Genomic DNA, 71,494 nt, shown 5'->3' with positions numbered 1-71,494 from the left:
TTTGTTTACCTTATCTCTCAATTCTAGATTGAATGAAAATGAAGTGTTATTTTCAAGTTTACATCCACTTAAGAATGAAGATCCACCAATAACACAATGCAATTATGTTTCCACTGATTTTCATATTGATTTAAGCGTTGCCATTTTGCCAGTGTCTACGAAAGAGACTTGAATTTCAATAATGGTCACACTTTTTCCACAATCATTCAATTTGAGATTATGATAATTTTATAACACTACCTCCTTCATTTTGGCGAAATTAAACTATTTTTTTTCATTTAAATAACTATAAATTCATTAATTCAACGCTGCATATTTTCCAGTTTCGAGAATTTCAATTTTGAGCCACCTCTAGATCTGATCTAATTCCATATTGTTGACTAAGTGGGAAAATGCAACAGATTATTCGTCGCTTATTGTTTAAATAAGCAAAAAGTTTATGGCAATGTATGTTTGAGACGACAAGATCATTAATTTGAAAGATTAAATAATTGATTTTATCCGAACACATAACCCTAGACTAATAGTGGAAATTAGTTTAAAATTAATTGGCATTACATTAAGAAACTAAGATACGAGTAAATCCAACCAAATGTATGTGTTAGTGTTTGTTGATATCGAATAAGCCACAACATAAAACAGGTCGAATTCAACTTGTAACCTTCAATTCACATTATAATGTTTTATTATAAGTTACACCAATAAGGGATCATTTTTTAGTTTTGAGAAATACAAAATGACAAAAAATAAAAATAAAAAATTGGAGAATTTAAGTTGGTTGCATTGCTAATTGCTTTTTCTGTTTTACTTTATTTTTTTAAATTTCAACCTTGAGTACTTTAATTAACATACAGTAATTCTTAATTAGATTTTCACCTCCCTTTAATATATAATCTCAATTAATAATTTATTATGATGATAAAATATTTCATATTTTAGCTAGTACTAAGGTATAGAAAGGATGTGGGAGTTTTGTAGTTATGATTTTGATTTAAATTTTATTAGCATGAGTAAGCGTGGCAGTTTGTGGAAAACTTCTATTTCAAGTATTTAATAATAACAAATAAAAAGAGGGGACAGATGCTTGGATTGCATCAGTTGACAAACGAGAAACAAGTTAAAAACAAATCGTGAGTGAAAGGGCACATTAAAATTTTTGTCTCGACCAGGGCTTTTACCGTAATTTCATCTCTGAAATCGAACTAAAAGTCTGAATTTGGTGTATATCCAATGGATTGTCCTACTATAGCAGTTGAGTTGGTTTACTGTCCAAATTCATCAAAAACCTATTAGATTATATTAAATATAAATGGAGAGGTACGGTCTTATATATATATATGCCTATCATGTTTTTGTTTTTTATGAAAAATTATACTGAAAAAAATATATGAAAAGCTATTTTTATATCATTTTCTATTTAAAAAAGGTATCTTTGCCTCCGCATCGCTAAGTTGAGCTTCTATAAAATTCATCAAAAACCTTTTAGAGCATCTAAAAGATAAATGAAGATTTCTTATAACTATCATATTTAACTTTTTTTCATGAAAACTATAAAGGTATATTAGAAGGTAGGGGAGTGATCAATTGCTAACTCATCATTTAATTGCTAACTACAACTAATTTAAAGGCTATAGGATTTTAGAAAATGTGTGGTCCACAATTTGCCACGTGTAATTTTCGTTTTTATTAATAAAATAAAAAAAGATAAAAAAAAACTCCAAATTAGGGATTTTGATGAAAATGTCAATATAGTGTTTCGAAAATATCAACACAATGCTTTGAGAATGTCAACACAATGCTTTAAGAATGTTAATCCATTGCTTATATTGACATATTTTATATAGGAGAAATGTTATGCTAGGCGACTAATTTGAGCGCTAGATAAGCGTCATTCCACGTCATACAACTGTTTACTTCTTTTGCGTTTATTATCAATATTAAATTATCTCATCTCTCTCCTTCGTCAACATCGCTCCACTTCCTTCTATTTTTTCCAATTGAGAAAAAAATTCATCAAATAATCTCTCTCCACCATTCTTTTATAAAATTGAACTCTGCGTAATTTTATCCTTCCATTGTTTTGACTACATAGGTGTCTAACAAAGCTCACCAATTTAGGAGAAATTCAGGCTACTATTTCAATTGAAATTTTATCTCAAAAGGTGAAAAAATGGCAAATAGACAAAGTTTCGTTAAATTTAACTTCCCTTAAATGAGCTGCAAAAATTGCTCTTCATTCTTGCGGAATTCCAACCTTTCTTATCAATTCTTAAACCACAATGCATCATTTTTCTAAAAGGACAACGATGTTTCCTCCACAATTCCAACTCTCCCAAATTTGGAATTCTACCGCCGACCACTAGACTTATCCCCAAATATCTGAATCTTCAAATTTTGAATCTATGAACATAGAAACTATGATGTTAACGGTTTTTTTAAGAGAAAAGAAAGAGGTAGAAGTCTATCATCAAAACAAAAAAGGATTAGAATGTGGGGGAGATGGAAGAAGGGTACTAAAGGATTAAAGTAGAAAACCATAAAATTTGCAGAGCATCCACAATGATGAAGAAAACTAAAACATTATTGGAGAGTGAAAAACGGGTGGTCGAATAACTGCGATCTAAAATAAAGTTATATTGAAATTAGTTGAGATGATTAAAATTTTCAATGAAATTATTAAATTGGGGTAGCAAATATCAAGAAGCTGGGGAAAGAATAGATACATTATTGAAGGAAAGGAATACAGGTGCTAGGAATTCATAAATCACAGTGAAAAAAACGATGTTGCAATTGCCAAGTTATATATGTGAAAATAATGGAGAGAAAATGAAGAAAAGAACGAGATCAGGAGCTTTTGTAAAAAAGAAGTGATGGTGAGCGGTGTTCATGAAGGGAGAGAGGTTGATGAGAGAGAAATTCATAGATAAAAAAGAAATCTTCAGACGTGGAATGGAAGCGCTCACCTGTCACTCAAATTCAATCGCCCAGCATAACATTTATCTTTTATATAGTATGTTGACATATCTGTTGTACGAAAAAATAAAAAAAATTCAATTTTTTTTTTCAAATTTTGACGTCGGAACATATGCATGTAGGATATCGTTGGAATCCTTATGAAATTATCTTTAATTTGATATATGTTATATGAACTTAAAGTTTTAGGATTTCTTTTAAAAATTAGTTATAACTAAACATGTAGTTAATTGACATTAATACCCCTATTGATATTTTTTGGAATTAATCCTATGGTCATATTGACGTTTTTCGTTGATCGTATTGACATTTAAGATTGATGATCTAAGCCCTTAATTTGAATATCTAATGACTATTATTTAGTTGTAGTTAGCAATTAAGTTATGAGTTAGCAATATAACACTCCCCTGAGAAGGTATTACTATATCTTTTTCTATTTTAAAGAGGTATATTGATTCACTTGGATTTTACATGGTTTTAGAGGGTAGTTTTACTTGGTTTTGATCATATATTGTGAACTTGAGACATGGTTATAGCTACTTCTCTATTATGTTGGTATTTTGTCCATTTTGTAAAGAATGTGTAGAAAAATGTACAAAATATGTGGATGTGCAGCTGCTCAATGTTCGAGACAGCTTTTCTGGAGATTTTGAAGTCCGATTTGCATGTAATGCATACCATTCTCTTCGTCTTCGAAAAACCTTCGCGTGGATATCTTAAACGTCTCAATCGGAGTTCGATAGAAGAAGTTATGGCCGTTTTATCAAAACTGCGCAGAGCAGTGACATAGCTGGCAACCCGCCAGGTTCGCATGCAAACGAACCTGGCGACCCGCCAGCAAAACACGGAAAAAACGCCGTAAGCAGCTGGCGACCCGCCAGCTTCGACGCACACCCAACCTGGCGACCCGCCAGCTTCGTCGGACAGCTTATTTCGGGCCCAAAGTCAACCCTAGGTATATATATGCCTAGGAAACGCCTCCAAACACAACTTACTCGTCTCCTACCCCAAAAATACCACTTTTTCACGTAGGAAGAAGAGAAGAACGAGCAGAGGATGAGTATTCATCGCAAGATTGAAGACGAGACCTCCAATCCGCTCAATCCAATTCTAGGAGTTTCTACTTTTAGTTTTATTCTTGTTTAAACAATGTTTTTGAATATTTCTTTGAATATTTCTTTGACTTTTGTGTTGAACATGAGTAGCTAAATCCTTCGTAGAGTTCTACGGGGGAGATACAATGATTCTTATGTTTAATTGGTTTCCTTTTTCTATGCCTTGGCTCATGTGGTTATTTTGATTTCTTCTGTGCTTATACATTTATTTGACTGATCACCTTATAAATGCATGTGGATTTTACTACAAGAACTGAGAAGTGAGTAGTTTAATTTGAAAGAGAAGAAATTGACGTCTTTGCCAATATAATCGAGAGATTTGAGCCTTTGAATGAAGCTAAGTATCTTAGGAGCTATTAGGAGTTGTTGCCTTAGTTCTAGGAAGGACACTTCGGTTCTAGGTAGCAATCTACAAATTATACGCTTTGAGAAAAGATATAGTTTTACCTTAGTGATACCTTAATAATCCTTGAGACCCTTTGTTGGCATAGTTTGGAAATTAGTTGAGCATAGGATAGTTGTTATCGATCCCGTAGGATTCTACCCTTTTCATCTTTGATCTACATCCGTTTTCTTATTTGCTTTTAGTTCTCTAGTTGTTTTTAATTGTTTTTATCTTGCTTTTAAGTAGATTTAGAAAACTCAAACTTTCTGATTCATCTAGATAGTAGTTGAGGTTGGTTCGTGGTAATTAGGTTGACACTGATTGTCTCTGTGGATACGATATTCTTTGCTTACTATTTGCTACATTAGCCCCGTACACTTGCGGGTATACTTGTGTTAATAATAAGTTGAGTCATATATTTACCTCTCCATTGCCAAATTAAGCTTCTATAAATTCATCAAAAACCTATTAGGGCATCTGAAAGATAAATAAAGAGGTCAAGTCTTATAGCTTCCATATTTATTTAGTTTTTTTATGAAAAATTATATTCCCTCCGTTCCATGTTACTTGAGTCACTTCTTTTTCGCACTCGTTTTGTAAAAATAATAATAAATAGTTAAAGTGGAGATAAAGTAAAGTAAGAAAGAGAATAATATAGTTAAGAGTCAACTATATTATTCTCTTTCTTACTTTACTTTATCTCCACTTTAACTATTTATTATTATTTTTACAAAACGAGTGCGTAAAAGAAGTGACTCAAGTAACGTGGGACGGAGGGAGTATTGAAAAAGATATACTATGAAATATTATATCTTTTTTTATTTAAAAGAGGTATATTTACCTCCCCCCTAAACCATTTACTAGTACTTGTTATAGGAGCATCTCTAAGGAGGGAAGGTATATAGAAAAAGTATATCATATACCTCTCTAAAAAGTACTCCATCCGTCTCATAACAGATGTCATATTTTTCTTTTTGGTTTATCCCACAAAAGATGTCACATTTCCTTTTTTGGAGAAAACTCTCTCTCATAAATATATTATTTTCTCTCTCCACCTAACACACAAAACAACATCTCCTAAATCTCGTGTCATTCTCCAACTATGCCATCTATTATAGAATGGAGGGAGTAACATATTCCAAAGGAAAAAGGTATACATAGAAAGGTAAATTAATTCTTTTAAATAAAATAATCATACAAAATGCATTAGAAAACATAAAGTGTAATATCTTCTCAAATACCTATTCTTGTAAAATGATTTTTTCATGAAAAGAAATTAAATACGGTAGTTATAAGATTTTACCTCTCCATTGATGGGGAGGTAAAGATACCTCTTCAAAATGAGACGAAGAATAATTTTTTAATAAAATAAATAAATATAATAATTATATTAGTTTACCTCTTCATCTATCTCTTTCCACTTTCCATGATGATGCTTTAATGTTGAAGGATAATTTAGTCCAAAGAAAATTGATAATAATGTAAATCAGCAACAAATGTAAATGTTGAAGGGTAATATATTCCAAGAAAATTGATACTAATGTAACCAACGAATGTAAAAGTTTTTATTAATATTTTATGTTTGCAGTTATCCACATTTTGATTATTTAGCATTACTCTATAATATAATCACCCACCACAGTATCAAACGTGTATAACAAATTTTGCTACCTAATATTGCTAGGAAGAGAGTACTACAATGTTGAAAACTTGAAATAGAAAATTATAGGGTCAACATACATATGGAATCGCAGTAATGACAATGTGAAGATGAAATTATACAACTTCATATTTCAGATTTATATGTTGTTTGTCCAAGATTCGTGATTAGCCCATCGAATTAAATGTAGTTACAACAATGAAACCTAATACGGCAGTACATAGGTATGAAAAAGGTATTAAAACGTTGTGGGCTTTGAGTTCAAGAGGATATCAATTTATTGGGGGTTTTGCAACTCTACAAATCGGCCCATTTTAATTATGCTGCCCACATTCCTTTCTTTACAGCAATACATTTTTAGGGAGGTTGTGCATTTATGCTTCCCTTGTCTAGTCTCTTCATTTTTAGGGAAGTTGTGCAAATGAGATAAATTAACATGAATGATACATATGGATATTTTAGGTACTCCACCAGTCCCATAAAGATATGCATATTTAAGACAGCACAGATTTTAATGCACAATTGATAAAATAAGAAAGAAAGATAAAAAGAGATACTAATTATAATTGTTAACGGAGAACAAGGCTCATCTTATTAGAGAGAAAAAAAGTTACAAAAAATAGAATGAACTATTTTTATGGGGCGGTGCAAAATAAAAAAAAGTCCATATTTTTATGGACGGGTGGAGTATTTTATTTACAATAAATTTATGATAATTAATTAATTTATCTATTACATATTTACCCTTTTATAATTATTTAGGAAACACTATGTTTTTAAATTAAATAATTGCAGATTTAGGAAAAGATAACTCCTTCCATCATAAAGCTACATAATTATTGCTAAACCAAAACTAAAAGAGATGAATTATGGGTAGTAGATGGAGGCATTTTAGAACTATGGACTAGATTAAGGCTGTGGAGCAGCTAGTTCCCTTTTAATGATGAATGTTGAGGGGTATTAATAGACTTGGAGGCTCCTTCTCTAATTAGGTAACAATTTCGGCCTCAAAAGTAAGTTCTAGCTCGAACTAGGGCAGATTGGGCGTTGCACCAATCTTAGCAGCCTAAGTTGAAGTTAGTGGGCCGTTGGGCGTTGTCTAGAATCTCAGTGCTAATCTTGGTTATCGTTGGGTGTTAGTCGGCGGACCGTTGGGCGAGAGTCCCCATCCATGTGATTCCCGAAGCGGGCAGCGGAGACGTCGATGGTCGACCGCTAACCTGGTCAGTGACACTACCTGACATTGAGTCAGCAGACTGTTGGCTAGCTCTAGTGGGTTTGAACCCAAATCCGAGCTTTTTGTATCTTTTTCTAGATATTTTTTTCTATCATTTTTAAACAAACACGTTAAAATATCAAAATGTATAGGATAAACAATTTAACAACATAATTTTTATGTACCACACTCAAAACGAGCCAATTCTAGGCCTTTAACATATGCAAATTCCGTGTTTATCACAACTCCAAAAGCAAATGGAAGAAATAAAGCATCTGCACTATCAAGTTGTCGAGAAAGATGCACACATAGAAGCAAACCCTTTCGTAAGAAATTTAAATACCCATGGTAATATGATAGTTGTGTCTACAGGTCTGAAAGTAGATGCCAATAATTTCGACTTAAGTATGCCACTGATCAATCGAGTAGAGCAAATTGCCTTTATGGGAATAGACACTGAGGATGCTAATCGCTAGTTGACCCAATTCATGAAAATCGTGAGCACGGTCAAGCTAAATGAGGTGGATGATAAAGTCATGAGAATTAGACTCTTTCCATTCTCCTTATTGATTATGTTAAAGAGCGGTATGAAAGTTTACATGTGGATACCGTGACCCTCATGGGATGGCATAGTCAACATGTTTTTCGAAAGTGCCTCAACCATGGTTTTGAAATAGAGCATCAAATAGGAATCCTTTAGAATGGTTATAATGAAAAAATTGCTAGTCTTTTGGATTCAGGGGCGAACGATTCATTTTCGAAAGGATAAGAAAAATTAGCCATGGAAGTGATAGAGTTGCTTAACAATAGTAGAAGTTGGTCAAAGGAAAGACATAACTCGAGGAGAATAGCTTCAGCCGACACTATCGCCATAGATACTTTGGCAAAGGAACTGTGGCAATTTGTTCCAAAATTGACAACATGCGGCCACAAAGAGAAGAATGAGTACCACACACCGAGATGGAGTACATGAACTATGTCCAAAACGGATGCCAGCGTCAAAAATTTAATAATGACACTTATCGCCCTAAATCATAAAACTCTAATATTGTCGCATGATAATTATTCATGAATATAATATAAGATGCAATAATATTCGAATAAGGAAATCAACTCTAATATATTTTACATTAAAAGTGACATGCTTTCATTTTTGGGTTGTCTTACTAAAAGTGCTACATTTCATAAAATAGAAACCATATCAATTCTACTTCATTCTCTATCTAATTAACTAACAAAACAACACTATATAAAATCTTGTATCGAAAACTAAATACTCTAGTGGGACAGATGGAGTATATATTATCATTTCCAAATATTTGAATTACCAAATGATCCCTATGTTATTATAATCAAGGAGGTGTATGCTTGCTTTCTTTAATATGTGGCAAGTGACAAAGAAATCCACTAACACTTAAGTGGAAATCCTACTCCCAAATCCAACTAAAATCCAATACAAAAATGGGACAAGTCCATGAGAAAGAAGCTAGGTAGATGAAGATGGGAAGCAAAAGCAATAGCAACAACAACAACGTGGTGTATGTAGAGAGCATAGTAGTCCCAATGAGCCTCTTCCTCACAATAGGCTACCATGCCTATCTATGGCAAAAGCTCAAAACCAAACCCTCCCAAACCACAATCGGCATGAACATGCTCAAGCGCCGCTCATGGCTGCGGCAGCTCAACCAAGGCGACGACAAGAAGGGCATGCTCGCCGTCCAAAGCCTCCGAAACAGCCTGATGTTCGCCATCCTCACCGCCACGGTGACCGTGATCATCACGCTCTGCCTCGCCGCCCTCACCAACAACGCCTTCAACGCTGCGGACATCCTGGCGGCGTCCGACCTTTTCGGGTCGCAGTCGCCGAGGATCATGGTGCTCAAGTACGCGTCGTCGTCCATATTCCTGCTGGCGAGCTTCCTCTGCAGCTCGCTGGCGGTCGGGTTCTTGGTGGACGCCAACTTCCTGATCAATGCGATCGGGGAGTTTGCTCCCGGGGGAGGAGGATACACGGAGGCGGTGGTGGAGAGGGGGTTTGCGATGGCGGTGGTCGGGAATAGGGTGTTTTGTATGGCGCTGCCGCTTATGTTGTGGTTGTTCGGGCCGCTGCCGGTGGCGATCTCCTCCGCCGCGCTTGTGTGGGGGCTCTATGAGCTTGATTTTGTTGCTTCTCTCTCCACAATTGTTGTTTGATTGACTTGGTACTAGTTTTAATAAATATAGTGAAAAGTGGATGAAAAAAATTAGTGAAATGTGTAGTCTATTAGCAAAAGTAGTAAAAAATAAGAGTGTTAATTAATTGGAGTGAAAGAAAAAGAAAATTGATGTCGATTAATGGGGACGAAGGGAGTAATATAGCTATCTTTCGGTTTTTAATAAAAGTGCTCTTTGTTAAATTTGAATGACTATAAATGTAGGAATAAAAAATGAATGCTATATGCTACGAATTGAATATATCATCTCGATGATCTGATAAAATTTATCCATAACAATAATATGAGACATATAAGACTGGTTTCTACTAGTAATATATTCTCCACTATGGAGTACTATTATGTAGTGTTAGTTGGGTAGTTGTTTCCTTCAATTTATGTATGCGAAATTTTTGAATTAGTGTTGAATGTATATATCTGAACTCTTTACTTCAATCGTTAACATAAAAAAATTAATTCACCTATTTGGCTATTTTAATACGCCTTCAGTCGCGTCATATGATTGATTTCTTTGGGAGTATAAGCCAATGTTATTTATCGAGGGAAGTGAAAAGAATAAAATATAAGATATAAATAAAAAGTTTAAGTAAAAGAAAAAATAAAATAAAAAAGAGCTAAGTGTTATTTTTTTTAGAATGATGGAAATCAATTGTTTGCAATGGGATTGCAATCACTTGTGATGGAACAACTATAATAGGAAAATCAATCATTGATGGAGAGAGGCACTAACTTTGTTCATTACTAAATCTCTTAGTATATTTTTTTTAGACACTCATCGATTATCAAATATCTCATTTTATTTTTAATAATTCAGTATATAAACTCTTCACTTCATAAATGTTTCACTTGTGTTTTATTATAAATCTTTTATCCATCCGATTAGTACCAAGTTGTATTTTTATTGGGTTATCCTATTATTTAAGTCATTTTTTGACAATATCCAACAAACTAAATTTCTCTTACTTTGTATCTTACTTTCTTTCTCATGTTTTTCTTTTTATTTTATTCTCTCAATACTTACGTATTTTATTCTCACTTCATTGTATGCACCAAATATTTTTCCTCAATTTTCATGTCCAAATAATATTCACATTACCCTGAATTCTTTTTCTCATTTTCATTTATAAAACTCTTGTTGGTTCAAAGTGGGACATTTAATATCGAACGAATGGAATAGAATACTATTTCACTCCGTGACTTAAGTACTCTCTCCTTCTCGTGAAAAGAGTCAACAATGACTTGACATGTATTTTAAAAAATTAAAAGTAAGTAGGTTGAAAAAATTAGTGGAATATTAATTTTATTTTTAAATCTATTGGTTTACAATGAAATGTAAGTGGCAGTTAGTGAAATGTGCTGCCTACATTACATTTATAATAAAAGTGAAAAATGAACTTTTATGTGGAACGGATCGAATCGGAAAAAGTGGACTCTTATAATGAGATGGAAGAAATAGTATTTTTTTTAACTATGAAAATTACTAGACTGCGCATTTTATAGTGATATGCATTATTAGCCTGAAAACATATCGATAAATAGATTGTAAAGTGATCATTTGCACCAAACTCAAACCCATTTTTCAATATACGTCACATCAAAAAATAATTTTACCCCAATCATCTACACCAAAATTATAATTGTCACCATTTTTTAGTATATATCTCACCAATATTTTTGCAATAGACTCATAATTAGTGTTGTTTAGTAAAAAATATAAAAAACATGGGTTTAAGTTTATAATATGAAGAAGTTTTCTACACCAAAAATAAAATTTGATATATATTTAAAAATGACCTTACATCAATCTTGACCAATATAAATGTGTTAGCATAAAAGATAATCATGCTTTTTCGATTTTGATAAAAAGGGATTAGCATAGCGTTGTCAAAAGACGTAAACAAAGTCGAATAGAATAGCACTAGAATAAAGCTATGACCCATCAATCATGTGCTTAATATAATGCATAAGTAACATGTCACGACAATCAACCACAATTTTCCGATACAATCCCACTTCTTTCATTAACATTAAATAAAATCATCACTTTGTGTTCATAAACATATTTTATATGTGTTGATTTAAATGGAAAAGGTGCATACAAAAATCGTTAATAATTTGTTTCATTTAGATGGAATTAGGGGCTTCGCCACTCATTTACCGTGCCTCCTCTTTTAATTTGTCTAGAAAAAAATGCGGGAAGATATGTGTGGTACTTTCGCATTTACGAAGAAGTCATAAATAAATGTGATTGCATTATTATGTTCTTTATAATTTACTCTCTTACAAATGCGTCTCATTTTTGCTGCCGAAGCAATTCGATTTGGCGTTATTAATTAATATGGAGTATAAGTTAATTATAATGACTTACTTCCGGGATATCAATTAAAATGACATCATAGTATAGAAAACAAACCGATAATCGTTCTGCTTAGTGCCTATGATACATATCAGTGGCGGATCTAATGTATAACAAGGGGGTACAATTGTACCTTCATATTTTTTGTGTTTTACTATATATTGAGCCAAATAACCTAAAGCTTTGTTGGTGGAGTGGTACAGTGTAACCATTGTTAATTCGGAGACCTAGGTTCGAACTCAGTGGCAGCAGATTTGTGTTTGAACTTTTTTACTTTCTACATGCACTTTTACGTTTTTCTTTTACTTTCAGTTTTTTTTTCTCTCTTTTTCTGCTACTCTATTTTATTTTATTTTTGTTAATTATATGAAAATTGTATAACAAAATATTTTCCAAAAATGAATCAAACCTTTCAAAACTAATTTATGTAAAATACGTATTATATATTTATTTATCGCATCCCCAAATAAAAATTTCTGGATCCGTCACTGCTTTCTACATGCATTTTTACATTTTTCTTTTACTTTTCATTTTTTTTTTCTCCTTTTCTGCTACTCTATTTTATTGTTTTTTTGTTAATTATATGAAAATTGTATAACAAAATATTTTTCAAAAATGAATCAAACCTTTCACAACTAATTTATGTAAAATACGTATTATATATTTATTTATCGCACCCCCAAATGAAAATTTCTGGATCCGCCACTAATACACATTATACACATCCACACATTATACCACATTCAATTAGTGTTGAGTAATATTTCTTTTTGGATCTATCTTATTATTTGGGTTATTTTCATATTCAACATTATCCAATGAACTTAATCTCTTTTATTTGTTTCTTTACTTTATAGTTTATTCTCTTCTTTATTAGTATATTTTCTCATTAATTATGTATTTTATTCTCACTTTATTTAATTTACTAAATATTTATTCTTAATATTCATACCCAAAATAAGATTTACACTGTTACACTAACAATTTTCACTCATCCTCCTTTATAACTTAAAAGTTAAAACTTGTGTTGACTCGAAGTGGAACATTTAATCCCGGACTGCGGGGGTAGCAATATCATCTGAGACTTAATAGTTGTAGTATTTTTTAACGATGAAAATTATGGGCGTCGTATTTTATAGTGATATGCAATAGCCCGAAAACATATATAAAAATATGTTGTAATATATAAGTCAGTCTTGTCACAATGCTCTCTCTGTCTCACAAGAATATGCACTCTTTTCCTTTTAGTCCGTCCAACTAAAATATGCACTATCTAAATTTGGAAACTCTTTTCTATCTATTGAGATGTGACCTATTTTCCACTAATAATACTTTAATAATTATTTTTTCTTTTTACTTAACTTTTACTTTATGAATTGTGTATTAAAATTCGTGTCTAATTAAAAGTGCATATTTTTATAAGACTCGAAAAGTATAACTTTGTTTATTAGAAGAAAATCTTGAAAAACAAAATGCTTTTCGATTTTGATAAAAAGTGATTTGCATGGTTGGTCAAAGACGTAAACAAAGTCGGAAAAGAACAGCAATAGAATAAAGATACGATCATCAATCATGATTCATGTGCATATCTCATGAGTCACATAAACAACAGTCAACCACAAATTTCCTGTAAATCTTCTTGTTCACATAAAAAATAAAATCAAATCAAAACATCAATGTGTATACTGAACAGTGGCTACCTTCTACCGCCTTGAATGATAATATAGGAGGCTGAGTGGAGTCTTAGACAGAAATGGTAAAAAGCTAGGGTTGAATAGCATAAATCTATCACGGTTTCCCTTGCTATTTTATTCCATGTTTTGAATATCTCATCAAACAGAGTCAATTTAATATTATTATAATAGATAAATCAAAATTTAAAAAAATCATATCAACCATAGAAAATACTGTATTTCTGAATATGCTTTAAAATCGAATGTTATAGTTATTTATGTTATAAAATAATTAATGAATTGTACTTAGGACCAACCCACCAGGCTAGCCTATCGGATTGAGGGTCTGGCCCTATCGGGTTACTGGCTAATCATATTGTAATTTTATCAAGTTGAAAATTTTCAATCCTAACTCTCTAAATTTACCGAACTATTTGGGCCAGCCCACGGATTGCAGACTACACTGACATCTCTAGTTTTGATAACCATTTGCCGATACAAATTTTTTATATTCTAGTACTTATTTGCGGATTTTTTTGGATTGATACAGTAATATGCCACATCACTTTTTACAATTATTATAGATTAAAATTGAAAAATATTTTAATAGTAGTAATAATAAGAAGAAGAATACTTTGAAAAAACTACTAATAATGAAATTATTTAATTTAATTTGTGGATTACAACTGGAATATGTTTTTATTACTTAAATAAGGTAAATATGGTATATATGTAAAACAAAATTTTAATATAAAACGAATGAAGTATCTAAACTTTTGAAAATTAATAAAAGGGTAAATTGTCAATTAAATTACAACTTTCGGTTGACTACTAGTCAATTTCACAACTTACAAAGTTAGTTAATTAGGAAAGTGTTATATTGCTAACTCTGAACTTAATTGCTAACTATAAGTAAATAATAGGCATTAGTATATTCAAATCAAGTGCGTAGATCATTAGCCCCGGAATGTCAATACGATCAACAAAAAACGTCAATAAGGGTATTAAGGTCAATCTACAACAAATTAGTTGTAACTAACTTTTAAAAAATATCCCATAACTTTAAAACACATATATCAAATTAAAGATAATTTCATAATGATTCTAACGAGATCTCACTTGCACATGTTTCGATGTCAAAATTAAAAAAAAAATTCAAAAATTTTCAATTTTTTCGTACAACAATAAATGTCAATATAATATATAAAATATGTTAATATAATACATGTAGAATGTCATTCTTAAAGCACTGTGTTGACATTCTCAAAGCATCGTGTTAATATTTTCAAAACACTATAGTGACATATTCATCCAAAACCCTAATTTGGTAGTTTTTTTATCCTTTTCGATTTAATCAATAAAAACAAAAATTTACACGTGGCAAATTTTAGACCACTAGATTTCTAAAATCATATGGTCTTAAATTAGTTGTAGTTAGCAACTAGAGAGTGAGTTAACAATTGATCACAACCTAATTAAATCATACTACCTATCAATACTTTCGTAATTGTCTCATAACTTAAAAATTTCCTGCAATTAAGTGGTGACATGGAAGTCGGTGTTTTCTAATGTGGTCATAACGTTGTTTATATAAGAGAATTAGGGCTGAATTATGTGAGAATGGAGATATTCGACGAAAATTAGGGCGAAATTGTTGAAATAAGAGCGACGTAATTTTCTTAATCTATAATACACCTCATTGATGGAAGGAGAAATATAACATCCTAATATCATATCATTGAATAACGTCACCCAAAAGCCATGTCACTAAATAATACCAAGTAACTGTTGAAAATTTTGAAGTTTTGGGACAATTGCGAAGGTGTAATAAGCTATGATTTATTTAGCTAACTTTGTAAGTTGTGGAACCGACCATAAATCAATCGAAAGTTGTGATTTAATTGGCAATATTCCCTAATAAAAATGACAAAATTATCTAAACTTTCTAAAATTAATAAAAATGTAAAATTACCTAATTATGTGTATACTAATTCATCAATCATCGGAAAAAATAAAACAAATTCCTTTGTGAAAAGAAAGTTAAGCAAAATTTGAATTTCATTCAAGGTCAGTTCGGTTAGCGGAACTGGACTTGAATTTGAAGGAATTATATTATAATTTATAGTAATTGATACGAAGGGTTTGTGTATTCCCGCACATTGTGTGTAATGTGTGCAATGTATGTAGTGTGTGAAGGTGCTCAATTTTACATTATTTGGAATTTCAATCATCTACTTTTGACACGAATTCAAATTGTGGAATTGAGACGAATTGGAATTGTAATTCAATTCTAAATCAATTTTATAGTTACAAACACGGGGTTTAGAATTGAAGATTCCAATTTCAATTTGAAATGCTCAATTCTATGATACCAAACAGAGCCTCGAAAATCTTCAATTTGTGCACTTAAGTCACATTCCATGACCACTAAAGTAAACTACTACATTCTAGTTAAATAAGATATTCAAATTTTAATAGTAAGGTTTTCAAAAGGGACCTAATATTCTCTGTTAAAAATACCACGGAAAAAGTGACAAAAAACATGAAAGAAGATGAGGAAATAGCAAGCACATTTTCATTACACGCGTTAATACATCTAATCTATTGTTAGTTAAAAGACACATATATATAGAATAAGAATACTTATTATCTATAAACTAATCGATTCTATATATATACAACAGGCAGACCTTGGAGATCTCATGTTCGTTTTTCCATGGACATTAGAATTACCTGGAATGCTACAGCTTCAGATTAAGCATCGACGAGCAGCAGCCTATTTTGACTAGCAGTTTTGGGCTCCCCTTCCCCTCTGTAGCAGAACGACGATGACCATGCCTCTTTGTGCCACGGATCAGTTCATGTAGCAGGAAAGGTTCCTATCTATCTGTGGGCTTTCACCAGATTTCTACAAGATCAAAAAGGAATTTGTATAAGCTATATCAATTGGGCATGTTGAAGCATATGGATTAGATTGAATGAACACTATATGAATTTTTTTTAATGCAATCTAACATGAAAGGGTCCACTAAAAGTAGAAACAAGTGTAATGCTTCTGGTCATATGGAGATAAACTAATACTACTATTAACCCAACAATCCTAATATATCCAATCCATGGTTTCAAGAAAAATTGTATCGGTAAATGATCATCAAAACTCCGCGAGTAAACTATAGAAAAATGTTGAGCATACCATTTGATTTCAGAACCTGAATGCCATTTGGAAGGCACATCTCAATAAGCTCGAGAAGAGGCCCACCAAATGAATGACAAGAGAAGACAGCAAGCATGCATGTCAGCTAGAATCCTGATCAGCATTAGACCCGAAAAAAGGTCGCCTTTTTCTCAATATCTCAGCTTCTCTAGCAATCTGGATATCAGAGGGCCAGAAGATCTGACGGCAAACTTTGAAAATAAACCGGGGGAGCAATCCTATAACCATTATGAGTAAGATGGAGATCCAGTAAACTGGTGATTTTACAAGATGGTATATTGTACTGCAAAACAACAACAATTTCACAGTGTCAACCATAGATGACTATTAGTGCATCTTATAAATACGTGATGAATGATAATTTTCAACATATAGACTAACCCATAATTAGGGAAAACAGGTATAGAATCAAGCACCACCATGCAGCCATATGTTACAACAATTGAGCCCCATATAGCAGCATGAGTAACAAATACCCATCGCTGAATATCCATTGCCAAGTGCACATTAACTAATATGACAACTGCAATTGTCCATAAGCTTCCCATACTCCATATGTCAATAGTGCTCTCTCTGTAGGTGAACAATGGTACGTAGAAGAGTACAAGGCTCTGCCACAATGTGTCCACCATTGTAATCCAGAAGAGGGTCATATTGTAACTCTCTTGACGGTGCCCTGCTGCATAGAGCTTTGGATATTTGAGTAATGTCTTATGACTTAGGTCCTTGTCTAGAATACCAACAACAACCGTTGGTACAGAAGTATAAATGACGGAGTAAAAAACACTGCTCCAATCTGTCAATGCAGAAGTAGTAGAAAAGGCTGTACATAAGATATACCTGCAAAATTAATAGAAGAAAGCACTAGTTCAGCAGGGATCCATATGTAGTTAAAGTATGCATAGGTGTGTGGATTTTCTATGCAACAAACACGCCTTTCATGATATCAACTTGGAAAGCCCCAGATTTCATAAGGAAACATTATGCACTACATAAAGATCAAGGATACTCTGCGTACCAGAAAAGCATCAACACAAAAACAGCATTGCGATAAAAATTGTAGAGAATGAGATAGCCAAGCCGCTGATAATTCCAGTGTCCATGCACCAAAAGCAATCTTTTCAAAAATCTGAACTGGCCCATAGCAAAGTCTGATGCCATCACAGCTTGGCGCCCTTCTTGCCCACAAATTCCAACGCCAACATCCGCCATTTGGATCATGGAAACGTCATTAGCCCCTGCAAAAGCATTACTCATCAGATGACGATAAAAGAGTTCTTCATAAAGCTTTATGAAAGATATACTAGTTCATAAAGTTCAGACAGAAAACAAGAAGAAGCATGATGTATCTGAGTCACAGTGTTACACTAGACTATCAGTGTACTACAATAACAAATTCAGATTTACATCCCAACTCAAAACATAATGCAGCAATTACCTGCTTAACCCTAAGCAACCGAGATCACAACGAATAGATAATGTAATGATAGAAAACAAAGATATATGAAATCAAAATATAACCGACTCACCGTCACCAATGGCTAGTGTAAGATCATCAGTGCGGCTTTTAATCATGTCCACAATTCCAGCCTTCTGCAAGGGTGCAACCCTACAACAGAGCACCACCTTACACAAAGTGGTGAGGTTGAACAGCTGATGACATTGACAAAAAAAGAAGTAAGAGGCTTGTTCATTCTTATAACTGTAAATAAGCTTCTATCAAGATATCAAACATAAAGCTAAGAAATGCTTGAGTAAAATCTTAAACGTAAAACTAGTCCAGGACAGCTAAACAAAAAAATAAATTGGGTAAAATTTTATGGTACTCCCTTCGTCCCCCAGACGTATGAACTATTTCCTTGTCAGTCCGTCCATGAAAAGTATGAACTTTCTAATTTTGGAATAGTTAAACACATTACCCCTACTCATCATTTTATTTACTACTAATACCATTACACTACTCTACTAATGATGCTTGGAGCCCACTCTACACTAACACTACTTACACTACCTTTTATCTCAATATCTTACTTTACCAATTATACATTAAAACACATGCCGAACCAAATGTTCATACTTTTTCAGGGACGTAGGGAGTTTAAAATAAACACAGACTAAAAAAAATGCAAATCAGAATAAAGCAATTGAAAAGAATGATGTGTACCTCGTATTCCAAGTCTTTCTCTAATATGTATACCAGACTGTTGCCATCAATTATAAGGGCTAGCGGGCCAAAAGTAGGCCTGTCTTCCTCACCTGTAATCTGTTGAGACATATTGGAAGACTTTGTTTGAGAAGTCATTTCAAGAAAATTAAGTTCAGTCTTCTTCTTCAAATTCGTTGTATCATCAAAGGAACTTGCATAATTGACATGGTATTTGGCCTTGGCATCACATAATAGTTTTCTGCATTCATGTTCTGAATTTCCATTGATTATGATCTGGTGCATATCTGCTGTCAAGAGTCGGCAAGAAAGACCAATAGATATTGCCGTCTCTTGCTTATCTCCAGTGAGAACCCACACCTTTATTCCAGCTTGCCGCAGGGACTCAATGGCTTCAGGTACACCCTCTTGTAATCTGTCCTCAATAGCTGTGGCTCCAAGAAGGGTCAAGTTGCATTCAATGAGAGCTGCAGCTTGGCGTAGTTTTACAACTCTATCAGTCAAAGATGTGCACGCATCTTCGTACATTTGTTGCCACTCTGCAAGGAGTTCACCACTAAGGTCCCTAGATGCAACAACCAGGGTGCGTAAACCTTCAGATGAATAATCATTCAGATGTACTTGTGTTACATGTCTCATGCGATCATCACATGGAAGATCTTTTTTTAAGATGCTGAACATTGATGTATCAGCCCCCTTCACCAACACCTTAACACTGCCATTGGGAAATCTAATGACAACCGACATTCTTTTACGCACGCTATCAAACTCATGCAAACCCAATACATCCAACCTGCATTGCACAGGGTAATTACTCTAAGCCACAAAAATAGCTTCAAGATTAACAGGAGTCTATCAATGAGAAATAACTGGACTATGAAAAATATCCATGTACTGAATTCAGGAAAAGAGGAAATGATGAATAACAGATATTATATCACTTGTCAAGAAAGATCAGCTTATTAGGGATCAAAAAAAATTAAGAGATTATAAGTGAAGTAATGAGGTCAGCTTTCTACCTTAATTTCTCACCATTGGCATCAATCACTATATGCCCAGATGTCCGCTCAAAAAGTGTATAGCCATAAGCAGAGGCTGCTGCAACCAATGCCTGTTCATCAGGAGACTCACCTTGATAATCTATAGAAGTCTGGCCATCACTCAATAAACTACCAGAAATACTTGAAGGAATCCCGGTAAGAATGGGTATCACGGTGTTACAAGCTGCAAGTGTCAGGAAAAAGTCGTATGCAGCAATTCTTTCTTCTCCATGCAGATCTTTGTACAATAATTTGATGAGTTCAGTATCAGGGGTGATTTCAGATTTAAGCTTCCATTTTCTTCCACTCCCCATACACTCTTCCACTGCACATGTTATCACAAGATAAGACAAAAATCATGAAAGAGAAAATGACAAGACAAAAATAAATGATATTATCTCAGCTATGCAAACATGAGCATGCACACATAAAACAAAGGACTTAAAAAGTTTATAGCACTACTATTGCAACATGTACAGTGGAAAGAAACTTTAAAAGAAAAGAGCGGTGCAGAAATAAATTATTAGTTTAAATCATAATAAGATTAACGAGAAAATTAAATTATGGCTATATCTTGGAACTCAAAGTGGAGAGGACAAAGAAGAATAAGGTGTGAATATAAAAGCAGGACAGGTGAACAGCTGAAGGGTATCTGTTCTGCAGATATAATAATGACCTAAACTGCAGTCTTTTTCAAATGTATCTTGTTTGTCAATACAGTTCACTGGATTTCAAGAAGATAGTCATGTAAAATTACAAAAGAATGTGTGTCAATGATCTTTTTCCTATTAGCTACAGAAATACCATAGATCTTTTTCCTAATAGATAACAATACAATAGTGCTTGAATATATGCAACACAGGGCAACGCCAACATAAATTCACATTATCATTGAAGTAAAGCAAGACTTTCAAATTATACCTGTGGCGTCTATCTCCCGTGAACCAGCTTTAGAGTCACCATAACTCTTCCCCCAGATACTTGCTTTCTTGAATTCCATCTTGTTTTCTGTCAGTGTGCCTGTCTTATCAGAAAGTATATATCGTATTTGTCCCAAATCCTCATTAATATTCAAGGATCTGCACTGAAACCTAGAATTGCTCAAACTGTCGTACATGTGCTGATCACCAATCATGAAATATGATTGCCCCAACCGCACCAGCTCCATCGTGATGTAGAGGGATATCGGAATCATTATCTGGAAAACTATGATAGAACTCAAGAATGAGAAAAATGTCTCCATAGGAATTCCATAATACTTGTACTTCTTGCCATCTTTTCCCTTTTGGAAGTAAACTTTTCGGTAGTAAGGCAGTGTATCAAGCTGAAACTTGTGGCGATTTAACCATAAACCCATCCCTAGGCCGACAACAAGGCACATGATTAAAAGAAAAACTGATAACCAAAATGTCTCCCGGTTCATGTAGGTTTCCAGTCTGCTTCTTTTAGAAGGGGACATTGCACTGTTTAGCATAGCTTTTGTATCCTGTCCAGCATAAACCACGACCCCAACTGCCCATTCTGTGTTCTTCAGCTGACAGCCACGTAGAATAATATTGGATTGGCTGAGAGGAAGGAAATTCCCATTGAGCTCCATATTAGCCATGAACTCATAGATATTCCTGTTTGGCTGCTCACAAGTGATGATACCAGATATCATAGTCCCTTCAAGAAAAAGTTTATTAGTTTCTTGTCGAGCATACCTTGTTTTCAAGTTTGATTCACCATCCAAATTCATAGTCTGAATGTAGGCAATTCCACTAGGATCACTCGTTGCTAGCAACACCATATCACAAGGAATAGTTTCATCAGAACTGATCTTCAATACCTCACCAGCCTGAATCATTTTCCACCTTTTGGGATGGAATCCATCTGATTGTAGCACTAGTGCCTCCCTATTATTCTCATTCCTGTCAGATCTGTGTCTCCGCCAATCCTCATAACCATCTTTGACAGCCGTGACAGTAAGCACAAAAAGAAGAGGGAAAAGGGAAACTGTTCTGCCAAATACTGCAAGAGGGGGAAGCTGGTTCAAAGCAGCAATGGCTAAAAAATACAAATAAGCCACCCTGTGAAACTGAATGAAAAGGTTTTTGGGCAAGAAGTTAAGCAATGTGTACTTGCTTGTCCGGATCTCGTTCCCAGAAAAATGAGAGTTATCACATGTCTTCTTGGGATCATTAATATGTATCAACCTGGGGTTATCATGACGTGTGGTATTATCTTCAAGCTTCATGTTTAAGTGAAACTTCTCAGGCCTATGAGGTTTGCCCACGGCCTGTTTCCAGTAAGGAGAAATGTGAGATGGAGCCCCAGATATTTCAACGTTCCGCTGCACATCCTAATTTACACAACTCCATGACACAAAGCATCTCTGTGCTCTTGGGAGGCATTGCTGACAAAACTCCCTTTCTTCCACCCTCGAAAGCAGGGCGTTGTGATAATTTCCCGAAACAGCTTCACGCAGCAGAGTTTTTCTTGAACTCCTTCAGATGATACAAATTGCAATCTTGTGTGTCATCAGGAATCCAGGAAGAGAATGATCTGTCACGGCGCAAACATGACAATGAGCTGAATCTCAAGGACAAGTTAAGGCGCTGATGTTGAGCTGGGGTTGTGGATTATAAAATGGTTCAGATTTTTGCAGCATTGGCTTGTCAGAAGACACAAAGAATCCATCAACACTAACAAAACGAATTTCTTAAGGTGAAAAATCGGTAAAACCCTACAATCCCCAACCTGAAAATTGAGTCACCAAAGGATAAGATTTGAGGAGACGATGATATCCCCGGGGTAAATCAGCAAGACAAAATGGGGAGGCGAAATCAATGCATTACTACTGGAGCATTTGCTAAATTTGGTACTACCAGTTCAAAATAAATTCACTCAAAAAGCTAAGCTCTTAAACCCTAGTAGACATGAGTGCTAAATAAAAACACAGCTTTACCTTGAGAGAGAGAAAAGAAAGCAGCAGATCCAAAAATCCAATCGAATCAGTGATGAAACAGAAAGTAAAGGACTAGAAATGCATCACCGCCGAAAAAGAGGAACAGCATTTAAGATAAATGAAGACGAAAGAAAAAACAAAAACGAAATTCGGAATGATTACGTGCAGATGAATTATAGATAAAAGGACGGGAAACAATAAAGAGAGGACTGACCTTGAAGCGCAGAGAGATGGCCCGTCTATTTATGAATGCACTGAATACGAAGTCGAAAATTTGGCAGATTTCAGATCTCCGATCCCTTTCTTTGTTTATCCGCTTCTGTTTCTTCAATCCACAACACTTCTTCTTTTTCTTTTTCTTTTTCTTTTTTTTAAGGAAGAATTAATGAAATTAAATTAGTGAACAAGTGATTAGGAATAGAAGAAAGTGTATTTGTTCTGCAACTGAAGCAAATCAGCAATTGCTGGTAGGGATGATTTAGATTGAGATTTGAGAGAGATTATACGGCTTGATATTAGGCTTTATTTTTATTTTTTTTATATATATATTTTCCCTTTCAAATTTGTTCGAATCCAAAAATTAATTCAAATGACAAATTAAGCACTCAAATACGTTGCTTTTGCTTTTAATATATCCTATATACAACCAAACCAGCAAATCAATCATATATATAGGAAATCAATTTAATTATCATATGTTGGCTTTGCCCTTTGATATTACATGTAAAATTAAAACTATGTACAAGAGGTTGTGGTTTGGAACATGCGAATAATAGAAATCCACTTTTCCAACTAACTCTTACATATGTGAATTTATAAATATTCTAGAAATATGTAAATAAATAGATGGTGCATATTCACATAATAAAATAAAAATTTTAATGCGCGGTCACTACATTATTATAATTATTCAAATAGTAAAAATATATTATGGATTAAATATAATTTAAAGAGTAAGAGCATCCCCATCCGTGCTCTTAGCTAAGAGCACGGAATGGGCCCCCCACTTTTACTGCTTGTCCTTAGCTAAGAGCACAACACCCACATCCGTGCTCTTAGTTAAGGACAAGCTCAATGGTCCCACCATTCTATTATTCAATTTAAATAAAAACATTTCCACAATATTAAAATGCATTAAAATATCCGAAATACTATTACAAATTACAAAATAATTAAAATTTACATAATTAAAATCCTAAAAATTAAAAATTACACAAATAAAATCCTAAAAATTAAAAATTACACTACTCGTTGCCGAATTTCGCCCAAATGTGATTGATTAGATCTTTTTGTAGCTCAGTGTGGGCTCTTGTATCGCGCATTGTGTGTCTTCTTTCCATCCTCTCGTTCACCGTCGTATGCACACCTCGGCGTGGGGGAGACCTCGCGGTTGAGCTTTCGGCTTCATCCTCGTCGTAAAAGTTACCCGCCATCGGTCCTTCGTTAGCTATAATCATGTTGTGCAAGATAATACACGTGTACATGATGTCGGCGATATTCTTAACGTACCAAAGCCGAGAAGGGGACTTCACAATGTTGAATCGGCCTTGAAGGACACCAAAAGCTCTTTCGACGTCTTTCCGAGCAGACTTTTGACGCTGCGCAAAAAGAATCCGTCTTTGCTCTTGTGGATTGCTGAACGACTTCACGAAAGTCGACCACCTTGGGTAGATACCATCGGCGAGATAGTAACCCATGTGGTATGCATTTCCGTTGACGGTGAAGTCGATCGCCGGTGCTACACCATTCAAAACATAATCGAAGAGTGGTGAAGAATACAGCACGTTCAAGTCGTTGTTGGATCCAGCAACACCGAAATATGCATGCCAAATCCATAGGCGGTAGTCGGCGACCGCTTCAAGGATAAGCGTTGGGCCGCCACCTTTGTGGCCGCTTAAGTGTTGCCCCCTCCAAGCAGTCGGGCAATTCTTCCACTTCCAATGCATGCAGTCAATGCTGCCTAGCATACCGGGAAAATCGTGGACTGTTTCGTGAAGACGAAGCAACTGTTGACAATCGTCGGTGGTGGGTGCCCGAAGGAATTCCTCGCCGAAAGCAGAACGAACGCCGTCGCAAAAATTTTTGAGGCATATGATTCCAGTTGACTCACCGACATGCAAATACTCGTCGAAGAGGTCAGCCGTTTGCCCAGTAGCAAGTTGTCGGATGGCACAAGTAAACTTTTGTAACGCCGTGAGACTTTGCCGACCTGTTGCGTCTGCACTTTCTTGAAAATATTCAACGCGGGTGGACAATGTGTTGACAATACGCATAAACAACCGTTTTGACATGCGAAAACGGCGCCGAAAGTAATCTTCTAGATACCGCGGCTTGTCGGAAAAATAGTCGGCAACGAGCCTTTCATGGGCTCCCTCTCGATCACGAGGGATGTAGCGACGTTTTGCTCTAGTTGGTTGAGGAGGAGGGGCGGGGGTATTGGCGGCGACATAGGCTTCATAGGCGGCATGATATTGTTCATAATATTCTTGTTCTTCGCGCTCCGCTTCCGCAATGAGATTGGTGAAATCCATTTTTGAATTTTTGAGAGAGAGTTTAGGTGAGAGAGGAAGATGTAGATGATTAGTATGAAAAAGTATGAATGAGAGATAATTTGATGTGAAAAGTGGATGATGAATGTGTGTATTTATAGATGATTTTGGGATTAAAAAAAAATCACAAAAATCCAAAAAAAACATCTATAAACGGCTCTATTTTTTTGGAAATCCAAAAATATATTTTTTTATTTTTTGGTATTATTTTGAATTATTTATGCATTTTTTAAAAAAAAATTAAAAATCGAATTTGTCAACGTTAATGCCGTTGGCCAATCAGAGCGTGCCACGTATGGCTGCTTAGCGGCACGAATGTGCTCTTAGCTAAGAGCAGCGCCGTGCCGCTGGCACGGACGGACGAGCTCCATCGGCGGACTGACGAGCTCGTGCTCAGCGGCACGGACGGACGGACGGCAAATTTCAACCGCTGCGGATGCTCTAAGGGCCAAATGTGGTCCTAAATATATATTTCTTTTTACGATTTTGGTCCTAGATATTACATTTTGAATTATTCAGTCCCACACATTTAAAATCGGGTTGGACTCAATCCAAAACGGACGGCACCGTGGAAAATAAACGGTCTACGGTATATTAGTCGATTTTAACCTACTTATTAATTTTAATTACGAAATTTAATTTATTTAGAAAAATAAAAAAATATTATTCTTAAAAAACTAAATACAAAAACCCTTATCTCTTTATTACCTGCCGCTTCTCCTTCACCACCGCCAGCAGCCCCACACCTGCCCCTCCGGCGACGCCACCACCCTTCCTGCGCACAAACACCAAGCCTTCATCGAATAGACCAAACAAATAAAGAATGAAACAAATCTGGGCAAGAAAAAAACAACTTTCATAGTCCAATCTGGCTCAAACCGGAAAGATCGAGAACCGGAGAAAATCTCAGCGTAGTCGACTGGCTGGAACTTGGCTCTAACGCCTCCGGAGAGCACAATGTCGGCGTAGGGGTTGCTGCGCGAGAATAAAGAGGAGGCCTTAGAGTGCTTTCTTTTGTGCGGTGGTCGAGAGAGCAACTCCATGGAAATGGATAGGTTCGATCTTCTGTTGTTTTGAGTTCAGTTCTCGGTGGTGGCGGGCCTGGCGACGGTGAAGGAGAAGGGTATTTTTCATTTAGTTTTTTAAGAATAATAATTTTTAATTTTTATAAAAAATTAAACTTCATAATTAAAATGCTTAAATGGATCAAAATCGACTAAACAGACGTTAACCGTTTATTTTTCACTATTTCATCCATTTTGGACTGAGTCCGACTCGATCTAAAATGTATGGGATTGAATAATTCAAAACGTAATGTTTAGGACTAAAATCGTAAAAATGCAATATGTTTAGGACCACATAACCACCTAGTTTGTACTCTGGTGTCTACATCAAAAGGGTAATATATATTAATTAAGAAAATTGTTGCTTGCATTCTGCGAATGTTTTCATTTCATATTATTATTATTAAATTCATCTATTGTTTTTTTCACTAATGCAAACACACAAGTAGGAGTCTTCTTGTCTTATGTTGATAGACACATGAAAGTCCAAAACCCAAATAATGAATGGCATATGTGTAAGGTATTGGAATGGGATCGTGTGGAAATTGTGGACCGAAATGCGCTATTTTTTTAAAAGAATTTAGGAAGTAATACAAAAATATGTAGTATTTTCTAATGGATCGAAATGGACTATTTTTTTATTTTTTCTTTAGGAAGTAATATAAAAATGTGTAGTATTTTCTAAAAGAGTGAATTACACAAATCACAAATAATCTTTGGCTTTTAAGAAAGTAAGACCATAGACTCTTGATAATAAATACTTCCTTTGTTCCATGTTAATAGAGTCATTTTTCTGTTTTAGGAAGTTCCAACATAATTGGGTCATGTTTATTTTTGGCAAAAAGTAATCCTCATTCTTACTTTGTTCTTTCTTTAACTCTCTTACTTTATTCACCATCCATTTAACACACTAGTCTTGAACTTCGTGTGAAAAAAAATACATCTATTAACATGGAACAGCGAGAATATATCTTCATACATCCCTAGCATAGTAGCATTCAACATAATCACGAATGGGGTCAATTTTCACCTTTATGGACATCTTTAGGACCAAAATGCCACCCAAGTCTTTTAATGCAGTTTTGTACATTTGATCTCTGCTGCCATCTGATAGTGTCAAATCTCCAATTTTCCTCACCTATTCCCCATGTCTTAAAATTGGCTAGGTCCAGTTTAAAAGTTTTTTTTAACTAATTATGAGTATTTTAAATAGAAATCATGTTGCATGGGTATCCAAATCAGGGGATGCTTCCACGTTAGTCACAGAATTATTTATTTCTTATTTCAAAAATATGGAGTGATAACTACCAACCGCTACAACTAAAAAATATTGAATGAATTTACCTTTCTACGTCGCGTGAACCCACGCGCCGCCGTGTGACGTGACAGCGGAACAACTCCCCGGCACAATATGTTTTATTCTCACACAATTTTGTGTTCGTTCCTCAATATACCTTTTTCACTATGTATATTATAGCATATGATAACTGGGTGAAAATATAAATTTGTTGTACGGTACTTGCTTCCAGAAAACAAGTTAAAGACATCATAAAACACGCTCAAGAAATCATGTATCTTCTCAATTTGATTCCTTCCTGTTAAAGAAGGACAAAACTTGTTGTTGGGAATCACAAAGTTCCAAATTCATGAAAGCTTTCGTATAATATAGTGCATTATCAAGCATAAAAAATGTTGAATTCACTTAGGAATCATGTCTTGCCTTAAACCTCTCTTACTCTCCAAACCTACTTTGCTCACACATTCCAAAAACTTTTGTTTTCTCATTTGTGAACTACACACGTACTCCCTCCGTCCCACTGAAGATGGCTCACTTTCCTTTTTGTTTTGTTCTAGCCAAGATGAACCGTTACTAAAAATAGAAACTCATTTATCTCTATTTTATTATCTCTCTCTGTTACTTTACTCTCTCCACTTCACATAAAATAAAGTTGCATAAATGTCCGTGCCGCCCAAGGAAGGGCCATCTTCCTTGGGATGGAGGGAGTACTTGGCACTGTCATGAATCTTAATTACAGATTGTTCAATGTTATCCAAACCAACTTGGATAACCAAATTTATTGTATGTGCACAACAACGAATATGAAAGAATTCACCTTTACTAAGAAGTGAATTATTGAAATTCATTTACGTGAGCAAGTAGTCAGTTGAGCAGTCATTCGCCGCAACATTGTCCAATGTCAAACAAAATACTTTGATCTCAATCACCCAATCACATAATATAGAAAATAACTTGTTATACAGTGTTATGCCAGTATGTGGTGATGACATGAAAAAGAAGTTCAACAACAACTTTTGTAAGACCCAATCTTCGTCAATGAAGTGACATGTTAGTGAAATATAACCATCACTAGTAATGGAACTCCAACAATCAGATGTCAAATTGATTCTACTAGGTATTTTACTTAATCTAGACTTAATCACAATCTTTTCTCCTTCATACATTTTAAGCTATTGATGAGGTTCATTTCATGCATCGACTTTTGGGTGATTTTACACGTATTTGGGGAGATAATTCACGAAATTTGAGTTAAATGTGCAGGAATTGCTGCTAGGTCAGTTAGAGGGTGCAACTTAACCAAGTAGATGATAACGTAGCAATTTGGAGCAAAAATGCATAAAAAAGTCATCAACTGATCAAGGAGAACAAATGGCGTGTTGACATAGCAAATTGTACAAGAAAAGATGAAGAATCGGCAGTCTGATAAGTCAAGTTTTGAGCATAGGTTACTAGTCAGTTTACTATACTTAAACAAATAATATGCAAAATTAGTTGCTAAGTGTGGAGGAAATAGTTCTAAATTCATGCAAAGGGTGTCGGAGGCAAATCAAGTAAAAAAAGGAGTAAAAAGAGTGCAAACTGGTCAGTAGACCACACCATGGAGTCAAAACAGATAAGGAGGCCGCTTTAGAAATTCCTAAGAACAGAAATGTCTAGTTATTGAAGGATGTAACGCTAGGGGTTTGGGCCACGCCTCCCTGTAAATAGAGGGTCTTACCGAAGAAGAATGAGCGTTTAAAGCCACCACTCTCTTAGTTTAAATTAGTTTTGCTCCAGATTTACCATAGTTCAGCTTAATTCCAGCTTGTTCTAGTCATTCTTAGTTAGCTTGTTGAAGATACCATCATTTATTTTTAGTTCTGGCGCATTTTAATTTCATATCTCAAGTGTTTTGAAGTTGAATCTCGTTTTTCCACCGTTTGTTATTGTTTAAATTGTTGCAATGTAGAAGTTTTAGTTAGATCTCATGTTGTTGCAATTGATAGCTTAGATGTTTAGATCCATGCTACTTACGTGCTTTCCAGTTGGCTAGTTAGCGTAGATCTGCATTTTCGGTACCGATTCCGTGTTTCCGTACCTTTTCCAAGCATGCTCTGTTTTCTTGCCATGGTGTTTTCAAGCTCTGTTTTTGTAGATAGATGAGAAAAATGAAGTAGAAAATCGCAACAAAATCTGAAAAGTATCTTAGGCTTAACTGTTTTTGTCTGAATATTCTTTTGCTTTTCCAGTCTACATGGTTAGTGCATAGCCAATTAGAGCAGTGGTCCTCTTTTATTTTTTTCACATGCATGTCTATTTTAGGAAAGTCTTTAGCTTCTTAGCTCGTAAGTCTTAATTGCTTTTAGTTGCTTTCATGTTTTACTAAAATGATTAAAAATATTTTCTTTTTTTATTTTCTTTCCCTACCTCCGCTGTCTAGTTGGTCAGTTAGTTAGAGTTCACTTCAAGTAGTTAGTTTTACATACCAGTCAAGTAGTTAAACTTAACCCACTCTATAGTTGCATGGCAACAGCCAACCGTTCCCCATAAATAACTTCCGATAGCCCTCTATCCTTGTGGGATTATCTTTACTTCCTTGTATTAATTAATAGTATTGTGGGTTAGAATTTTGAAAACACTTAGGTTGCACGTCCAACGACACGAGGCTAGGTCTAGAGATTCAACTTGACCAACGTAAAGAGTCTAATTGACCAGTCTGCCTTTTATCTCATATTTGCAAATGCATGTGCAAAAGAAGCCAACTTCAGCCATCAACATTCAGCGTGTTTCTAGTAATCAAGTTAATATCTCATCTAATATACTGAAAACAAGCCACAATGTGTTCATACTCCATAAAAGCTAACCAACATCCTCTGTTTTCTTTCTACGACAACTATCCAAATGACGACGCAAGTATCCTGTTCCAAATTTACTTGAAATTAGTTGATATTTATGGCCACAATATAAACTTTGACATGTCCATGTACAACTACCATCCAATTCAACTTTAAAGTGATTTCATACATTAGACCTTTGTTTTTTTTTTTTTTGTGTCGACTTTGGTGGCTTAGGAGCATTCAAATTAGGGTTCTCTGTAATCTCCATGTCTTGGACCTCGTCATCGTTTGACATTTGTGACGCTTGACTTGTCAATATTGGGGAGCCTCCATAATCTTTGGAGTAGCTCCCAGTGTTAGGATTGGTATACTAAAAAGCATATTTTGAGCATGTTGCACGGATAGAATTGTTTGTATATAACAAACTCTACTTTACACTTTTAATCCAAGACGAAAAGAAGTAAGTTTATCGCATTGGTGTTTGCTTATGCATTTATAAGATGTTTCTCAAACATTTAAATGTTTAAGAAACAAACAAGTCTAATTCTTCTGCATAGTAGATTGGTCGTGAACGACGTTCACAATGAAGGAACTGGCAGCGGAAGCATTTTGCGTTTGATTATCATAATTTAACAATTATTAATCGAGCAAATAAATCACATAATAATCAGATCTATTTAGCAGATTATTTAGACAAAATCTATTCGCATAATTCTCACATGTATCATGCTCATAACTAGAATTAATCATGCTTTAGGAAAATTGAAACCTAAAACATGCTTTTCTACGGAGCAGGAATAATACCTAATTAATTCTCCAAAGAATTGAAGATGGCTAGCAGCTTCTCCACGTGACGTTTTGAATACTAGACCACAGATCTTCTCTCTGGTTCCCGAACTGTACTCCGATATCAGTGTGGGCTGATCTCACCGGGATACTAGGACTTAAATAAAGAAAACAGAAGAAATTCTTTTCCTAATTGGAGAGAATTTCAAACTCCTCTAGAATAGAGGGGGACGAAATTTTTGTGTATTAAAAATTGTGATTTATGTCTCCTTTATTCTCCTATTTATATTAAGTTCATTTTGGGCCCGGACAGGGATCTATGGAAGGTTTTGGATATGGGCTCATCCAATTTACTTTTTACTAATCAAATTGACCCACAATTTAATATAAGCTTTAATTGGAATATTACGAGCAGCCACTACAGAAGTAATATTGAACTCTCCCCATCCAAATCCGAAATTATAAGTAATCCGGGTTTCCGTTTTAACTTTCATTTCCCGCGCTTAAGATAAAAATTTCCATTAATTAATTAATGTCTGCTATGGACTTAATTAATTATTTTTTTTATTAATTCCAAGAGTGGACTTAGCATGAAACGCTTATTTATTATTCATAGAGTGATCAAACTCCAACTAGCTAGGTTCCGAATAATAAAACATTGTTTCGCGCTCCTCTTGAGGACATTATCAAGCGAGACTCACCTCGCGCATGATTCAATAGCATAGCAATCCTAGCACCGCTAGATATTAATCACCACTACCCAATATATCAAGATTATTGGGTTACGAAAAACCCGCACTATTTGATAAGTCAAAGTAATGCATAATCAATACCGATGCTCAATGCTAATCTACATTGATTAAGAAACAAATATTTATCAAGACTTCGCCTTTCAGTAGATAGCCCAAGGACAAGTCTTGCTGTTAGATCCGTTCAGTGCTATAGCACACCAATGTCATCTTATTTCAGTAAGGCTTAGAAATATGCGGACTGGCATTGTAACCTTTCACGATGGATAGTCTAATTCCATGTAGGTTGTGAAATTCTTTTTTTTCTTTGTTTAGGACTGACCGTGTTACGTTAAAGTGGACGTTGCCCACAACCGGTCTACTAAAACAAAGACTTAGACTTTGTTAAGTTAACTTATATATTTAAACATGCAATTAACATCCATTAAATGTAAAACATAACAACATTATGACAAAAATAATCTGTTTTATTACTTGGAAAATAAAATAAGAGTTTTACAGTATTCAATCACTCGAAACGTGATTTCTAGTATACAAACTCTAACACACAAAAGGTAACGCAGTCGGTTCTTTGTAAAAGAGAAATAGAATTTCACAACCTACATAGACTACCTATTGTGAAAGATTGCAGTGTAAGTCTGCATGTTTCCTTACCTTAGTAGATAAACGACACTGGTGTGGTATTGCACTGAAGGATCTAACAGTTGAGATAAGTCTTTCTTGCTATTTACTGATAGACGAGGTCTCGGTGATTTTTATTTCTTGATCATTGTTGATTATGCACTACTTTGATTTATCAAATAGTGCGGATTTTTCGTAATCCAAGAATGTTGATATCTTGGGTAGTGGTGATTAATGTCTGAAGATTCTAGAATTGTTATTGCAACGAAACTTGTGCTGGGTGAGTCCAGTTTGATAATATCTTCAAGAAGTGTTCGAAAAATGTTTTATTATTTAGAAACCCGGCCGGTTGGAATTTATCCCAGAATAATAAATAAAGATTTTGAACTAGATTTTGGTAAAAGTTATTAATTAATTAAAGTCAAATAGCAGACTTAGATTAATTAATGTATATTTATATCTTAAACACATGAAATAATAAATTAAAGAGGTAAAGCCCGGATTACTCGTAATTTGGAATTGGACGGGCAGACAATATTATTATGCTATAGTGGATGATAATAATATTCTGTTTGGATTTGAATCAAATTAAGGCTCAATTTAATTAGTAAAAGTCCAACAGGTTTGGCCAAGTCCAACCTCCATGGATCCCTAATCTGGCCCATTATAATTTTATATAAAGGAGGAGATGAAAAAATAATTATATTTACAATTAAATTAACTCAAAATTTCGTGCTCACTGATACGCTCGGATTTTGCACTATTTTAAGGCCATTATTTGGTCCGTTTTTGATGTCAAAGTCACTCTACACGTCCATTATTTGCATATTTTGTCTATTTTGGTATTTTGACGTGTTTTGTGAGAAACGTGCATAATTGAGCCGAAAAAGGGAGCCAAAACGCAAAGTCTGGAAATCTGGAGTCAGACGGCGACTGCCGCGGATATGTGCGGCGACCGCCGGCGCCCGGCGGGCAGATCAATGCAGTGGTCCGCCTCGGAAAATACGTTTGGAAGAGAAGTCTCGTCCGGCGACCGCCGGAAATCGTGCGGCGGTCCGCTGCCGATGGAACATACTCTCTAGAGTCCAACGCGGCGACCGCCGGCCAAGGTGCAGCGGCCCGCCGGAGAAAGACGGCGAATCCGAGAAGTCCTAGATTTGCGCCCAGATTTACCATATTTTGGAGATCTTTTCCTTCTACAACAAGGATTGGTTTTTCCTTATAAATAAGACCTCAAGCTTCATCAAAAAAAGGAGAGTTTCTACTTGCAAATACTTCATAGAGATCAAGAGCTAGAGTACTTCACTTGTGCAAGGAGTTGGAGAAGGATTTCAAGAACATCAAGAACGACAAGGATTCAACCTACGAGTTTTATTTGCTTTAGTTTTATGTTCAAATTGTCTTCCCTTCAATCTATGTTTTTAGCTTATTCAATTATGTGTAACTAAACTCATAGGATTACAGGGATGTGTTAGTAACGACTTTGGTTATACAAATTCCTTTTTCTATTTAATATCCGTTTTGTTTTTACTTTGTTTCTTCCCTAAGCAGTTCTTATGTTGCATGATTGAGTGACACAATCTTGCATGATTTAATATACTCCCTCCGTCCCACATTTGGAGTCACTTATTGTTATGGCTCGGGTTTTGAAGGTGAGTCTCTTTTGACTTTTGATTTTTGTTTGGGTTTATTTTAATATAGATAATGGCATTTGGATGTAATTTTGATGAAGAATGTGGTAAAATTGTATGACCAAATATGGAAAATTCTAAAAGTGACTCTTAAACTGGACGGACTTTTATGGCAAAAAGTGACTCTTAATCTGGGACAGATGGAGTAACTTGCTTCATAAGAATCATAACTGTGACAGAGTTCTAGCGAGTTAGATTCACTTAGTAGACACTACAGTTAGATTCCCTTAAAACGGCACTGTTAATTGAGAGTGGAGACTTTTCAAGGGTTTTAGGAGCTTTTTGGAGTTACGTGTTAGGATTGACAACCCTAACTTTGTAATCAACGTTTGTATCGCATGAGCATAAGCTAGGTGACTCGTCCTTTCAAAGTATAAACTGTGCTAGGGTATTGTAGTGGGAATTTGTATAACCATAACTGTGAACGCACATCCCTGGGATTCCCTTATCTCTATCGTCTATCTCCGTGTTTTATTTGCTCTTAGTTGTTTTATGCTTTTTATTGTTTTTAGTTTTTCAAAAGTTTTTCAAAACCCTTTGCTTTTCCAGATAGTAATTGAGTCTTAGTAGAGGATAGACACTTTGTGTTTGCCTTCCCCGTGTTCGATATCCGGTACTAACCTTTAGCTATACTATATATACTCTCTATACTTGTAGGTTTATTTAGTGTTAATAAAAAGTGCATCACTCACCTTTTAGGAGTCAAAGATTCTTCAGTTTTCTCTAAAACTGAAATTCTGTCTTCTTTTCTAGTTAAGTCCTTTTGATTCTGACAAGCTTTGCCCATCCAAGGTCATTATCTGAGTTCGGGATACAGATTAGAAGGTTCGTGGTTGAGTACGAAGAACATCACATGGAGAAGGCGCAAGCAATAGATGATTCTTTGGAGAATCATATTGGACTTTTAAAAATACTTTCAGCCCATGTACTACATCACCAATCTCCACACTAATATAATCTATAATTGACACACCGTCCATAATTGTCTTATTTAAAGACATCATGCATTAATACTAAAAATGTATATATGCATATCAATAATATGTTTAAGCAGGATCAGTAGAAACAACATTTATTGAAATCAAAATATCCATAACGTAAGTGTCTAAACAAACACAGAAACATAAAAATTAGACGTTTCCATACCCAAGACCCATTCTGTTAACTTGCTTCATTCATGTCTTAGGTGGTAACGTATTAGTCAATGGATAGTTATGTGCTTATATGTTTTATAGATATTCTTTGTTCCTGAACTTCATCTTTCAAGACAAGAAACTTTATTTCCATATGATTAGCTCATTTTGAATACTTGTCATTCTTAGAGAAAGATTCAGTTGCACTATTATCACATATACAATTTCAAGGGCTTGAATATTGAGGAGACAATACCAAGGCCAAAAATAAAATTTTGCAACCATTAATGCTTCAAAGCAAGCTATAAATTCAGTCTCCATGGTGGATGTTGAATTAGAACTTTACTTTACATCTTTCCATGATATAGCTCCTCCAGCCATAAGAAAAATGTAACCATAAGTTAATTTTCTAGAGTCAACACTTCCAGCATAATCTGAATCGGAATATCCAATCACTTCTAATTGATCAAATTTCCTAAATTTGAGCATAAAATCTTTTGTCCGCTTTAAGTGTTTCATTATCATCTTTGCAGCTATCCAGTGTTTAATGTCAGAGTTACTTTGGTAACGATCTAGCATTTCGAGTGCAAAGTTGATGTCTGGTCTACTACAGACTTGAGCATACATCAAACTTCCCACGATAGATGCATAAGAAATATTTTTCATCTCTTTACGTGTAATTCATTCTTTAGACATTGATTCAAACTGAGTTTGTCACCTTTATAAATTGGAACAACACTTGGAGAACATGCACTTATCTTATATCTCTCTGAAATTCAATCTATGTAGCTTTTCTGAGACAATCCAATAGTCCATGTGATTGATCACGTGATATTTCTATCCCTATTATGTAGGTTATCTCATCCATATATTTCATGTCGAAATTTTCAGAGAGATAAATCTTAGTGTCATTCAGTATTCCAAGGTCACTATTAGCAAGTAATATATCATCAACATACAAAACAAAAGACATGAACTTGTTCCCACTAACCTTGAGGTATATGCATCCGATCAACGATGTTTTCTTTTAAAACCAAAAGCAATAATAGGGAATTTAAAATACCATTGTCGAGAAGCTTGTTTAAGTTCATAAATTGATTTCTTAAGTTAGCAGACTAAAATTGTTAATGGTATTTTATACAACACATTTTCACATAATTGTTACTAAAGTTGAAACTTGGCCAACATAGAAAAAGAGCACAAAGAGTTCTTTTTCTTTTAAATGGCTTGACCTTTAAACTGGAAATGTAACTGAATAATACAAAACTAATAAAAATTACAATGCATAAAGATTGTGGTTTTCATTTTTCTTTGTCTATAACACTTGCATAAGCTAGAATTCAAGATCCCTTATGACATCTTTTATGCTAACTTCAAATATGAATATCGTGTCAAAAAACATAATAACCTAACCCTAAACAAATGAATTCAGTAGGACTGATACGAGGACTCGACGACTTAAATTACTAAGAAACGCGCTTTCTTTATCTCAATTTAATTGTCCTAGTCCATAAACAAATTCAAGTAAAAAATTAATCGAATATGTTCCCCAATGGATTGGATGCAACATGACATATTAATGATTCAAGTTCAACTAATTTAATACTCCATTATCTTCCATAATAATATCATCACCCACCTTACATCAGAATCAAACAAGTCAAACAATTACAAGAAGCATCACATTCCTTCCACCCATAAAATGCAAAAGGAAAAGATAAATAAAAAATTTACTATTAATAGTGAAAGTTAATAGAAGTAAAAGATATACCTCCCTTGCCCTCCTCGTACCATTCAAAAATTTGATGGGAACAATAGAAAAAACTTGAAATGAAATTCAATCAAGAATAAGCTATGTGATCTCCTTGAAAAGAAACCTTTGGTAGTTTCGGAGTCTCTAGAAAGTAAGTTTGGCTTTACTTCACTTCAACAATCATAACATCCCACCGAAGATGGCCTACTTTTCTTTTTCGTTTGTCCCAACCAAGATAATCCATTTCTTATTTAGGAAATATTTAAAATACTCAATTATCTTTTCTCTTTCTTACTTTATTCATCTCTCCTACTTTTACACACCCAACAACCTTTTCTCTCTTTTACTTTTTGCAATCTCTCCTACTTTTAAACATCAACAACCTTTTATCTCTCCTATTTTATTTATCTCTCCTACTTTTAAATACCCAATAATTTTCTCTCTCCCTTCTTAAACACTTTAAAATTAGCATGCATAAAATCTCGTCTCATCCCAAGAAGGGTTCATCTTCCTTGGGACGGAGGGAGTAGTTATTTTGAGATTGTATATTCAGGTTGAAAATAAGATGGTGTTAGATAATGATTTTGTTAGAGTTTGTATACTAGAAATCACCTTTCGAGTGATTGAATACTATTAAAACTCTTATTTTATTTTCCAAAGGAATAAAAAAATTATTTTTGTCATAATGTTATGTTTTATATTTAATGGATATTTATTACATGTTTAAATGTATAAGTAACTTAACAAAGTCTAAGTCTTTGTTTTAGTAGACCGGTTGTGTACGCCGTTCACTTTAAGGTAACACGGTCAGTTCTAAACAAAGAAAAAGAAGACTTTCACAACCTAGATAGGCTTAGACTACCTATCGTGAAAGGTTGCAATGTCAGTCCGATTATTTCCAAGCCTTACTGAAATAAGATGACATTGGTGTGGTATAGCACTGAATGGATCTAACAGCGAGACAATCTTTATGCTATCTACTGAAAGACGAGGTCTTGTAAATTATCATTTCTTAATCAATGTACTAATATCATTTATCACGTCCTTTACTTTATCTAAAAATAAATAACTAAAAGAATAACCACTATTGTAAGTTGACGATGGTATATAAGTCATGAACTAACTAATAAATTTAAAAAATTCTACTCCGTATTTATTCTTTAGAGATTTAGGTTTGAATACTAAGATATGAGTAGTATTTTTAAAAATAAATTTCACAACCATTTTTTTTACATCCTGGACAAAAATAAATATAAGAAAAAAATTGGATACAGTCAAATGGAATATTGCATTCAGATTTAATTGAGAACTTGGGTATATTATATAGTAAATCTATTTGGTGACATAACATCTAATAATATTGGAACAATATGAATAATATTAGTATGGCTCATGCACAAGATGACATGCATAAATCGAGAAATATATTATTATTAATGGTTAATTTCATTAAAAAAATATTAATTGTATAAGGTGGGCCTTTAATGAGCCGAGCCTCAAATGGTCCTGGGGCTAGGCCCGACCTAGATTTACAAAATGGCCCAAATAGAGCCCACTTCAATCCATGAGCCCAGCCCAGGACCGATCCGTTTCAGTGATGGGCCAGGCCTAGACCGATCCATATCAGTTGACAACTCTACTAGTCCAGCCCTGTTGACAAGTATACTAGTAAATGTGTGTTTTGAATCAGACAGTGTCCTTTTTCGTTAATCGCTTGAATGGAATCTAATTCTCTTCATTTGGAGTCTTACTCCATGATTGGAAGTAATACCTTAATTTATATTCATTCGACTTTGACAAAAGAGCGTGGATGGAAGCAAATTGGAGATATCAAGCAACTTGTTGGGCGAAGCAAAAAAGTATAAAATTTTATTAACATAATTTATTCATACGATCGGAAATAGTAAGTCAATAACCAAGCAGTAGCACAATAGATGTTTGCTTATGTGGGCCCCTTTGCACAACTCACTCATACGGTCATACCTGAATTCCACACTAAACCTATTATACATTTTTATCTTTTACATTAGGTCTCCTTTTCTTATTAAAAGACAAAAAATTGGTGTCACAAGTCGAAAACCGCGTATTCATTCTATGCGCGTTCGTATCTGTTCACTTTATTCCATTTATATTTACTACTTCATCCATTTCGTAGAAATTGACCCTTTAAGTTTGACACAAATTTTAATGCATAATTTAGTAAACTTAAAAAGAAGGAGATCCAGTAGTTGAAATTGTGTAGTGGATGGTAAGCCCATAAATAAAAAAATAAAAAAGGAAAAAAATATTATCATAAATGGATATATGACTACTTGTATGAGACGAGAAAAAAAGGAAATATGACCAATTTCTATGAGACGAAGACAACATTTTTTAATAGTTTTTCGCAAATTCAGTTCACTTGAACATGATTATAAAATGTACTGAACATGATTATAAAATGTACTCTGCGAACTACTGTACAAAATTAAAATTTGACAATAAAAATCCATCAATTTTAGAATTAAAATTGCTTTTCAGTAATAATACGACTCCAAAACAATTTATTGCAAAATTGAAAAAGTAAGATAGAGGTAGAGAGAAAAAGTAATTAAAATAGATTCAAAAATTAAAAAGTGCACATTCTTATGAGACGAGCTAAAATAAAAAAAATGCATATATCTATGGGACGGACAAAAAAGAAAAGTGGGCATATTCTTGAAAGGGGGAGTACCAATTTGAGTGGATAAATATTTAAAATCAAATAAAATACATATATGTATATTATGAGAATCCAGATACTAAACTCGCAGCTAGATTACTAGAGACAGATAGCGCACACATAAATTTAAATATTTAGATTACCAAATCTATAATACCGAATTACATACATTTACTGTAAAGCATTCAATTTTCAAAATAAAGATTATTGTCTTAATAAAATCCCAATATAAATCATTCTTCTTCCTCTCTCTCCAGCTTTTTGTGATCATATTTTCCTCTCCACATTCAACTATACCACCTGCAATCTGATTTACTCTGCTACATTTTTTTTTATTTCTCTCTCATATATTTAGCCGTTTCCTTTCCCTGCGCAAACTCACTCGCATTTGTGGTGTTCTGCTGCTGATTTTTCAGGTATTTATTCTTGCTTATTCGTTTTTTAATTGCTATAACCTTTGCTGTGCTTCCAATTATCTTGCTTTTCAGCTGGAATTCTTATGATTCTGTGATTTACGCTACTTATAATTAATTTTGAGCTATTTATAGAGGTGCTGTTGTGATTGAAATAGAAATTAGGGATATTGATGTAGCTCAATTTGATTGTTCCAGATAATTTGGTGGCTAGGGTTTTCCATCTATCATCTATGAAGCACAGCAATAAGCTTGTGCTGTGGTGGGCTCTGTGTTTCGTGTCGTTGGTATTTGGAATTGATGTAGTTTCCGCAGCTGATTACTCAGCGACGGATAAGATCTTCTTGAACTGCGGAGGGCCTCCTGATTCCTCTGACACCGATGGCCGGAAATGGTTGTCGGATATTGGGTCGAAGTTTGCCCTTTCGAGCACCAAGTCTTCGACTGCACCCGCGTCTGTGCAGAAACCGTCAGTACCGGTGGTTCCTTACATGACTGCTCGAATTTTTCAATCGGAGTTCACCTACAGTTTCCCGGTGGGGTCCGGTCGCAAGTTCCTGCGCTTGCATTTCTATCCTGCGTCGTATAATGGTCTAAATGCTTCAGATGCTGTCTTCTCGGTAACATCTGGAGAATTTACCTTGATGAGGAACTTTAGTGCTGCTCTGACCACGGAGGCGCTGAACTATGACTATTTGATGAAGGAGTTCTCCGTGAATGTCCCGGATCAAGTGCTGAATGTTACATTCACCCCATCCCCGAATGCATCCAACTCGTATGCATTCATCAATGGGATTGAGGTCGTTTCACATCCGGACATTTACACCACGGATGGGACTGAACCTGTCATTGGTCAGTCCACTGGCTTCATTATCGACAACAGCACAGCACTGGAGAATGTATATCGGCTGAATGTAGGTGGAAATGACATTTCCTCATCTGGTGATACTGGTCTGTTCAGATCATGGCGTGACGATTCAGTTTATATATTTGGTGCTGCGAATGGGGTTACAGAGTTTCCTGATAACACGACGATTGCATACCCTCTCGGGAGCCCAACCTACATTGCCCCTCTTGATGTATACAGCACCCTGAGATCAATGGGTCCAAATTCAACCATCAACCAGAATTACAACCTAACTTGGCTCTTCGATTGCGATTCTGGCTTCTCTTACCTAGTTAGGCTCCATTTCTGCGAAGTTACAGATGTCATATCAAAGCCAAATCAAAGAATGTTCAGTATCTACCTCAATAATCAGACTGCAGAGGAGCAGGCAGATGTCATTGTTTGGGCAGGTGGTAATGGAATCCCTGTACACAAGGACTACATTGTCTTTGTCCCTAATGGGCCTCCCCGGCAGGATCTTCGGCTTGCATTGCATCCTTACACTCCACTGAAGCCTCAGTACTACAATGCCATCTTGAATGGAGTCGAAATATTTAAGGTAAATGATTCAACCGGTAATCTTGCTGGTGTCAATCCACTACCTCTTCCACAGATACCAGATGAGTTATTGGATAACCAGTCCTCTGGAGGTAAAGATAACAAAGGTATTATCGGAGGAGCGGTTGGTGGAGGAATTGCCGCACTTCTTGTTCTTGGCCTGATTGTTTGTGTGGTTGTCCAACGCCGGAGGCAGAAGAAGGATTCTAGCACTAGTGATGGCTGGCTTCCATTGTCCTTGTATGGAAATTCTCATTCTTCGGGTTCTGCCAAGACAAACACCACAGGCAGTTATGCCTCCTCCCTGCCATCAAATCTTTGCCGCCACTTTTCAGTTGCTGAGATCAAGTCTGCTACTAACAACTTTGACGAAGCTCTTCTTCTTGGAGTTGGAGGGTTTGGAAAAGTTTATCGTGGGGAGATTGATAGTGGCACGAAGGTGGCAATTAAGCGTGGGAACCCACTCTCTGAACAAGGTATTCATGAATTCCAAACTGAGATCGAAATGCTCTCAAAGCTTCGCCACCGTCACCTGGTTTCACTCATTGGGTATTGTGAAGAGAACTGTGAAATGATCCTTGTATATGATTACATGGCTTATGGAACTCTCCGTGAGCATCTATACAAGACTCAGAAGCCACCCTTGCTGTGGAAACAGAGGCTTGAGATTTGCATAGGTGCTGCTCGTGGCTTGCACTATTTGCACACTGGTGCCAAGCATACAATCATTCACCGTGATGTCAAGACAACTAACATCCTCTTGGATGAGAAGTGGGTGGCTAAGGTGTCAGACTTTGGTCTGTCAAAAACTGGCCCATCGCTGAACCATACTCATGTCAGTACCGTGGTTAAGGGAAGCTTCGGCTATCTGGATCCTGAGTACTTCAGGCGCCAACAACTGACCGAAAAATCTGATGTTTACTCTTATGGAGTTGTTCTGTTTGAGATCATATGCGCTCGGCCAGCTCTAAACCCTGCACTCCCGAAAGAACAAGTCAGCTTGGCCGAGTGGGCTCAGCATTGCTACAAGAAAGGCATCCTCGACCAGATAACGGATCCCTACCTAAAGGGAAAGATAGCTCCAGAATGCTTCAAGAAATTTGCTGAGACAGCAGTCAAGTGTGTGTCGGACGTTGGAACAGACCGGCCTTCCATGGGGGATGTCCTGTGGAACCTTGAATTTGCGCTGCAGCTGCAGGTGAGTGCAGAGGAAAGCAGGAAGGGTCTTGGTGAGATAGATGTTGAGTCATACGATGTGAAGAAGGACCCTGATTCATCCTCGGGTTTTGATGGAAACATCACCGATTCAAAGAGCAGTGGATTGTCGATGAGCATTGGTGGCCGAAGCCTTGCTAGTGAAGACTCGGATGGCCTAACTCCGAGTGCTGTATTTTCTCAGATAATGAATCCGAAAGGGAGGTGATATGAGCAATGAATTGTTTATTCCTATCAACTGCGGGAAGAGGTTTTCTTGATTTGTAGTAATTTTTTTGGCTTGTACTCCTAGTTTTATTTATAAAAGAAAAAAAAAAACATTACCACTCTTGTTTGAAGCCCAAAATATTTTACCTGCCTTAGGCCCTTATCCATACTGAAAGATTGTGTAAGTCGTGACTTGTTCCTTTGTATATTTGGCTAAGATAATGATTGAAAATTTGGGACTCAATGCCCCTCTCTTTTTCACAATAACCGTGCTCTTTAAGAGCGCCTTGTGGGTCCGTCCCACTTTTATTCATTTTTTATTCTATGCGCAGCACCTTCAATCGTGCTCTTAGCTAAGGCATATTTTTTTCGCTATTCATGGGTCTCACTATTCTATTATTCAATTTAAATGCTTCAATTACTAAAAGAATTTTCATAATATTAAAATGCATTAAAAATACTTGAAATTCCTAAAAAATAAAAACAAGTAAATAATTAAAATCCAAAAAAAAATTAAAATGCATGATTAAAATTCTAAAATTAAATAACCTACTACTCGTGGTTGAATTTCACCCAAAGATGTTCGACTAGATCTTGTTGTAGTTGATTGTGGGCTTTGGTGTCGCGCATTGTTATTCTTTTGTCTATCCTCTTGCGCACCGTTGTAGACTTGTAGTATTGTTGATAGTATACTTGTTCTTCTTGCTCCGCTTCCGTAATCAATAGGTCTAGATTGTTCAGATTTATTTGGTAAATTGTATGAAGAAATGAGAGAAGTATGAGTGAGAGATAGTTTGATGTAAAAAATGAGTGCTAATTGAGAGAACTTATAAATGATTTGGATGAATTAGGGTAAAAAAAAATTCAAAAATTTTGAAAAAACAGTCATAAAACAACTCTATTTTTAGGAAGTGGAATTTTTATTTTTTTCGGATTTTAACGAATTAAAAAAAAAACATTTTAACAGATTAAAATAACGTCCAAACGCGTGGGGGCAATTGGGCATCACAACCCACAAATAGCGCGCCATGTGTCCCGCGTGTGTCCCGCCCACCCAACGAGTGGAGATCTTCGCAGAAAGCATGTCCGTGCCGACGAAAATAGCGAAACCGTGAGCAGGCACGCTGCCGTGCTGACGGCATGGACCTGCTTTTCCACAAGGTACTTGTTGGGGATGCTCTTAATTACACCGAGACGCGGCCAAATTGTTAAACCAATTTCAAATGGGGGCATTTACTATTGTAGCCAAAGCATAAGCACACATCTAGACTATTTAGATCGAATAAATATTAGACGTTTTAGGAAAAAATACACTCTTATATAACATATCACACATACATGCACAAAACATTACCATTCTTGGATTTACAAATTTATACGTCCTTAATCACAAGGAAAAGAGAAGATCTGCTGATTTCTTGAGCTCGATTGCAGGATCCGAGCCAAAGAAACTACGTTTGACATGGTGGGGCGACTGAATCTAGTACAGCAATCAACTTCTTCTCTAGTTCTGGCTTATTTGCACCCACAAGTTTGTCGATTTGTTGACCGTCTTTAAGGAAGAAGAAGGTCGGAGTTGCCTTTATATCCCATGATGTGCTAAAATCCTGAAGCAGACAACAAAAACTCTCATGTATCAGAGCTATTGTATGACTTGTCCATTTTGGTCATGTAGGAGCATAAACTTACCGTAAGTTCATCTACATCGACTGTGAGGCACATAACCGAAGGGTGTTTCTCAGACAGCTCGACATAGAAAGGTGCAATTACTCTACAAGGGCCACACCATGCAGCACTAAAATTGGCTACTACCTGTCGTATGATTAAACCATGTTACGAATGCAAAACACTGAAAATGCTCCAACCTTTCCATCACAACACATTGATTGAACTTGAAATGAATAATGGTTAATCCATAGATACTAAAACTAATCACTTTTACATGCCTCTGTTTTCCCACATTAGAAAGTAGAGGTTGAAGGGAAGGACATTAGAGTCATCCCACTGTACAAATCTTTAGCCCCAGAGGAGTTACACAAGGGATTAAAAAACATGACAAAGAAAGTACTCCCTCCGTCCCACTCAAGATGTCTACTTTCTATATTTGGAAAATCTTTCTCCTCATTAAAATATTCAACTATCTTTTTATCCCTACTTACTCCACCTAACAACTCTTCCTAAAATCCCGTGCTATTTCACTGATCACTCCCTTTCTCAACACCATTAGCTAACTGTATCCTTATCCTCCTTTCTCTAACCCAAACACGCCGTTATGAGGAAGATAAGATAGATGTTGAATGCAACAAAAAGTGTACTATAGCAATCAGTGATAAGATCAAGACAAAAAAAAAGAAAGAAAGAAATATTAAGGGTTGGAGTTGTTTAGAGAATTAAAGGTTCAATTTACGGAGTAATGTCTTTAACTTCAAAACAATTGAAGTACTAACTCTTCCAATAATGAAATGTATGTAGATATTAAACGATTATGTTAATTGAGACTTGAAAGATTCACAAAGGCAGTCTAATTTAGGAAAGAATAATGAAAACAGACTGGGAAGCAAGAAGCAGTTACTCACAAGCTTTCCATCTCTCTTTGCTTCATCAAGCTTTTGTTCCCAAGTTTCCTTGGTTGTGATGAGATGCACATTTCCACCAGTAAAATCAACTTTGTGATCAGACTCATCCATATCATTATGCGCCTACATGATTTGTTGAACTTATGATGATCAAGATTACATTTTTAAATATATGAAAAATTAGCAAGAAAAGTGCATACCTTAGTAAAGCAATTCCCCATAATTGGAAGTCGTAATCTAACAAAGAAATTGGTTGTTGGGTTAAGAATCAGCAATTGAAAAGTGAGGAGATGAAGAATCGTAAACCTTGACTGGGTAGAGAGGGGAAAGAATAAGAAGATTCAAGTTCCGACGGCGCCACCGATGTGGAATTAGACAAGACAAATCACCCCAATCCCCAATCCCCAATCGTTGTCCAATTCCTCTTCCTGTTTTCTGATTAGCCCCCTTTTGCTAGGCTGGACCCTAATGTAAAGGAACTATTGAAGGAATAGTACTCTCCATATAAAAATATAAATAACTGAGATAGTACTAGACAAAAGATTAGGAATAGTGAGATCATATTATTTTTTGGTGTTTATTGAGTTGTAATATAAATTGTAAATTAATTGATGGATATGAGTAATAAGTTAAAGATAATTTTTTATAAATGGATATTACACATATTTTATGTGAAGGAGGGAGTATTAGATTTAGATGGGCCTTCACTAATTACATGAATTATTTACCATTAGATTATGAATTATTTACCATTAGATTAAGATGGGGCTTAACCAATTAAATGAATTATTTACCGTTGAGACTTCACTGATTACATCAATGATTTACCCTTGTGATTAAATCTACACTACAAGTCTACAACCCTTTCTTTTTGACTAACTTCCCCCCCCCCCCCACCTGTTAACACAGTCTGGACTCTAGCGGAATCAACAACAATTAACGACTCCATAACATTTATTTCATGTGTTCTTCTAAATCAGAAACATTTACTTTTAGTATAAGAATTTATATTATGTTATGAATTAAATAAAGATAAGATAAAATATAAAAAAAATAGAGATGATATTGTTTCCATTTTAGAAAATACTATATCATTTTTAATTGGACCATTCAAAAAGAATACATGTTATTTTTAATGGGACAAAGAGAGTAGTACTATATTCATTCATGAGAAATAGTCTTGTTTTAATATTTTGGACCGTCCACCAAAAAATTTTCTTATCTAATTATAATAAGTTTTTCTTTTTACTGTGGTAGTCTAAGTTTTCACTAACAATACTTGAACAATTTTGTTTTTCTCATCTCTCTTAATTTATCATTTTTTATATATTTATTAAATATGTGTCGTCCACTGTGAAGACTATTCTTTGTGGACGGATATAATATATTTGTATTTGACATAGATGGATGCTCGTGTTAATATTTTTGGTGATGTTGTATACTTTAACACGATCAGCAAATAGGTACAATATTGATATATCGACCAACATAATTGTTATTTTCTTTGATTACGTTGACACAAAAGTATTTAATAAAAAGTATTGGAGTACTATATAAAGTATTATATTGATATAGTTAAGATACATTGATAGTAGAGTATTATATTTGCACGCTTTTGAAGTCTTCATCGATAAAACACTCAATATCAATATCAATGCACATCATAGTATATATTGATATGACATGTAGCATATAATATCAACACAATTACAACATCAATATCCACAAAAAATCTATATGTCATATGAATAATATTGATACATTTAAAAAATAACATCAACACAATTCAAGAACAATATAAATACAACTACTGCAATCCAATTAGGGTGCATTGCGCTGATTTCAATTTCAGGCATTATATTGTATATTATCAAAATTATATACTGATTTGAATGTATGCAATAATCATAGACCGATGTTGCAACTTAAACATCCAAAATAGCATACACGTCACTATTAATATCAATATAGTATTCCACTAATATAAACACATTTACGTAAACCATATCAATACAATTCAAGATGGTAAACCAACGACACACCATTTCATAATCAAATACCAATATTTCGACTTATTCTAGCAATTACATGAACTTACAATTTCTAAACCAATTTCATCTTGAAAACTCAGAACAAGACAACAAAAATCGAGTAAACCAAAAAAAATCGCAACATGCACTTATACTGCATTCAAAGGAATATGTTGGCAATCGAAACTAAAAGAAATTCTCTCCGTCTCATAGAAATAGGTCATATTTCCTTTTTCGTCCGTCCCATAGAAATAGTCTATATCCATTTATAGAAACATTTTTCTCCTTCTTTTTCCTTTGTCATTTTATGGGCCCTACAATCCACTACACAATTTCAACTATTTTTTCTCATTTTCTCTTACTTTACCAATAACACATTAAAACCCGTGCCAACCCCAAATGGCTTATTTCTATGGGACGGAGGGAGTATAATATAACTATCTCACATCGGTGTATAAAGAGAACTGAAATCACTATATAAGTATGATGGACCTCTCTTTCTATCACCAATTGGTTTTAGAATGGAACCCATGAGTTTCTATCATTGTATTAGAGCGGGTACCCGACTATTGGTCAAATTGAACTGATCCAACAGTATATCTGGGCTAAAACCGAAAAAATGACTACCTAACAGTATATCTGGACTTAAAAATTTGGGCTGCGACCCAACTGATCGGGAAAAAATTAGGCTAGCAGTCCAGTCGATCAGAAAAAAGTCCAACCCCTCCAAGGTTCACCTTGAAGGGTTTGAGGGATGATGTTGGCAATTGAAACTAAAAGAATATAATACAACTATCTCACATCGGTGTACAAAACCTTGAACATAAAGAATAGACGTAATCAACAAATAATTCAATATGACGAGTAGAATTTTGGGCCTCGTTGAACATAAACATCACACTTTCATCAGTATAAATCCCGCATTAACATTATTCATCAGTGTAAATCCCAGTACATATGTAACTCATAATCGAAGCAAATACTTGATGTTGTCTCCATGATATTTCAATGGCGTGTTGATTCATATCTATTCAAATCGTAGCACATATCATTGCAACTATTCAGAATATGAAACGCACGAATTCAATACGATGGAGCCTCTCGCACGAGGTGGATCATAACTAATATCCAATTGAGGAAGTTGAACTATTCTACCATCTCAATACAAAGTCACAAATGCTTGCATGATTTCTGCATAAAAAAATATAGGGACAATTGAGGACAACAATTGTGGACAATTTTTTTCCCTATAAACCCTAATTTAGTAAATTAGGGACAATTATATTATAAACCCTAATTTATGCAGTAAACATGAATAAGAGATAAATGTTGCAAGATTGAAGAAAACTTACCGGAACCGAAATCGCCTGGGAATCATGCTGCTTCCTTTTCTTTTCACGCAAAAGTGAACATTCTGCTTTTGGAATGCGAGTTTTGTTTAAGATAGAGACGTATGGGCTCATGCGTCGTTAGTAAATGCATGAGCCTCATGCATCGTTTAATAAAAATAAATAAAAATGCAGAAATGCATGCCGTCAGCTAAAACGCATGACCCTCATGCATTTCATTAAAAGACGACGCACGAGGGACATGCGTCGCTCACAAACTGGGAATCTAAAAAAATGCAATACACTTATGGAATTCCATTGCCATCATCCTAGAACAAAAATAGAAAAAATCTCATCTCTGCATAACAAGGTAATTGAATTTTTTCACTGAAATTAGATTTCTTTAATATTGTAGATGCATTCAGTTTCAAACTTCTTTTATTTAGTCAATGAACTCAGAAGCGTAGTAGTATCAGTATGTGTACGTGTTTGCTTATAGTTATACAAGCTAGGTTAAAGCAGTTAAAGCAGAAACTGGTGAAAGTTGGAAAAGGAAAAAAGATGCATTGATCCAGAAAGAGGTAATCTTGTACCATTATGCAATCTATGGATTTTGGTAATTTCTTAAAATTTATTGTATTCTCCATCTCTTTCATCATGTGTGATTTTTATAGTTCTATACTTTTTAGTTTTTACAGTACAGTTGTGAACAGAAAATTCAACAATTACAAAGGGAAATGAATTGTCAATTGCTGAAAGATGTAAATGTTGCATTGTCAGATTTTTCTAACAACCTGTTTATACAACCATAGCAGTTTTCTAGGGAGAGCTAGTCATTTATAGAATTTTAAAATGCACTACTAATGCCATCTTCTTTTCTACTTGTAGATTAACAATATAGATTGATATAGAAACCAAAATGTGAAAGGATGGTTGCTGTGTTGTTGCATTAATTGAATGACTACATGAGTGAACAAATAAGCAAGAATGATTACAACAACATGGGACTATTGCTGGACGACGGCTGGTTCCCGGAATCCGATAGCTCCTCGATCATCCTGACTACTTCATGCATCGCAGGTCTCATCTCCGGCACCTTCGCTACACAGGCCATTGCAATCTCAAGCATCTTCATCATTTCCTCTTCAACACTCTGATATCTGACCAGTTCACCATCGAAAACCTCAGCCGTCCATTCCTCTCTCACGACGGATTGGACCCACCGTGGCAGATCCATGACATCCTCTTGCCCTGGTGTCTGAATGGGTGACTTGCCTGTGAGCAATTCAAGAAGCAGGACACCGAAGCTGTAGACATCGCATTTTTGAGTATATCTCGTTGTCTCGATGAGCTCTGGCGCTCGGTAACCAGCACCTCTGGATGGAGTGGTAGGGACTCCCATCAGAGGTGTGAGCCCAAAATCTGCAACACAAGCATTGGTGTCTTGGCTGAGAAGGATGTTTGAGGACTTGATGTTTCCATGAGTGAGTCTGTTTCCACTTGCTGAATGAATGTGTGCTATCCCTTTGGATGCTCCTAAGCAAATCTTGACTCTACTTTCCCAATCAAGAATCCTTCCATTTTCTCTGTTGCCTACAAAGATAACACCACTGTGTCAAATTGAGCTTATATTAAGTGTTTGTTGCAACATTATGCACGTACCATGGAGTCGTGTGTAGAGGCTGCCAGCGGGTACATGGTCATATACTAGAAGCTTCTCGTCTTTGGAATGGTAGTAAGCACGGAGGGGAACAACGTTGGGGTGGGGTTGCAGCTTGCCAATGGCCTTCATCTGCTGCTCGAACTCTCTCTTCCCGGAGATCACTTCTCTGAGGCGCTTGACCACCACCGTCGTTCCTTCTTCCAAGACTGCTGTGTAGGTTGTTCCGTATGTTCCTTTTCCCAGCACCTCGGCTGAGGCTCGCAGCAAGTCCTCGAGATTGAAGCTGTATGAACTGCCTTGGAAGAATATCAGTTGGTTCTTCTCTGCCTCTTGCACTCCACTCCCAAACTCCTCCTTATGCGTCTCGTTTCTCCTCCCTACAGCCGCATTCCCTTTGCCTCCTGCTGCTGCTGCTCGTCTCCGCTTCAAACAGAAAACTAACAATGCCGAGGCTGCAACTGCTGCCACCGCTGCTCCACCTACTCCCAGAGCAACTATACTTGATGTGCCTAAACTTTTGCTCGACTTTTTTGTTTGAGGAAGTGTTGGAGAAAATGGGGACTGTGAAGAAGGAGGCGGCGGGAAGAGATCTCGAGATGGTGGAGAAAAAGGTGGAGACAAAGGTGAAGGCAAAGGCGAAGGCGAAGGAGAAGGAGGTGCCATGCACTTCTGCAGTGGCTTCCCACACAACATAGAGTTGCCAGTGAATGAAGAAGCAGGGAAGCTCTGGAGGTGAGATGGGACAGAGCCATTGAGGTTGTTATTGCTGAAATTCAATTGCACAAGGTCAGGAAGGTTGAGGTCAGGGATGAAGCCAGAGAGAGAGTTGTTTTGGAGGAATAAAGCAGTGAGATGTGTGAGATTTTGGACTGTTTGAGGGATGTTGCCTGTCAATGAGTTGAAGGATAAATCAATGACATTGAGGAGAGGAGACTGAAAGGAAGGGATGGCGCCCGAGAATCTGTTGTGTTGGAGATTGATATAGCGTAGGGAATCGAGAGAGAGGAGGTCGGACGGAAGGGTGCCATTGAGGTAGTTTGATCTGAGGCTGAGAGTGGTGAGGGCGTCCAGCCTTGCCAAGGTGTTGTCCGGGAGAGGGCCGAGGAGGCCGTAGGCGGGTAGGCGGAGGGCCACGACCCGAGCAGGACCACGCGAAGAGCAAGTGACTCCCGCCCAAGAGGTGCAAATCAAGGAATTGTTTATCCAGTTGAATCTCCTGGCATGAGGCATGGCTAACGCGAAATCAAGAAGGGCGTCGCGGTCTGAGTTGAGGTCAGCCGTCATCGTAGTCGCCATGTAGAAGAAGATGAAGAAGAAGAAGAAGCAACATGTTGAGAATGAGGAATGAAGCTTCATCATGGTTGATTGGAAATTAAGTTACATTTGGTTTCAACAAGATATGAATTATAGGAATCAATCAAACTCAACTACATAACCACTTTTTGAAGCTTTAAAGTAGTCATGAAATGGGAAGAGAATTCCTCTCTAACACAACGGCATTATTATTATTATTCTACTTTTGTAGATTCCCTTCCTTTTCTTGTAGGCGTTGATAAAGAAGAAGAAGAAGATAGATGAAAGTTGAGTAGAATTTTTGAATGTTGGTTGTGTTTGTGTAGAGATGTATTGTTGAAGTTTTAATTGGTCAAACCCCCTATTTTGTGTTTATTGCTAGGCATTATTGTGGGATTAACCTAAGAATAAGATGCAACTACTTCTCAACTAATATACTACTGCCCCTCAAAATGGTTGTCAATTTATTTGGTTAAGTTGTTCAACATTATTATACTAATTAAATACTCTTAGTAGATGTAGTATTAGCCACTACCGCAAAATACTACTACTACTTGCAGATGGGGGGTTGGCCCATAAAAGAAGATAATTCAAAGTATGAATGTTGATTAATTAATAAAAACATATATATAGATGCAAAAAGAAAGATGATCAATCATTAAACAACATATAAAGAATGACAATTTGTTAATTAAGATATTTAAAAAAAATATTTTATGGCGTTGACTAAAGTATATGGACAGTTGAGGTTTGGTGTAACTGAGATTGTACGAATAAAAGATTAGATATTAGTGAATACAAAATTAGTGTAGAAAATAGAGGAACTATTTTACTAACTCAAACCCCGCCTGACCAAGAAATATAAATAGGAAATGGGAGTAGGTAATTTTCAGTAATTTTTACTAACATTAATATTTTCTAGATACAAAATAAGTTTTAGGTTTGTGACTCGATTACATTATTGTTGGACATGCTTTCTTATTTTATCAGATGTGCATGGTAGTTAAATTGTGATAAAAAAAAATTACGGTTTGATAATGATAGTAACCAATTTAAACCTTATTTTTATAGTTTGGTTGATAAAACTAAAAATCAACATAAAACTAATGTAGGTGTATGATTGTATTAAATTATTAATCATTTTGTAGATAAGATGCGAATCTAGCATTTATGCTCTTAGTGTTTGACAAAAGTAAAAAAAAGAATTCGTGAGCATTACTCTCGCTGGTCATAAGGTTTAAGTGCTTTCAAAGGTGGAATCTGCTAGTTCTTCTTATCTAACCTGAAACTAGCAGATTGAATAATTGAAGGGTTAATAGAGTAATTGATTCTTTATTAATCAAAATTAAATAGGCTTAATTAGTTTTTACATTAATTGTAGCATTAGGGAAATGATTTACATTTTCCAAGGGATCAAGAATGATGATCGAAATACCACAAGAGAAAGGAAGGGATGGCCGGATACATGATATTCAACACCATAAATTCAACATCCATCTCGGAAATGACCACAAGAGATGAAAGTAGATGACTAGTCAAGCCGAAATCAACACAACATAATGAGAACGAAGATGAACGACCACAAGGAAGAATAGTAGCTAACTTAAGCCGTATGTTCAACACTAAATTTTGAAGCTCAACTCAAAATCGATGGTTAGAAATAACTAGCGAGAGAGACAGCCTAAGAAATCAAGAACTCGGCCATCAATGATGAGAGAAACCTAACAAATAATGGTCTTATAAGATATATATGATGTCTACACTTTGCATTCCATACACAACGATGTCAAAACACAATAAATATGAAAAAATTTGCATCAAAATTTGGCTTCAAAAATTCTTTTAAAAGTTCTGAACTCTACTAGTACTATTTAAAATTTTAAATCATAATCTAATGTAATACACACAATTTTATCACTTCCAATAATTGAAATACACGCCCGATCAGCTGCAAAACTCAGGCTTTCAGGCCTCCTCATTTGAGTCAACATACCATAAACCATCATTGGCTAGATGAAATCTTTTGATGAAATGAAAGAGAATAAACTAAGTATAACATGATATAATTTCAAGTGAGTTGGTGCTTGGCTGGGCCAGGGTTTCGCTTCAAACAGACTTGATCCTACGTTGATTCTAGCATTTAAAACAAGAGAAATTGCAACCCGGTTCAAGTAAGTAGTCCGGCCCAAGTCCGCTCCATGTTCAACCGGGCAGGTCTTTGGCTTGCCCATTTGACACCTTTATCTAAATGACTAAACCCAAAGGCTAAACAATTGTACTCTTAATTAATAATAATAATAATAATAATAATAATAATAATAATAATAATAATAATAATAACAATAACAATTATAATATGCACTCTAATGACTTATTTATTGAGATTTTAATGTCTATCGGTAAGGTTAACATGCAAATAACAAGATTCAACGTACAACATGAATTAAAAAAATCATGAAATTGAAACCCACTCCAGTTTACTTCATACTATTATCCAACCACCACCATTTCCATTTGCATTAAGCCAGCAGCCAAAGGTAGAGAGTATAGAGATAACCAAGAAAATGGATAACCAAAAAAAAAAAAAAAACTTATGAATCCCTTCAAATGGGGAGATGACCACAATATAGCTCGTACAACAATGCCTTAGCAGCTATGCGCCTCATTCACATTCTTTTGTATCCAAACATTCCATGAAAAAAAAGAAGAAAAAAATAACAATAAAATCCACAAAATCACGAGGCTATAAAGGATCAAATGGTTCTGGCAGAAGTTCAAACCCATTATCGAAGATGGATCCTTGGTCAGACTTATCATCAATACTATGTAGCCAATTTGTGTTCTTCAGATCTTCTTTTAGAAGAATCATGTCGTACCGGGAACTTTCGTAAATATCAATATTGCTCAATTTTGCACAAGACTGAGACTTGTCTTCCTCACTGCCACTCTCGGAAAATCGGCTGCTGTTATCTGCCATGGACAGGCTTCCGTTGCTGGATGCTGTACCTGGGTGTACTTTTTGGTTGCTGGATCTAATGCTTTGAGGGAAAAGATTCGATCCTCGAAACCCATTGTTGCCATTCCGTATGTCCTGCCACATATAGAACAGGTGAATTTAATCAACCCTCGGTTTAGACTTTAGAAAATCATATATTGTCAAGGAAGATGCGTACCATATGCCGTATGGCCATGTCAAGAGATTTTTTTGAGATTGTACGGCCAAATCCGGTGCTATCTGTTGATGTCTTTGCAGGTCTCCGAGACGACAACTCTCTCCTTGAGTCAACAACATCATTCAATGGTCCATTGGAAAGTGTTCGGCTTCTTCCAGTGGGTTCTGCAACTCTTCCCCTGCTTACCACTGGAGATGACGGTCGCCTAGTGATGCTAGCATTGTTTGTGATAGGCTCTGCATTCCCTTTTCCAGTGAGAGCGACCCCAGGTCTGGACCTCCCAGCAGATATTGGTCTATCTGGTAAACTAGTTCTAAGGTTAGGTGGTGTATCATGTGGAAAATCATGGAGTACGATTGGTTGTGATGGAGCCCGAACTCGTGGTCCAGGGGAGCTTGGTCGTGAAACTGGAGTTGCAGTTTTCCCATTTGTGAGACTACGCCCCCCAGGGGTTGATGGTCCAGACTGAGAATATGATGGTGCGGAATTTCGACGGGTAGGCGTTGATGGCCTTGATGTAGTTCGAGGAGCGGGAGAATTCAAGTTTGCAGAAATTTGAGGCCTGGAAGTAGGAGTAGATGGTCTTGAATTTTGAGTTGCTCTTGGTTTATCAATCGAAGAGGTACTGTGTGTAGGGCGGGGTTTAGAAGGAGTAGAAGATCTCGACACTGATGGACGCGAAGGAGTAGAAGGCCTTGTAATTGAGGAGGAGCGGTTGGTAGGAGTAGACGGTCTGATATAAGATGAAACGGAAGCAGAACTTGTGTTGAGAATGGATGTTTGTTTATTGGAATAGGTGCTATACTGTGAACTAGAAATAGAAGGTCTGGTCACTGAGCTGCTTCGAGTTGGTTTTGCCACATGATTGCTCTCTGAATGAGACACTGATAACTGGAAACAAAAAAACTTGGTTGTAGTCGCAACAATAAAAAAGGACGTAGATACCCTAACATATAATTAGCTTGGTTCACTCAACAAACCAAAGTAAATGAGACAAAAATAGCAAGTCAAGTTCAGCAAAAACAACAGAGATAGAACTAAAAAGTAATCAATACACAAGCAGCAGAGATATGGAGTACAATATAGCATGTGTGACATAGCAAGGTAAATTGGCATACCCGGGAAGCTTTGGCTGTCGAGACTGACCGAACCAACGGACCACTTCTCGGAGCCATAAGACCGGCCTGTGATTCTTTTCCATCAAAAGCAGGGACCAACGGAGTTCCCGGAGGAGTAAGAAGCCTATTAGATGAGGGAAGTGAGGATTAATAGGTAGTAGTGATTGAACAAGACACAGCCTCCTACATCTAAAATAAATCCTTCAACAAACAAAATTTTAAATCTAACATGAATCGGATTATTTTGAGATTCAGACTTGAATGGCCTTGTATTACCTAATAATGTCTATTATCAAGTTCAGATTCAATTTTCACAAAAAGTAGTAGTAATTCAGCAAAGGACATTTGACTGCCAAATTAGCCTTAAATAAGGTTCGACGGAGTTGTTAGAGTGATTATCAAGTTATGTGATGAGATGTGTTGTGTATCCTAGGGCTTGATCCGTAAAAGAGTGATAGAAATGGAAATTGATTGGGAAATAATAAGGTAGATCTGATTCGGAAAATGAAAGTAATAATTGAAAAGAGAGAGTTACCAATCATAATCGTGCTTGCCTCCATCAGCGGATGACAACAAATCATCCAACCCAGTCCTCCCCGGTTTGGCGGATCCAAGCGAAAGCCTCCCCAGTTTGAGCGAGACTAAACACAAAACACAAAAATGAGCGCGAGATCAAAGCAGGAGGCGGTGTCTACTGAAGTTAAGCTAGTAGATATGGAGAAATAGCATACCGTGAGGGTCGTCGGAGGGGGCAAGGGAGAGGCTGCGGCGGCTTTTGGAGAAGAGATCTAGATTGTCGTCGGTGGAATTGGGGAGTCCATTGATGCTGTGGCCGCGGCGGTGGTTGCGGGTGGATTCTCTCAAAGTCCGATTCATGGAGTGGACTAAGAGAGAGAGAGAAGGAGTCACGGAAGTGAAGACTTGATTTGAGAGCAGTAGTTATGGGGAAACGACGTCGTAGAATGATTGATGAGCAGAGGAATGGAAGAGGAAGGTGGTAGTGGTGAGTCAGAATTGAAGAGGAGGCAACCGCATGTTCGCTTTTCTTTCTCTCTCTTATTTTTATTTATAATAACTGGATTCATTCATTCATTCGTATAAATACATTTTTTAAGATGGGCAGCTACTATGAGATGTTGCACTCTCATTATTTATACCTGCAATTGACTATCATTATCAAATGCTAAATTCTGGAGTAGGGTTAAATCCATCAATGAGGTGTTAATTTATTGATGGGGAAACTCTGCGCCCATTTATTTCACTGCCTTGGATCTCACAATTTCAACTTGCTTAATCATTATCGGCCATTAAACACCACCATAATTGGACATACTTATTTAAATCTATAATAATCATGATTTTTTTTATATGTAGATATTAAATTTGTTATCTTTCTTCTTTTGTGGAAAAAGAAAAAGAAATTAAACTTTTCCCACGAGATGCAGCGGAGTAGCTATTGGCGACTCGTAAATGCGGGTGGGTTTTGGCGGTAAATGAAGATTATGGTTTGTTTAGGTAGAGGATAGTTGAATCCATCATCTATTTAATATTATTACCTCCGTTCACCATTTACATTTTTACTGGGAATGAGTTTTAAGAAAAAATTTAACTCTGAAGAATGTGAAAGAAAAGAAATAGTAGAATATAAATCCCATTTTTTATATTAGTTTGTTTTATGGAGTAATAAATTTTGAGTAAAAAAGAGTTCGGGGAATGAAATCACCTACCAAAAGTGAAATAAAATTAATGATTCCTTAAATCATGGACATCTCAAAATGACAAAATAGTTTTTCAAATTATGGATAGAGGTACTGAGTACTCCATCCGTCAATGAAATATTGTCCAATTTTAACATTTCAGTCCGCCCACAAAATAATATCAACTGTTTTTTTCCCCATATTTTTGATAAATAAAGTCCTCTTTCCACTTGCACTCACGATCTATTACAAAACTAATCTATAAATGTGGAACTCACATTCCACTAGCTTTTTTCACTAACTTTTCTTTACAATTTCTTAAAACTCGCACTGAGTCAAATGTTGACAACATTTCACGAGGAGGACGAAGGAAGTGTCAAAATAAAAGAAAAGAAAAATGGGCCTCACACACCCCCTTCCCTGCATCGCTATTCGCTCATATACCCGTACCCATATCTATGTAATTATCTTGGAAACAATATAACATCACATTCAACCACTCTCTCTCTCTCTTTAAACCACGCCCCCACATTATATGCACGTGAGTGTGAGCTGCAATAACCATTTGTACGCATCCAATACAAAATGTACAAATACAACGACTTGGACTTGTCACATAATCATAATCAAACACACAACACTTTCTTTCACATGGGAAGGGAGCCCACACACAGAATCTGCAAACCAATTGCATTTTCCCCTCCAATCCAATTCTTCCTTTCAACTAAAGATAACTTCTCTTCATTAGCTGCATTGCAAAATTCCCACACAAAACCCAACCATTTCATCTACCAACCATTAATATCTATTCAATTAAATTAACACAACCAAGTGTTCCATCTCATAAATTTAACACCCCAAGTATTTCTCCATACATAGATGATCTCACTGTTATACAATAACTACTAACAACATGAAAATCAACTGCAATTACTTGTAAAACTCAAAATCAGTGTCTGGCTTCTTCACATTGCTTCTGTATCCTTTCTCAAAATCCTTGGGAAGTATCACGTACCGGTTTTTCCTCACAGCATGCAGACCCGCCTCCTGGCATATAGCCGCAATCTGCATGCAACACCACCAAATTCCAATTTCTCTAAGACATTAATCATTTTCAACCACCAACATCAGCATGCTCTCTCTCACTATATATACCACATAACTATTTCACCATCTACTCATCAGCAATTGAAAGCGTTTTCTGTAGATATTTTGCTCAACACAGCAAAGGGTTAAACGCTCATGCAAGTGGACTTTCATAAAACTCAAATTAAAGCAAGGGGTTAAGACAATAAGTTGTAAAACTACAGGAGGATATTACTTATGTATGGAACAGAAATTTATGGAATCGACAAGACAAACCTCAGCAGCACTTATTTTATCAGGTCGAGAGACATAGTCTTCCAAGTCAACTTCATCACTTAAGTTCATCTTGGCAGTACAAACCTGCTCGGATACAACCCAAAATAAATGGAACAAACCAAGTAAAATCATTATGAAACATTCAGGAAGAGAAGATGTTCTTTCCATATAAAAACATAATAACTCAGGTGAGAAATGAAGTACTGCTGATATAATATTTCAAATTCTAACCTGGAAAACAAGTCTCTTCTGACGCCTATCAGGCAAAGGAAATTCAATTTTACGATCAAGTCTACCAGGACGGAGAAGTGCGGGGTCCAAAGTGTCTGCACGATTAGTAGCCATGATGACCTTTACATTCACAGTTTGATCGAATCCATCCATCTACCAGAGCAAACACCAATGCACATAGATTAAGAAAATTGAGGAATCAAAATACTACCACCACTATTACAACCAATAATGATAACAATAGTTAGAAGTGCAACACCCCCTTAAGCCATAGGCACAAAGCAAAAGGCACAGGACGTGCATATAAATATAATAGTAATGTAAGTATAATATCCGAAGTTGACATTACAAGACATCATTAACATATTATGTTCGTACATAGGGAACTTTGTACTTTGTTGACACCTAAACTTCAAAATATTTTTAGTCAAAATCTTAAATGCATCCGGAGTCAAAATGCGGAACACAAAGTTCTAAGACTAACTAACTTCACGACTCCTATCTAACTTTGAATTTAAAGTGCTATAGTTTCTTCACCCACCATGATTCATCAAAAAAGACTAGCTCAAATTTAGATACCTGATTTAGAAGCTCCATCAGAATCCTCTGAACCTCTCTATCAGCTCCAGTTTGAGCATCAAAACGTGCTGTTGCAATGGCATCTACCTCATCTATAAAGATAATTGCAGGTGCATTCTCCTTGGCAAGACGAAATACATCGCGGACCATTCTAGGACCCTAAATTTTCAGACATGAACATTATCAAAGTTAATAGTTAAATACATGTATCAATTGTCAAGATCACACTGAACCCAAGCTGTAAGCAAGTGCCAAGAATTCTTCAATGTACCTCTCCAAGATATTTTTGAACAAACTCTGAACCCACCACTCTAATGAAAGCTGCAGTTGTGTGGTTGGCTACAGCTTTTGCAAGCATGGTCTTTCCTGTTCCAGGTGGACCATAAAGTAACACACCGCGAGGAGGATCAATACCAATCTGCTTGTACAGTTCATGGTGCGTGAGAGGTAACTCAACAGCTTCACGAATCTCTTGCTTTTGAATATCACATCCACCAATATCCTGATTATGTAATGAACAGAAAAAAGTCAATTGAGAACATTGTTAAAACTTCAAAGCTAGCATAGAAAAGGCAAACAATAATTATAAATAGTGTCAAGTATCTTACAACTATCAAACATTAATATAAGACTTCTAGCACTCATTACACTCATCAATTTCATTGAGCGAAATAGGATCAATTGAATCTCTAAGGTTGTACCACTCATGCAATTTTTGGTCATATTCCGATCTACTTGGACCCACTCTGATACCATAATAGAAATGAGCTACTCAACCCCTTAAAAACCTCTAAGAGGGAGGGTTATCCACACTTATATAGATGAGATAGGATCATCATCACCAATTCGATGTGGTCAGACTTAGAGACTTAACATTGCACATTAACTAATCATGCATCTTCTGCTCGACTGCTCGAGCCTAATCTACTTCTCTTTTTTGAATGAAGCTTCAGCATAATGAGGAAATTTAACTTAGGTCAACGCGGTGCAGACAGCGGCACGAGGATAGTGGAGATAGGGTTGAGAGAGAGAGACAATAAGGGTTTTATTATCAATAGATTTGAGATTTAACAACATTGTTCTATAAACTGTTCAAACTAGAGGGACCCCCCCATCCCCACCCAAGAGAGGCCTAGGATTAACATGGGACAAGATATGCAGGGAAAAATGATAAGGGATAATGCACACAAGATATTCAAACAATTGCCAGAAACAGCAATCAAGAGCGCAAACTAAGTGATGAATTAACTCAAAGAACTTGACTATATAAAATAACCAGATAATGATCTCCTCTTACTAGGTCCAGAAAACACTTCCTTCCAGGTTAAAATCTTCAAAAGATACCTCTCTTCTATCCACAAGATGGTATTAATTGAGTTACACTAGACTCCTATCTAAAAAAGACTCTGAAAACAAATCAATCCTAAATATTTGGCAAAAGATGATAACAAATAAATACTCCCTCCGTCCACAAAAAATAGTCCCATTTCTTTAAATGGAAAGTTTCTCTCTCATATTTTTCTCAGTTTTTCTCCTATATCATACTTTAACTACTTTTTCTCTCTATACCTCTTGCTTTACCTAATTTCTCATTATAACCCGTGCCGTCCACAAAAAATATTTTTTGTGGACGGAGGGAGTATGAAATAATGAAAGACTCCTATCTCCTCATGCATCTTCGATGGATTTCTCCTTGTGATAAACTTGATCAGCATGCTGACCCCTCATCCCCCCCCCCCTCACCCACCCACCCGAGAGAGGTTTAGAATTAACATAGGACACCATATATCTTCTCGAGAGATGCATCATCCCAGAATTATTAGAAGCCAGACTGCCAGAGTCCAACCCTTTTGTGATAAGTAATAAGAGTACGATGTCATTTCTTGCTCAGTCCGAGAATCTTATAAGGTTAGATGGGAAGTAAGTTCTGTTATTGCTCATTTAATATTATAATCAATATGGACAAATAGTTTGGTGAAAATAATGTCAATCTTCTAGCAACATATTCAAACGCAAGTATTTAAGAGTTGTTGGGAATCTGACTAATCCGATTAATGAATAATAGAGGAGGCTTACAAAATGTAGATATTAGCTCTACTGATGATGCCAGTAGTTATCTTGTGAAATCCTAAAGTATCCAGTTAAAAGTAAATAGACACTAATGATCTGATTAGGCCTAGACTGCAGCTGAAAGGCTCAATCGGAGACCTTGAAATATAGAATCCTGAACCAAAGGGTAAATACTCCGATGTCTGCAAAACAGTGTATATGAAATCGGGACTGATCTTTTTCAAGTCTGAGAAACCATTTATCTACTGTGCCAAAGGCGACCACATCTATGAATTTGAAGGGTAGAGAGCTTTCCCGTTTTCCCACGTTGTGAAAGGGTTTCCCTGCCCTAATTGTAAAATGCTCAAAACTATACCAATTCTACCAATTCAGAAAATTAATCAAACAGAACAGATTCATCACGTAGAACGAGAAATCTCAGAATTAATCATCTCAATTTGCATATCAAACTCAACACGAAAACCAACATAATAAGAAGAGACTGACAGTATAGGTGACATCGGGCTTCTCGGATTGGCTGAGCAGGGAGATGCTGGAGTCAGCTTCCGGGGGCAGCACATCGACCAAGGCGTTGGAATGGCGGTGCAGCGCCACCGAGGCGGAGGGTTTGAGTAGCTCTCGGTTAATAGTGCTCAGGATCCTGACGTAGTAATTCGAGCCAGTGGTAGAGCCGACGATTCCGTTGTTCTGGTCAACCATTTCCATGAATTGGCCAATTACCAACGGCACAGACTGAATCCGCTTCACCTCCTCCTGCGCCCTCAGAAGCTCCCGCTTTAGGTTCTTCAATTCATCCTTGACGTACTCCTCCTGAATATCGATGAATTCGATCTGGCGCTGCAAGGATTTAAGCCGTCCGTACAAATCCTCCTCGTCGACGGTGGGAATATCAGATTTGACGGCAGGATGAGACGGCGGCGGTTCGGAGATGGCCGCAGGCTTAGGATCGAGCACCATTGCGGACGCTGCCATTGTTGTTTTAGATCTGGGTTTCCGATTAGGGTTATGTTTTTTCTCTGATCAAATTCCTTTTGGTACTTTTTCTACCGTTGCTGACTTGCTGCGGAGGAAATCAATCGGTGAAGGACTTTTCCTGATTTGGGCTTTATTTTTGGGCCTCCGTCTTTTGTAAATATCAAATTATGGGCTTTGGTTAAAGTTTTCACTCAATAGTTATGAAATCAACAATGGAGGCCCTAACAAAAATTATTTTAGTTGTTTGAGCCTTGATGTTCTTAATAGACATTTTTGTTTATCAGAAAAGTTATATTGTTGGTAATTATGATTTTTCAGATTATGAGAAATATGATTCCTTACATATTACTTACACCTATTTAGAAATATGAAGGAAATTGTTTAATTAACTACTTGTCATTAAAAATAAATGAATTAATTATTCGTTATATAGCAATAGTTGAAGTAAGACTTTTTTATTAATAAATACTTAATACTCTATTCGTCCCACTCAAGATGGTCATATTCTTGAGTGTCACAAGATTTTTGGAAGAGTTGTTAGGTGGAACAAAGTAGAGAGAGAAAAAGTAGTTGAATATTTTAATAAGGAGAGAGGAAAGAGGATGTTATTTTCAAAATTGAAAAGTGGTCATCTTGATTGGTAAAAAAAAAGGAAATGTGTCTATTTTTTAATAAGAATATAATTATAATTACTACTATATTTATTACTTTATCAATTTTTTTATAATTCATAACTTTGATAATTATATTAATATTTTCTAAAGAAGGTTTTTTTAAAATAAATTTCTATAAAGGAGGAAATCATAAATGATGTCAAGAGAACTCGAACTCAGCACCTCATACAATAATGTCTAAGCTCCTTGCCGCTAGGACAAAGGCTCTGGACTAATATTTTTAAAGAAGTTATTGAAATAACATCATAATAACAATAACTATGATTCATAATTTTAAAGTTACTTATGCCAAAATAATGTAATAAAGATAATATTAATATATTTTTCTTTTATATTATCATTTGTAATAAAAAAAATAAAAACATCAAACTTATCTTAATAAGTTATTATTAATAATATAATAATAAATTATGTAATGACAAAGTGTATTACTCATACTATTACAGTTATACTTATTTTATTATTTGAGTGTAATTCATAATATGAAAAATAACATTTAATGTTTCTTAATTCATTATTAATTTATAACATTGTAAAAAAATATTATTAAAATGCACTCCCTCCGTCATATGTTAATTGAGTCACTTCTTTTTCATACTCGTTTTGAAAAAATAATAATAAATAGTTAGAGTGGAGAAAAAATAAAGTAAAATATAGACTACTATAGTTAAGACTCTTCTCTACATTATTCTCTCTCTTACTTTTCTTTCTCTCCACTTTAACTATTTATTATTATTTTTTTAAAACGAGTGCAAAAAAGAAATGACTCAAGTAACGTGGGACAGAGAGAGTATATATGTATATATTTTCAATTAGTAATATTAATATAAGTTAATATAATTATACAGAACAATTTTATTGATATTAATGTAAACTATGAGTTGTGATCAATGTCGAACCCTTTTTAAAGACCGAACTAGAGACCAAATTAGAGCCCTCCATTTTCTTACCCTTGTGGCTAGGATTAATTTACAATTTATTTTAAATTTTATTCAATTAAAACTTGCTGAGGATTATTTTAGGAAATTAATTATTAACATGGAAAACGTTATTCTCTGTCTCAATTCTCACACAATCTTCACACAATTCTCACAATTCACGATCTGCCGTCCACGATCTTCAATTCGCCGATCGTGTTCAATTCTTCAATCAAGTTCTTCAATCTTCTTCAATCTGCCGTCCACGATCTTCTTCAATTCACCATCTGCCTTCAATTCACGATCGCGTTCTACTTCAATTCACGATCGCGTCATGCCTTAATTCACGATCTGCCTTCAATTCACCATCGCGTTTTGCTTCAATTTGGAAATATTCTGACTCTCATGGATAATATCGACGGATTAGGATCTACATCAACAAATTCCTCGGTTGAAGATGGATTATGATCTACTTCAACTAGATCTATATCTATCAATGATGGATCGATTATGAATGATCTTACTAATCCAGGAGGATCTCTTTTTGATACGGATTCAGATTCAGATTCAGAGCCAGAATCAGTTAATACCGCAGTTGAAGGTTCATGACTTTTTTCAATTGGGCAATGTGTTTTTTTTCGATTTTTTTCATGTTTGTAGTTTAAACGGAATAATAATGAAGTAGAAGGTTGAATTAATGCGGTAAAAATGAGGTAATATGCTATGCTGACATGCTATGCATTTGTATGCGATCGACTCTTATTGCACTAAATTGTTGTTATAATGAAGTAATAACACAGCTGAATGAACTTGTATGATTTGTTGAATGAATATGTTTTGTTTGTTTTGATTTTCCACTAACAGTAGTTTTATATTTTATATCAGTGTCATACTTACCTGATTGTCCATCCCAGCTGAAGCCCTATATTGGTCAGATTTTTCTTGAACTTGATGATGCTACTGAGTTCTATAATAAGTATGCACGACATGTTGGGTTTGACACTCAGAAACATGGATCAAAAAATACAGGGATATGCATGTAGATTATTATGATATTGCAAGGCTTCTTGAGGGAGATGGTGATAAAATTCGTGCATTTAGACATATTATGGCTGAAGGGAGAAAAGAAGTACTTGGTGAGGGAAATGTATTGTCCATAAGTGAAAAGAGAAAGATGATTGAGAATTTTTATGGCTCAGAAGTTCCTAGTGAAATAGAAGTTCATCCACCTGATGTTGTCAACGCCAAGGGTTCCGGTCGACGTCTTACACGCCTTGAGAAAGAAATAAGAGAGATGTACAAGCCTGGTCGGAAATGTGGCAAATGTGGCGAGGTTGGTCGGCATGATTCAAGGAGTTGTGACATGATACAAGAGGAGAAGGAGAAGAAGAAGAAAAAGAGGAAAAACCAATGTTGAGGCTGGTTGTTCTGTTCTGTTTTAACATTTCTTACTTCATTCGGATATTTCTGTACTTTATTACGTTGGTTCTGCACTTCAGTCCTGTATTTTCTTACTTCATTCCTTTGGTTCTGTTCCAGAGTTCATTCGAATATTTCTGTTCTTCATTCTGTTGGTTCTGTACTTCAGTTATGTAGTTTTTTTACTTCATTCCCTTGGTTCTGTTCCAACATTTATTACTTCATTCGGATATTTCTGTTCTTCATTCCTTAGGTTCTGTACTTCAGTCTTGTAGTTTCTTACTTCATTTACATTTTGAATTTGAATTTGTTTAAACTTTATGCAAGCTTAAAGAGAATAGATTAAAGTAATAGTCAATAGAAAAAATATATAGTAGGAGTATATTATTTATCTTACTTTGATATATTTTTCATTTGTCAATCATCTATCAATAGTCAATAGATCTCTGAAATGAACTAAGGTCTCTAAAATTATAAAGTGTATAAATGAAGTAACACGAAACATGAACGAAGTAATAAGGTATATATGTGAAGTAACATGAAACATGAATGAAGTAATACAATGTAAGAATGAAGTACAAATTACAAACTCAAAAATGAAGCAAAGGGCAACATGAATGAAGTAATGAATTGTTCGAATGAAGAAAAAGGCAACATGAATGAAGTACTTAATAAAGTGTATGAATGAAGTACCATGAACAATCTGAAAAATGAAGTAACATGCAACATCAATGAACTAAGATTTTATTAGTTTCTCTGAAATGAACTAAATCTGTTACGCAATGCAGTATTTCAGGCTAATAATAAATAAAATTAAAAAACATGGTACTTTATTCTCAATTGCTCAAAACAAATGTATGTTTATTCCGAAACTTTCCTAAAATCATCATTTCTTCTTTAAATATGCTGCAATCATTTTCTCAACATCTATTACAGTGTGTTTGCTTTCGTCCTTATAATATGCTGTTGTAACGTTTTCTGCTAACATCAGCTTCGAACAATATTTTGCCCTCAAGCTTTGAAGCACACCCGAACTTGATTTTTTCAAGCCACAATTCCAGCCACCTTCGCGCTCACCCTTATATGTTTCCATGTGGCGCATTAGAAATACTCCACAATCTTCAACGTTATCAGATGTCACCCATGGCATTTTCAACATTTGAATTTGGCATTGGACATGGTCTTGTGTGTGGATACCAATCTGGGTGAGGAAGAGACAAAAATATGATCTTTGCATGTACAAAACAAATATATGTCATTTGTAGTTGTGTATCAAGTTCATATGTATGTGCTATAAAATTCAATCATATGAGAAGAATACAAATCAATGTCTCTGGAATGTGACCATAATTGATTGTCAGATCATTGTCATCATCATTTGCATAATTGTCTATTACAACAATAACATTTCTTTTGAAGCACAAAAACAACAACATAATAATGTTGATTTGCACATATGGGGAAGAAGACCTATTGAATGAAGTAACAGGAAACACTAATGAACTAATAAAGTGTATAGATGAAGTACTATGAACAATCTGAAAAATGAAGTAATAGACAACATGAATGAAGTAATGATATTTATGAATGAAGTAATAGGCAACATGAATGAAATAATAAAGTGCATGAATGAAGTACAATGAACAATCTGAAAAATGAAGCAACATGCAACATGAATGAAGTAATGAAGTGTACGAATGAAGTAACAGGCAACATGAATGAAGTAATAAAGTGTATGAATAAAGTACTATGAACAATCTGAAAAATGAAGCAACATGCAACACTAGTCAAGTAATAAGGTGTATGAATGAAGTAACAGGAAACATGAATGAAGTATTAAAGTGTGTGATTGAAGTACAATGAACAATCTGAAAAATGAATACATAAACGGCTTAAAGTACTACTCCCTCCGTCCCGGCTAAGATGACACATTGCTTAGCCGGCACGGGGTTTTAGGAGTTATTGGTTAAAGTGTTTAATTGGAAAGAGAGAAGGTGAGTGTAAGTATTAAAGTAGAGAGATAAAGAAAGATGAATATTTTAATAGGAGTGAGAAAAAGTGGTTGAGTGTATTAATTGGAGAGAGAAAGTTACCAAAAAAGGAAATGTGTCATCTTAGTTGGGACAAACTAAAAAGGAAAACGTGTCATCTTAAGCGGGACGGAGGGAGTACAAATTATCCGACTGTTTTGAAGTAACATTACCACCAGATAAATTCTTCATATTCATCATTTCTGGGATAAAAAAAGAGAACTATTTTATTCAATGAATTAAATGACATGTTGTATTAAATCAAAATATAATGGGAGTTTATGAATTAAACCTATAAGTTTCTCTATGGGGGTAATATTCTCCTCTAGAGCCTTCGATTTCTTGTCGACTGCATATAACACAGTTTGTATGTTCATTGATGTGTGAATTAACATGAATGAAGTAATAAAGTGTATGAATGAAGTAACAGACAACATGAATGGAGTAATAAAGTGTATGAATGAGGTACTTGCATAAGTATTTTGAGAGGATTTCTAAAGAAATACTTGCATTCTTCTTCTTTTGAGAGGAATTTTCAACTATACACAAGATTATAGAATAAATTTACAACATATCATCCGCAATCACAGATAGTTCACTTGGAATACTATGTTACTTCAATAAATACACAATTAACTTCATTAAATAGCTTAGATTTCTCTTTTTACCTTCTGGCACAGAATTATTTCTAAGCCTTTTACATACATCGAGTCAGTGTATATTACTTCATTTAGTAGATAGATAACTTCATTATATCAATTTATTACTTCATCTTACCAATTTACTACTTCAACTAATAGAATATACAGGTCATTTAAATGTGCAAACAACACATCAGCTGAGTTTAATCCTAAAAACCTAAACCCATGCAACACAGTAAATAGATAGTTCATATTTAGACTCTGTTACTTCATTATCATATTTTATTACTGAATACATACTAGTTAACTATACCATGTCAATTCAATATTTCAAAAAAAAAAAAAGCTTGGACTTCACTTTTTACCTTCCAGCAGAGAACTTTTGGTCTCTTTACTTGTATTCCCTTTCTCTGGAGATGAACCTTTGGCTATATAAAACATACAACACATTAAATATTACATAACACATAACAGTAAATAGACAATCATACACCAAAGTAAATAGATAGTTCATATTTAGTGTCTATTACTTCATTACAAGGAAGTTTTACCTACTACATAATAAACACAAAATCAATATATAACATATCATCCTCAATTACAGATAGTTCACTTGGAATACTATGTTACTTCATTAAATACACAATTAACTTGATTAAATAGCTTAGATTTCACTTTTTATCTTCTGGCACAGAATTATTTCTAAGCCTTTTACATACATCGAGTCAGTGTATATTACTTCATTTAGTAGATAGATAATTTCATTATATCAATTTATTACTTCAACTAATAGAACATATAGTTCATTTAAATGTGCAAACAACATAGCAGCTGAGTTTAATCCTAAAACCCTATACCCATGCAACACAGTAAACAGATACTCCCTCCGTCCCAGATTAAGAGTCACTTTTTGCCATAAAAGTCCGTCCCAGTTTAAGAGTCACTTTTAGAATTTTCCATATTTGGGCATACAATTTTACCCTATTCTTCATCAAAATTACATAAAAATGTCATTATCTACATTAAAATAAATCAAAACAAAAATCAAAAGTCAAAAGGGACCCACCTTCAACCAACTCCATCATCTCACTTCATTTATTATACACTCTATCATCTCACTTCATTTATTACACACTCCACCATCTCACTCTATTTATTACACACTTCAACTCTTTCTTAAAATCCGAGCCATAACAATAAGTGACTCCAAATGTGGGACGGAGGGAGTAGTTCATATTTAGACTTTGTTACTTCATTATCATATTTTGTTACTGAATACATACTAGTTAACTATCACTTTTTACCTTCCAGCAGAGAACTTTTGGTCTCTTTACTTGTATTCCCTTTCTCTAGAGATGAACCTTTGGCTATATAAAATATACAACACATTAAATATTACATAACAGTAAATAGACAACACAACAGTTAATTTTAATCCTACATTACAAAATTTCTCTATCAATTATTTAGTTAAAATTTGTGCCACATACAAACTTTCAAGCAACCAAAAACACTTTAAAATTTCAAATTCCTAAATTACACCAAAAAACAGATGAAGCTTCATGTTCGAATACTAATGAACAAATCCTCTATAAACAAGCATCCAAAAGTCAACAAGCATCCAATAGATCCTCTGTTACCTCTTTATCATAATTTATTTCTTCATTTTACCAATTTAATTCCTAGGATTTACCTTCTGGATATGGAATTTTGTTCCCAGCATCTGCACCGGGCTGCTGATTTGATTTTTTGACCGTCTTTGATGTATCTGGCTGCTTGCGAGTATATTTTAATACTATTTTAATCAGACTTGCATCGACTTGAATGAATTTTTTATTCTTTGATGGACAACCGTATTGGATTAGTATAGTTGGGGATGTTATTGCTATTCTTGGTTGTGTGGGTGATAAGGCTAATTTCATGCATCGTAATGTGCGAAAAATGTTATAATTTGCTGGGTCTAACACGCTTCCTAAGCCAGGTGTGTGAAGAAAATCGCTAGATCAAGGAAGTAATGAAGGAGATGGTCTAGCGAGAGAAAGGAACGGAACGAGCAGGATTTCCAAGGAAAATTGGCGTGACAGAGGAGTTTACAGCTGAGGGCAACAAAGTCATTATCTATACCTCGTTGGGCCCACTCAAACGCCTATATATAGAGAAGAGCATGCAACGCAAAAGAGGCCGGCTACATAGTTTTTCACTCTTCTTAGCTCACACACTTTACACACACACTTGGGAATGGATCTGGGGTAATCGTGATCGGGAGGGTACTTTCTAGAAGATTTCGTGTTTGGCAACACCGTCCTAGTGAGGGCGAAGA

General features: G+C 35.4%; 6 protein-coding genes, 1 non-coding gene and 1 pseudogene across 12 annotated transcripts; 3 read left to right on the top strand and 5 right to left on the bottom strand.

Annotated features, from left to right (window-relative positions):
- Window positions 1-8,823: 8,823 nt before the first annotated feature.
- Window positions 8,824-9,745, top strand: LOC125199544 (transmembrane protein, putative (Protein of unknown function, DUF599)). The gene has a single exon (XM_089070252.1). The coding sequence runs from the start codon at window positions 8,844-8,846 to the stop codon at window positions 9,540-9,542; it is 699 nt and encodes a 232-aa protein (XP_088926378.1). The 5' UTR covers window positions 8,824-8,843; the 3' UTR covers window positions 9,543-9,745.
- Window positions 9,746-16,144: 6,399 nt separating this feature from the next.
- On the bottom strand, window positions 16,145-23,451 carry LOC125193959 (phospholipid-transporting ATPase 1-like). Of its 5 annotated transcripts, none has more exons than XM_048091922.2 (9): window positions 23,171-23,451; window positions 20,931-22,748; window positions 19,989-20,334; window positions 18,970-19,762; window positions 18,335-18,458; window positions 17,824-18,043; window positions 17,187-17,645; window positions 16,785-17,088; window positions 16,145-16,499 (listed from the first exon to the last, which is right to left on the bottom strand). In XM_048091922.2, exons 2-8 carry the CDS (start codon window positions 22,243-22,245, stop codon window positions 16,887-16,889), a joined length of 3,459 nt encoding a protein of 1,152 aa, XP_047947879.1. In that variant the 5' UTR covers window positions 22,246-22,748; window positions 23,171-23,451; the 3' UTR covers window positions 16,145-16,499; window positions 16,785-16,886. The 5 variants fall into 5 exon arrangements, with proteins under 5 accessions (XP_047947879.1, XP_047947880.1, XP_047947881.1 ...); XM_048091923.2 differs by having other exon boundaries at window positions 20,931-22,553; XM_048091924.2 differs by lacking the exon at window positions 23,171-23,451 and adding an exon at window positions 22,957-23,034.
- Window positions 23,452-38,749: 15,298 nt separating this feature from the next.
- On the top strand, window positions 38,750-38,855 carry LOC148927278 (U6 spliceosomal RNA). The gene has a single exon (XR_016129975.1). It is a non-coding gene; the product is annotated as a U6 spliceosomal RNA (small nuclear RNA).
- Window positions 38,856-40,364: 1,509 nt separating this feature from the next.
- Window positions 40,365-43,642, top strand: LOC125194418 (receptor-like protein kinase FERONIA pseudogene; annotated as a pseudogene). Its single transcript, XR_016137700.1, has 2 exons — window positions 40,365-40,535; window positions 40,731-43,642. The product of XR_016137700.1 is annotated as a receptor-like protein kinase FERONIA pseudogene (transcript).
- A 1,052-nt stretch (window positions 43,643-44,694) lies between these two features.
- Window positions 44,695-46,454, bottom strand: LOC125193064 (thioredoxin H9-like). The gene is made up of 4 exons (XM_048090778.2): window positions 46,175-46,454; window positions 45,975-46,097; window positions 45,088-45,210; window positions 44,695-45,005 (listed from the first exon to the last, which is right to left on the bottom strand). Exons 1-4 carry the CDS (start codon window positions 46,193-46,195, stop codon window positions 44,850-44,852), a joined length of 423 nt encoding a protein of 140 aa, XP_047946735.1. The 5' UTR covers window positions 46,196-46,454; the 3' UTR covers window positions 44,695-44,849.
- A 3,798-nt stretch (window positions 46,455-50,252) lies between these two features.
- Window positions 50,253-52,597, bottom strand: LOC125194147 (putative inactive receptor kinase At5g58300). Its single transcript, XM_048092201.2, has 2 exons — window positions 50,995-52,597; window positions 50,253-50,925 (listed from the first exon to the last, which is right to left on the bottom strand). Exons 1-2 carry the CDS (start codon window positions 52,352-52,354, stop codon window positions 50,324-50,326), a joined length of 1,962 nt encoding a protein of 653 aa, XP_047948158.2. The 5' UTR covers window positions 52,355-52,597; the 3' UTR covers window positions 50,253-50,323.
- A 2,260-nt stretch (window positions 52,598-54,857) lies between these two features.
- On the bottom strand, window positions 54,858-57,663 carry LOC125194148 (serine/arginine repetitive matrix-like protein). Its single transcript, XM_048092203.2, has 5 exons — window positions 57,311-57,663; window positions 57,115-57,220; window positions 56,580-56,703; window positions 55,462-56,352; window positions 54,858-55,379 (listed from the first exon to the last, which is right to left on the bottom strand). Exons 1-5 carry the CDS (start codon window positions 57,453-57,455, stop codon window positions 55,032-55,034), a joined length of 1,614 nt encoding a protein of 537 aa, XP_047948160.1. The 5' UTR covers window positions 57,456-57,663; the 3' UTR covers window positions 54,858-55,031.
- A 1,431-nt stretch (window positions 57,664-59,094) lies between these two features.
- On the bottom strand, window positions 59,095-63,560 carry LOC125196065 (26S proteasome regulatory subunit 6B homolog). Its single transcript, XM_048094427.2, has 6 exons — window positions 63,005-63,560; window positions 60,720-60,950; window positions 60,449-60,607; window positions 59,870-60,022; window positions 59,639-59,722; window positions 59,095-59,341 (listed from the first exon to the last, which is right to left on the bottom strand). Exons 1-6 carry the CDS (start codon window positions 63,488-63,490, stop codon window positions 59,207-59,209), a joined length of 1,248 nt encoding a protein of 415 aa, XP_047950384.2. The 5' UTR covers window positions 63,491-63,560; the 3' UTR covers window positions 59,095-59,206.
- Window positions 63,561-71,494: the final 7,934 nt, after the last annotated feature.

The sequence above is a fragment of the Salvia hispanica genome, chromosome 4 (genome assembly GCF_029641045.1).
Source record: "Salvia hispanica isolate PSC_SH4W2 chromosome 4, Shi_PSC_v1, whole genome shotgun sequence".
Lineage (NCBI taxonomy): Eukaryota > Viridiplantae > Streptophyta > Magnoliopsida > Lamiales > Lamiaceae > Salvia > Salvia hispanica.
The sequence above is the reverse complement of the archived record's forward strand: the minus strand, read 5'-3'. Positions and strand labels throughout refer to the sequence as shown.

Excerpts from the sequence above, each read along its gene's own strand:
- LOC125194147 (XM_048092201.2), bottom strand. The coding sequence starts at position 52,354 with ATGATGAAGCTTCATTCCTCATTCTCAACATGTTGCTTCTTCTTCTTC. Across the intron at positions 50,926-50,994 it reads CCTCTACACACGACTCCATG|GCAACAGAGAAAATGGAAGG; the intron begins GTACGTGCATAA and ends TTATCTTTGTAG.
- LOC125194148 (XM_048092203.2), bottom strand. The coding sequence starts at position 57,455 with ATGAATCGGACTTTGAGAGAATCCACCCGCAACCACCGCCGCGGCCAC. Across the intron at positions 57,221-57,310 it reads CCCCTCCGACGACCCTCACG|TCTCGCTCAAACTGGGGAGG; the intron begins GTATGCTATTTC and ends TTTTGTGTTTAG. Across the intron at positions 56,353-56,579 it reads CGACAGCCAAAGCTTCCCGG|TTATCAGTGTCTCATTCAGA; the intron begins GTATGCCAATTT and ends TTTTGTTTCCAG.
- LOC125193959 (XM_048091922.2), bottom strand. The coding sequence starts at position 22,245 with ATGAAGCTTGAAGATAATACCACACGTCATGATAACCCCAGGTTGATA. Across the intron at positions 19,763-19,988 it reads GCCAATGGTGAGAAATTAAG|GTTGGATGTATTGGGTTTGC; the intron begins GTAGAAAGCTGA and ends TGTGCAATGCAG. Across the intron at positions 18,459-18,969 it reads AGAAAGACTTGGAATACGAG|CTGTTCAACCTCACCACTTT; the intron begins GTACACATCATT and ends CAATGTCATCAG.
- LOC125193064 (XM_048090778.2), bottom strand. The coding sequence starts at position 46,195 with ATGGGGAATTGCTTTACTAAG. Across the intron at positions 46,098-46,174 it reads TGGGGAATTGCTTTACTAAG|GCGCATAATGATATGGATGA; the intron begins GTATGCACTTTT and ends CAAATCATGTAG. Across the intron at positions 45,006-45,087 it reads TCGATGTAGATGAACTTACG|GATTTTAGCACATCATGGGA; the intron begins GTAAGTTTATGC and ends TGTCTGCTTCAG.
- LOC125199544 (XM_089070252.1), top strand. The coding sequence starts at position 8,844 with ATGAAGATGGGAAGCAAAAGCAATAGCAACAACAACAACGTGGTGTAT.
- LOC125196065 (XM_048094427.2), bottom strand. The coding sequence starts at position 63,490 with ATGGCAGCGTCCGCAATGGTGCTCGATCCTAAGCCTGCGGCCATCTCC. Across the intron at positions 59,723-59,869 it reads AGAAGAGACTTGTTTTCCAG|GTTTGTACTGCCAAGATGAA; the intron begins GTTAGAATTTGA and ends GTATCCGAGCAG. Across the intron at positions 59,342-59,638 it reads ATAAAATAAGTGCTGCTGAG|ATTGCGGCTATATGCCAGGA; the intron begins GTTTGTCTTGTC and ends TGTTGCATGCAG.